Raw genomic sequence first — 72,089 nt, forward strand, 5'->3', positions numbered from 1 at the left:
ATGTTTGCCACAGCTGAACGTTTATAAACACTTATAAAATTTTCATGAACCTAATGAATTTATCAAATGTTATAAACATTGCAAAACTGATATCAAATGTTTATAACTTAACACATTCTGTGAATCATCATATATGGATAGCGGGCACATATATATATATATATATATATATATATATATATATATATATATATATGCCCGCTAATTGGTATGTTTTTTGTAGTGCCATACCGCTAATAACTTTTTTCTTAGTAAACCACAAATTATATATATATGATCTAGAGATTTATGCTATGTTTTGGCTTTGGATCCAATGATCTTATCACGACCAACGCAACTATGTTTAATTTGTGGTTTACTAAGAAAAAAGTTATTAGCGGTATGGCACTACAAAAAACATACCAATTAGTAACGTGTCTACTGTTCATTACTTTTTGGCACGTTATAAATTAGTAACGTGTCAATTTGTGACACGTTACTAATTATTTTAGTAACGTGTGAAATGCAACACATTACTAATTGGTAACGTGTTAAACTGGCACGTTACCAATTGGTAACGTGCTAAACTGGCACGTTACCAATTGGTAACGTGCCAGTGATGGACATACTTGATTGGGCTACTAGTGATGGACATCGTGCAGCTACATCCTGGACACCTGTGTTGTATTACAGTTCTCTTGGGACATCGCTAACCCTATCGAGAAGGGGTTAAGAGCTTGGATACATCAAAAGACGAAATTTATGATTGTTAAATGCAATTTACCTATTATACATTTTTTCCTTGCATTAAAATGTAATTGACTTGTTATTGGGATTATGCCTACACAATTATAAAAACAAACCAATTTTTCTAATGGCACCATAACAGAGATAACACATGTCTTTTTCGCAAAACCCATGACATTTTGGTTACCAAAGTTTGAGAAGTACCAATTATTACTTAGGCTCATCGCATAGATTCTGTGATAATTTACTTATTAAGTCGTGAATTTACGCAATTACTTTGTAACACCCCCAAATCTATCATTTACCAGTCTGGTAAGGTTATTGGCAAGAGAAAACCTTTAATCAGGACCGACTGTAAAACACCAGTTTTATAGGATCCAATAGAATACTGACATGCAAGCTAAAAACACCTAATATAATAGTAACGAAAACACTGGATCTTTTAAGCCCAAATCGACAAAAAACCCCTTTTCTCTTTCTCTTATTCAATCCTAAACACAACATAACTACGTAAAGAGACTGACGAAGCAACGCCCATTCGCCTCTTCCCAAATTTCGGCCACTGCCCAACGCCGTCCACTGCTTGACGCCAGCCACTGCACAACACCGTCACTGCCCAACGCCCATTCGTTTTATAGCATTTTCTGCTATTAAGAGCACTAGTAGCAGCTTCTCTTTGATTTTTCATAAGTTTATGGCACAAAACTACTTTTTACTTCCCTATGAAAATATATTTCACAATAGCTTCTCTTATATTTTCTTATACCATTAAAATATTATTTCTTTACAAAATACAAGTTCCCTATCTACCCTCATTTTTTTTCACAAAATCCCAACACAATCTCCAAATTAAAGACAAAAAATGAAAGAGGAGAGACGAAATAGAAATGTTTATATCAAAATAACGTGTAGGAAACCACTTTTGGTTCTCTACATATTGGGAAACACTGCAACAACCTTTGAAGGCTGGTTAAATGTAAGGAATCTAATGTGAGTAGGTTTTTTTGAAATTTTTTCTAAACATAAGGAAGGAAATGGCATATAGGGTATTTGCTGCTAGTGCTCTAATTCCTAACCACTGTAAACAACCCTTCGCCTCCTCCCAAGGGTTAGTCTATTAGTTTGTTTGGTTTATTCCACTGCCCACTACTCTGTTTTTGTAATTTTTGCCGAATCATTATTGCTTAGACTTGCTTGTAGTTGATATTGATAGAGTAAATTTAGTGGGCCAATTTTTTCACTGATTGACCTTGCTTGGCCTTGCAATTTCTGTTTGTTCCTCTGCCCAATCTCTGGTTGTTGGCGATTGCTAGTGGAATTTGCAGATTTGATGAATAGAGTTATATGTAATTTTCCTGTGATTGATTGTAATAGAGTTGTTTGTAATTTTGCAAATAGCTCTAATTGATTGTAATTTTTCTCTTTAGATAGAGTTGTTGATGTTTGTTGGTAGTTCAAATTCGTTCTACGTGCATTTGCATAAATTGATTCAGTTGTATTGTTTTGCAAGAGCTGTGATAGCTTTGCTGTTTTTGTATTCTAGCTTTAAGGCACGTTAAACAAGAAGGCATGCCAAATGAAAATTTGAGGAAAGTCCTTGGGTTTGCTCATTTTCGTTGTTATTCCAATTGTATATATACTAATTGGTGTTATATTTGAATTAGGTTTGTGTAAAAATTTGAGGAAAGTCCTTAGGTTTGTTGAAATTGGAAGAACAGATGAAGTTCAGCAGTAGCAAAGTCAACCACTTGGTGAGTTATTAAGCATTTAAACTTTAATTTGCATAATCAAATATATGATGCATGAGTACGTATTAAGCACAACTATCCATTTTTTGCTTATAAAATATATATCATAAGATACCACAATGTTCATAGTTCTAGATAGATGTATATACTATAAGTATATTGCATTCATCTCATGGTCACAATATTTTGCATGAATATGTAAAAATCAAAACTAAAAGTCTTCAAAAAGTGATACTTTTCATATTCCCAAAATTGTATAAGCTTGGAGTATCTTTCAAACCTCTAATTAGCATTAAGTAGAATCATATGTTCAGTTACATATATGGACATAATGATTTAAGATGAAACTTGAAAAATAAGTCATGGCTTCTTCTTCTAGACATTTTTACATCAATGAAATACACTTTTAGGGATCAAACACAGACAATCTTGTTTAGATGCTATACAGCTAAACAGAAAATTCCCAATATTCATGGGAAGCAAATTATGGATTTAGCCTTTGCCAATATTAGTTGTATGTAAAGATGAAACCTAACCAATATGTGGACTCGTACATTCATTGTTTAAAATTTAAGTAATAAAATCATGAACCCTAATAATTACTTAAACTATCTATGGTGCCTTTTGTAGATCTAGATAATAAAAATTAAGAAATAAAATCATGTTTTGAGGAACTTGAGATAACCACAAGTGATGATTCCTTGGCTATAGAAGACTTACATGTTGATGATGAGATGATAAAAAGATCAAAATGATATAAACTTACTTGGGAATGATTTGAAGCAGCCTACTTCTAGTTTTTCTTCATATAACGGTCCTTTGGAACAATGCCTTGGTTTGGAATTCGATGAAGTTGAAGATGCTTGTACATGTTATAATGCTCATGTAAGGCAAAAGGGTTTTAGCATTAGAAAAAATCATACTCGACTATCGAAGGAAGATAAGTCATTGATTGCGGTAAATTATGTTTGTTCAAGGGAATGATTTCGTCCTAAGATTTATCAAAAGAAAACACATATAAATTCGAAGCCCGCAAAAACAATGATAGGATGTAAAGTAATGATGGGTTCAAAGAAAACGGGGTTAAGATGAACTTTAAGTAAGTTTGTAGTTAAACATAATCATGAGCTCCTTAGTCCTAAAAGTACATGTTTTCTTTGTGGACATAGAGTGGTAAAACCTGCCCAAAGAAGTCTTATAGATACACTCAATGAGTCTGGTGTACCTCTAAGGAAGATAATGTTGGTGTTGAGTAAATAATTCGGTGGTGACTATAATATTAGGTGTATTGCTAAAGATGTTGAAAATTATATGGACAATAAAAGAATAATTCTTATTGGAAATGGAGATGCACAAAGAGTGTATAATTATTTTATCGAGAATCAATGCTAAAACCCGAGTTTTTTTTTTCTCAATCGAAGTCGATGAAAATGAAAGTATAGCAAATTGCTTTTAGGTAGATGCTAGATCACGAGCTGCATACCAATATTTTGGAGATGTTACTTTTGATGCTACTTCCTCGACAAATCGTTATAGAATGTCATTTGTTCATTTTACTAGAGTTAACCATCATCATCAATCTGTGATGTTTGGATGTACTTTGCTCGTAAATGAAATGGCTGAATCTTATACATGGTTGTTGAAAACATGGCTAAAGGCAATGCTTGGACATGCTCCTTCTACAATTGTCACAGATGATAACAAGGCAATGGGTAAGTCAATTGTAGAGGTACTATCAAATACTACTCATAGATTGTGTTTGTGGCATATTTTACAAAAAGTTCAAAAACATTTGGCTCATATATATAATAAATATCCATCTTTCCAATTGGACTTTAACATTGTATTTATAACACGCTCACAATTGAAGAGTTTGAGACGGAATTGAGTGAATTTTTAGGCAAGTATGAGTTGGGAGAGAATGATTGGTTGAAAAAACTCTATATGCGGCGTGAAAAGTGGGTGCTAGCCTACTTGCGAATTTCATTTTGTGCCGGCATGTCTAAAACTCAACGGAGTGAGAATATTAATAAGTTTTTTGAAGATTATGTTTGTTCGAGCACAGTAGTGTGTGACTTTGTCCATCAATATGATAAAGCCTTGAATGCATGTTACCTTAAAGAGAAAGAAAAAGATGTCAAGACAAAAAATTCTGGGAAAAGTGCATTTTACCCCCTTAAAGTTTAGAGCGATTTTCAATTCGACATCCAATGTTTCAGCGACTTGTACATGTCACATGTTTGAATTTGTTGGAATACTATGTAGGCACATTCTTCACCTTTTTTTGAAGAAATATTTGGTGGACATTCCCCAACATTATGTTTTTGAGAGATTGACGATCAATGCCATGAGTCGCATTATACATGGCATATCTAGTAATGAAATAGAAGTAGAGACAAAATTCTTCCACCTTGATGAGAAATAGCTTAAAGTTGGAATTTGATGATGTTGTAGAATTTGGGTACCATTTGGAAAAAGAAAATATGAACATCTTAGCATTGCCTTACAAAAGCTTTGTCATGAGCTTTTGACAATGGATGGTGATTGTGATAAAGATATAGAGGATGGTGACATAGGAAGTGCCGAGGGTCCTATATTAAATAGCCAAGTATTGTCAAAAATTATATTCACATTGCAAGATCCTATACATGTTCCTTGTAGAGGACGACCGAAATCTTTGATACAAAAACATCCAAAAGAAAAACAAGGAACCACCACAAGGACTTGTAGCATTTGCAAAAAAATAAAATAAAAATAGGGCATGTGAAAAGCAATTGTCCTTTGCATAGACAAGCAAGGTATTCTTATAATTTTTTTGATTTAAAATACTTAACATTAAATTTATATTTTGACTTAATATGTTTTCAAAATGTTCTTTTTTAATAGAGATATCGTGAATACAAATTTGATGCCACCTAACTTGGGGTTGATAGAGCAACAGAGTTTAGCAAAGGTAAATTTTCATTATAACATATCATCCATCAATGTAATATGTGATTATTTGATTAATAATGAAGATGTCTATTTTTTAACTTTTGTTTATTTGTGAATAATTTATAGTGTTCTTTGCCAACTATGGCGTATGTCTCTACAACTATGGCGTATGTCTCAAGATCCTATATCTTCATCGACTACAGACTCTACACAAGAACAAGGTTATTATTTAACTTGTGGATCAAACACCATTTAACTTCATGCAGCAATTTTTCTAGCAAGCAATGCAACAAAAAACTATCCAAGAGTAAACATACAACAACAAAAAAATGTCCAATTAGGCACATCCATTGCACAAGGAATGGGAGTTTTGATGGATGTTTACTAGTCAAAAGCTCCATAGAAGGATGACAAAGGCATATACATTAAACTTGAGATATTTAATTTGTATGCCAGAGGATGCTACTATTTACCTTTGGCTGGTTGGCTTAATTGAATGCAGAAAAGAACATTAATATGTAATCAAAGAATGAATTGCATTGTATTTTAACGTTAAGCAATTGCAATAGCCAACAACCATGTACAAAACTAAATTAACTTTCACAAAGAATGAAAATTGAATTTTATAAAATGTCAAGAAATTACAACAGCAAGCAACTATCATACAAAACTAAATTGACCTGACTATATATAGTTGCTACAAAACATCACTCTCAACAACGCTTCTACTAGGATACCCACCTTGCTATTTTCCGGTTTAACTTCTTGGCTTGATCAGTTTGGACTTAACACTGACTGATATTTCCTTGAAACTTGGCTTTGAATTAAAGGGGCTTAGGGATTCTTGATTTGAAACAAAATTCTCTTCTTAAGGCCTCAAAATTCCAATGCCCCTTTAGCTTTAAGAGCTTTCCACTGAGCAAGATTTTTAACTGGCATCAGTGGAGGATTTTGAGAAGCACTTCTATCTCAAGCATATGGGTTAGACCTAATTGGCTTCGCCTCTTCCAACTAAGTCATTATCTTATCTTGTACAACCATATAACCATATGCCTTTTCTCTTCCTACAAAGGAAGGGACAATGTGCTTCCAATAGGTCCGAGTAGTGCCTATTGTGGAAATCTCATCAAGGCATCGACTTGAAGAACTCCTTGGTGTTTTCTGGCTTGACTTCTTGGCTTGATCACCTTTCGACTTCAAATTGAATGAAAATTCATTTACACTTGGCTCTGAATTGAAGGGAACATGGGGTTCTTGATTTGAAACAAAGTTCTCTTTCTCAGTTCTCAATGGAGGTGCCCCTTTAGCTTTAACAACTCTCCACTGACTAAGATTTTCTACTGGGTTCAGCACGACATGAACATAACCACGCCTACCTCTTGCAGACCCAATTGACTTCACTTCTCGAGCATGTAAACCACATATTGGTATGGGACTATCAAACTCCTCAGTGAACACATGAGTTGCAGAAATCGTTCTCAATTCCACAATTCCATCATCATCACCATCCACATACAAGCCATTATCCATTAGTCCCCCATTGTCATCTTCTTCACTGGGATCATCAATATTATCAAGATAACTATCTTCATAGTCTAGTTCATCATACTCATCATCACTGTCCTTGCAATTCTAGTAATTATCTTCTAAAAAAGATTTAGAATTGCTTGATTTTGTTGTATTTTCTTCCCGCTGCCTTCATTCTCCAGATAAAAATCCAAAACTTCATTGCAGGAAACATATTCATAGATTTTGACAATCGAGTTGAATCTTACTTTCTTTTTAGCCTTAAAGCTCAACACTTTCTCAAGCTCATCCCTATTCACAAACCCCATTAGAAACTTTGTCAAAAATAAGAAACAAATAAAAAAGAAAAGAAAGAAATAGCTTTGTAATCAAATATAAAAAATTGGGGAGCAAATAAAATTCAAACAAGTATAGTATATTTGATAACTAACCGGACTTGTGAAACCGAGATGTTGAAAGGATTTTTGGAGGCACTTATCATGCAAGAGACAGTAGATTGCACAAGCTAAAAACTTGCAATTCTCTTCAACAAATTTCATAAATCAATTTTTGTTTCAGTTCTTCGGCATCTTTAACATAAAAGACAGTTTTAATACAGGGCTCTATGGAACAAATAAACCAAGATACAGAAAACTAATTTCTCCAATCCCACATCTTATAGAATTATGATAGGTTCCTCATTCTCCCATGATATATAGTTTTTCATACTTCTTCTGGCAATGTTATCTCATAGAAGTACAACAATAACAATAACAATAACAACCCATTTGAAAATTCCTCATTAATTTCAGCCATCACATGAAACCACGCAACCCATCACACACACTAGATCAAGCACAATCATCAATGTAGAGTCTTATCATAATCAATTTAGTTTGAATTTTCCAAGTGGTTCAATACAATTTATGTGTAGATACATAAAGAGCAACCATAATCAACGGAAAGGAATATGCCAGGAAACGCCTCACCTGTTTGGTCTGGCTGATCTTGGTTTGGACTATAAAAATTAATGATTTGGCAAAATCGGAACCTATTCTTGTAGAGAGTTGTACAAAATTGACGAACACGAAAAAAATGACGATTCTTCTGCAAAATCGGAACCAATTCTTGTAGAGAGTTGTACAGAATTGACAAACACAGAGAAATCGACGGACATGGGAATCAAATCGTCAATTTGAATGAAAAAAGTGATGGCCATTGTGAACGATGGGTTGTTGATGTTTGGGATGATGGAATGGAACTATGAGCAGGAGATGGAACAATGGGTTGTTGCTGTAGGCAGGAGATGGGGGGTTATCGAACAATTAAAGGATTTTGTTTCTTAATAGTGAATGATGGGTTGATTTATGGTGTTTTCTTTTCTATTCTATGTATTGCTTTTTGCTGATGTTTTACATGTCTATTAGATGCTGTAAAAATGGTGTTTTACAGCTTGACCTGATAGTAGGAGCTCTCTATTGGCAATTACCCCAATATAGCTAACTTGTAGCTAATTGGGAAACTGCTCCTCTAAGCCAGTTTAGAGTTAATGCATAGGAATGTGAGATAAATTTGAAAAATCTAATAGTCATAAAAGAAGCATAAATTATCCTCAAAACATAGACACAGAGCATCTAATAAAAATAATAACTTGATCAAACCTAATAACATGAAGATTTCTAGTCTTACATAAATTTGTAATGGCATCCTTTCTACTCTTCTCTTTCTAGAAATAGGTTTCCTACAAGATGTAATAACCACATAAGTCTAACGACTTAGTAAGTAAACCTTACAGTTGGGTACGGCATGAGCCAGTTTTTATTGAGCAAAAATATACGTGCAATTTCACAAAGGTTTGTAAAAGGTATTGTCTTTTGTTAATACACCATAAAAATATCGTTTTGTTGAAAGAAATTGGTGTACTTCTAGTGGCTATCACCTAAGGGTTTTAATGCATGAAACTAATACTTTATAATGTTGTAACTATCATATATGGTATACCCCAGATATTACCCCTTCTTAGCAGGGTAGACGCTGTTCCGAGGGACCTGTAATACAATGTCGGTGCCTCAACCATTGTATGTTACCGTCCATAACACTAACAGCCCGACTGAGTCCGACCTTGGGTGACCCAGGCTACTAATGATGTACGTCTTATAGTGACCCGCCAATTAAGGTTGCGCCAGCCACGAAATAACCATTGAATCCAAGGCTCTTATATCACTTCCATACACACATTTGACCATAGACTCAAGTCTATATAGTAAGCCCATGGCCATTGTACTGCACGTACCAGTGTACCATATCATAAGATGCATCTTATCAACCAGTTATTAAGACAGTTACCGAGTTATATGAAAATATAGGCATGCTCATATCAATCACCTGGCATATCACACATTTTTAAGGAAAGTACTCGTAAGTGTTTACTTACCTCATGGGCTCGCTCTCAAGTCCTCTAACATCACAAATTCCTGCTATAACGAAATATGACATATAGTTATATGCAACACTAGAGAACTCCTTGAGAGACATAATAAGTTCATTTCTAACAAAAAATGGTCGTCAAAACCTTAAGCTTACACATTTGGGTCTATGGGCGTGTGTCATGCTCTCTGGGTGAATGTTCGGCCAGAGAGTACAAATTCTTGGCTAGAAGCTCAAATGAGCTCCTATGCTTCTAGGGTGTGGTTCATCTCACTCTAGGCTCCTAATAGACACATGCAAAGTATAAAACATGCTAGCATGCAAACTTTGAAGGAATCGAAGGCGGGTTAAAAACACTTTAAAACATTCTTAGCCTTTTGTTAGAGAATGGATACAAGAATTTGTCGAAGCATTTTTAAAATTTGTAATACTAAGAAAGTAGTAAGAACAACATGGAGATAGAGGAAATGGACAAGAAAATACCTTGATGATGGCAAAAATCCACCAAGGCTTCTACTTTCTCTTCAAAATCACTCCCACTCTAGGGTTAGGGTTTCTTGGTGTAAGGAGGGGTTGAAGGTTATAGGGAGGGGTTTATATAGGGGCTTGGGGCATGCTCTCCTCTGAAAAGGTGAAGAATGGGTTAAAATTACCTTTCAGAATTATTAGCGAATGTTCGGGTACTATCGGGTGAACGTTCGCGTACTATTACACAATATATAAAAGGGTTCAAGCGTACATTTGGGTATTACCCAATGGCTCAAAGACTGGTCAACGAACGCTCGTGGTGGTCCCCCAAGCAAACGCTCGCACTTAGGTTAAGATTGAATGTTCGTGTGGTCCCCCTAGCGAAAGTTTGGTCAGAGAGTGAAGTTCTTGGGTTTTGTTTGAAGTTTTCAAGGGGTTGGGCTACTTATAACGGGTTTAGGTCTTTGGGCTTTAAAACTAGGGGTAATTACATTTTCGCCTATCAACTACAACGCATTATCACTTCGCCCCATGAATTGACAAGCCTACTGCCCGACCCTATCAGACTACCATTTTCTTCCAAAAATCCTCTTTCGTCAGTCAACCACGTTAAAAAACTTGAAATGACTCAAATACCCTAACTTTATATACAAAAATGACATATAATACCCTTAAAATTAAACAAATATATATATATATATATATATATATATATATATATATATATATATATATATGTATGAGTACCAGTTTCAAAAAAATAGAAATATATTAAAATTAAAAAACAATTATAATTTAATTTATATAAAAGAAAGGTGAATATATATATAAAAAAAAGCAGTTAAAAAAGACTTAAATTAAAAAATATATAAATAAAAAATAAGTCCATGTGGTTGTCCCAAATTAAAAATTCATCTGTGCGATATAAAAAAATAATAATAATAATTCAGGGATTATCGGGGATATGCCAAAATAACAATTTAGTCTCTGTAATCAAATTATGTTAAAATACTTGACGGATTCCAATAGTGTATCATGTCATCACCAATAGAATGATGATACATGCTATTCTTAATTAAAAATTAATTAATTAATTAAAAATATAAAAAGGCTGCCAACCAGCAACCACCCCATTGGGGGAAGGGGTGGCTCGCGTGCCACCCCTGAGGTGGGGTGGCTATTGGGCCACCCCTAGGCCATTGGGGTGGCGTGCGGCCAACCCCCAACCAGATTTGAGGGTGGCTCGCAAGCCACCCCAGGGTGGTCGGGGGTGGCCGCGAGCCACCCTTGGCCACCTCTAGGGGTGGCTCATTGGCCACCCCTTCCCCCGGTTGGAGTGGCTGCCGCACCTCCTATTTTTTTATTTTTTAAATTAATTTATATTTTTTGTTTTAATTTTTTATTTGGGGGTGTTTTTATCTTTTAAGGAGATTTAACATCTAAAAGAGAATATTCCATCCAATTTAACATGGTTGACTAACAGAAAGGGGGTTTTGGAAAGAAAATGGTAGTTTGATAGGGTTGGGCGGTAAGGTTGGCAATTTATGGGGGGAAATTGACAATGTATTATAGTTGATGGTGGAAAAAGGTAATTACTCATTAAAACTATGTTTTATGAAAATGTTGTCGCTTTGTAGTAAATTATTAGCCTTCTAAAACTTGGTGTTTTATCGAGGTATTGCACTTTTCCTTTGTGAAAACCACATTGGTGTTTTGCAGATTAATAGGTTTGCTCGGTTGTAGATTTGAGCATTTCCTTGAGATGAAGATGCGAAACGAATGTCTCACTTTGTTAGGTTTGCACAGATAGATTGTAATTGCAATTTGGTAGTAACATTCATTTAGAAGCTCTTGGGTCTATATTGATGATAGTTAATGGTAATTGCAAATATTTTAAATTTATCTCAAATCATTATTTTCTACTTTACTATAATATATGGTGTTTGTGCAGTAAATCTAGCCAATTAACATTTAAGTAGTGTGGAGATACTACGAGTAACACTCTACTTTAAGTATTTTAATTATTTAATTTTTAGGGCGTTACATAACCATTCCAAAGAGGAAGATGACATGGTCTCTCTTTAGGTTGGATTGGGCTGTATTCTTGCCTTTCGTAAACTTGTATTTTTGTTGGACTGTTTTGAATGGAGCTCCACTAGCACCAAATAGAGCAAAAGGCCTTAAAATGGGTTGATGTGAACTTGTTGGATGTCTAGCTCCTGCATGTTGGCCATGTAGCCATTCTGGGTCATCTATCATAAATTTTGGTCCAATGCCACTTTTTTGTAGAATGAAGAATATTTGGGCTTCTTGAGGTTGCTGGATCGATTCATATGGAGGTGATGAAGAGGGGGTCCAACTTGAGCTACATCCCCTTGTGGGCCATAGGCCTAGTAAAATATGACATCAGCCATAAGCCCAATGAAATATTTACGAGTCATTAGCTCGATAAGATAAGATAAGATATGATATGGACTATATGCAAGATGAATTGCGATATGATTCATCGGCTTGATAAGATATGATATGGATCATTGATTCAATAAAATGTGATATGGTCCATCAACCCGATATGATATGATATAGGCCATCGACCGGATAAAATGTGAGAATTGTTGATGGAGATCTTACAGCTCTTTTCACTGAAACTTTGGCCTAATTTGAGTTGGCCTCTTCCATTGAATAAGATCTTGCCATGTGGAATGAGAGCAAAAATTAAACCTTCAACAAAGATAAAAGAGAATTCTTTTCCTAACGTGTGATCGATATAGCTTGAGTCATTAGATATAGCTTGAGTCATTATGATTGTAAGTCTTGATGTAATATGTGCACGCATAATGAATGTATACATTTACTATAAAACATTATATATGGACTTGAGATTGGATTGTTTAAGATTCTAGATAAGATTATAAGATATTACCCATTTGATGATATAATAATGGTTGGTGAAGTTATTTTTTCTAAGTTTATAAAGAAAAACTAATTTTCTTAATTAACTCGAATTATAAAATATAAACAATAATTAACTAACTAATGATTAGCTTGAATTTATGAAAAATCATAAAAAATGACATCATTTACTTTTATATAATGAATTAATATGTTAATTAAGCAACCCATGAACAAGTTAGAGTTCATCCAAAAAATAAATTAATCAAATTTGAACAAATTATCTAGCTCCATGGCGTGCTCAAGTTCGACTTGTGTTCCAAACAAAATTAAAGTATCCAAGATTGAAAATTTAATACTTTGCTTAATTGGGTTGTCGTTGAGCCCCAGAAGAAATATTCATAGGGAGGAAGTTGATCTATCTGAGTTATTTCCCAGCACAAAACTGATTTAAACTCCACCATAACCTAGTTAGAGCATGTTTAGGATTTTGTTTAAGAAATAGAACTTTTAAGTTAAAAAATATTTTTTTAGCAATGTTTACAATCTCTTTTGAGATTATTAATTTACAATCTAATAATTGTAAAAATAATTTAAAGAACGCAATTATTCTCTATTCATTATATTCATATTATCTTTAAATAGAAAAACAAAAATCGGATCCTTGAATTCATTAATTATATTTTATTTCTAAAAAAATTTTAGTTTTTAACTTTTTCTTTTTTTTGTCCTTCATCTTTATAGTCAAACTTAACCTTTTACCCTAAAATCAGAGCAATTTCTCCATTAATTGATTTTATTCTCTCTAGAGTTTCTCCTATTCTCATATTCTAGCAAGAGATTCTATGCACACTCATATTCTAAAGGTATATTCTCTATAATGGGACCTACTATGTGATTATATGAGTTGCAATCATTGTTAGATCATAGCTTTATGAAAATATGTGTATTATCACCGCCTCCTTTTTTGTTAATGTGGGCATACTTTTAATTATTACCCACTTCTATTTCTTACATCTTCTTTGGACGTATATTTAATTTCTCGTTTTTGCCCTTTTTATAGAAAAGGAAGGGACAACTGATATATATAGAAAGAGACTAGGGTGAGCAATGACCATATATAGTTCTTCAATATTCCCCGCATATATATATATTAAAAAGGATAAGGACTAATATGAGAAAATCCCAACCATAAAATTTGAAAACAACTATTGAGATTTAAGGAAGTGTGCAAGATATACTATCTTAAAAATTGTAGAATTTTTTTAAAATGGTGAGAGGGAAAAAAAAAATGTTATTATAAAATAAACATTTATATAACATTCTAAACAATCCTATCATAGAGAAATTTAAACTTGCATTATATAGCAAGTTATTATTTTTTTTTTTTGACACGTTCACATTAGAGGGGATGAAAGATTTGAGCTAGTGATTTCCGCTTTATGAAGCATGTTTACCAGCCGATTGAGTTACTCTTTGAAGACATATAGCAAGTTACCTAAGTTGATAGGGACACCAATGGGGAGGAGGATCATCTCCATTCAAATCTATTATATTTTTTTTATTTAGTGCATTTTAATGATGATAGTACATTTTTTTTAATGTACTATCATCATTAGAATGTTTAGATGATATTACCCTTTAAAATACACTAAATAAAAAAATAAAAGGAATTTAAAATAGAAAGGATCTTTTCCTGAACCACAGTCAGTAATTAACCGTTAACTTACCATAACTGCGGTGAAGACAGACCGTCAGGTTCGGACCTCAACTCCATGTTCCAATCCACTTAAGAAATGCGTTATCCGAAACGCTTCACGTACGTGCGACAGGTGGCCCTCCTTTACCACGTGAGCGACCGTCATCTCTGGAGTGCCACTACCCCCGCTCTCCTACGTAAGCGCGTGTAACTCAAAATCTAAATTTTTCCCACTTTTTATTTTATTTTTTTTTAATTAAAAAAAATAGACGGAAAAAAATTTAAAAAGAATAATTTTTTTATTTAAAAAATTAATGGTTGACCAAACGCGCGGCGAATGAGAGTGGAGTGATTTCCCAGAGTCAAGAGTGGACATTGGGCATCGTGGACAATGAGGTGCAGTTGGGATTCATCAAAATCCTTTTTAGTTCCCACGCTACGATTTGGACACGTTGCAATAACTTCGCATTTGAAACGAAAGTTGGTAATTCCGAGGCGAAAGTCAGCTTTAATGGACCAATACCCACCTTTTGATTGGACGCGTTTAAATCTCTCCCCATCATTGAAAAATCTAGCAAAAGTCTTGGTACCTCGCGGGTAAGGTTATCAGTTCTGTCGTTGTACTACGTGACGGTTTGAGAAAGAGAGAGAGAGAGAGAGACAGAGAGAGGAGCTATCTAACACACTCCCAACGGTTTTTGTGACCCTCTTCTTACCACACACACACACAAAGAGAGAGGAGGTTTGGTTTGTTTTGGTTTGGTTCGTGAGAGTGTTTGTCTTGCAGGTGAAAATGGAGAAGGAAGCACAAAGTGGAGCCCAGGAGGAAGTTCTTTCAGTGGAGCTTCCAGCTCCTTCTGCTTGGAAGAAATTGGTCTGTCTCTCTTTCTCTCTCTCTCTCTCTCTTTCTCTCGAGATATAGAAATACTTGTACTTTGTTGTTTCACTTTTGAGCTTTTTTCTTGAAATTTTATGTTTAGTATCTGGGATTTGCTAATTTTAAGTTGGTGTCCTTTTTATGTGGTGGAATTCTGCTTTTTTGGTAAAATTTGGCCTTTTTTTGTTTTTGCCTATTTTTTTTTTTCTAGGTAAGCTAGGGTTTTTGGATGAATTTTGTGTCGTGGGAGTGATTTGTGTTTAGGGTTTTCTTGCAAAATTGTTAATTTTTGTTCTCTTTTTCTTTTTTAAGGATTTAAATGTTGCTCCTTTCTCAGGCTGACGAATAATTTATTTGGTTTATAATAGTGCAAAAAGCAATTTTGGACTGAAAATTTGGGTTTAGAGAAGAAAATGTTGGAAGGAATTCATTTGAAATTTCTAGTCCCTTGAAGAAAATGTCAGAGCAGAAGCTTTAGTCTTTGTTTGCTTAATTTCTGCTTCTATCATTTAGAAATTGCATTAGCTATGTTGGTGCCGGGCTTTATTTTGTGAGTCTCACCTTTTGGCTTAAGCGATTTTTTCATAGGCCTAATGTTGGTATGCTTTGACTTGTAAACATTGTGTAATATCCTCTGCTTTTGTGGTTGTTGATACTTGTGTTTCTATGTACTAATCAGTTTCGAGAGGAAAAAAAAAGGGGTGATTTCTTAGCCTTAGTGAGGAAAACTGAAATTGAATTGACTAGTAATTTTTTGGAAGCTCAGGCTATGATATACTTCTTAAAATGCAGCAAATATAGTACAAACATGAAAAGTTTGCTTTTTAATTTTTTTCTGATCTGAAACATTGTTTGCTATCTTTAATTTAAAATAGGAAGGTTGAATGTAACTTCATACATGTACTAAAGTTGTGGCTAGAGGTGGCCCTGAGCCTAGGATTTTGTTCAATTTGCGTTTCTCCTTTTGTTTTACCTTTTTTCAGGTTTTGGGAAATAGGATGGAGTCAACCTATGTGTGTATTCTAGTTACAATTTTTATTAATTAGGTAGTTTGACTGCATGCAAACTGTCTAAAATGTTCAATTATTTGCTCCAATTGATTCTTAAAAATATCCAAGAAAATAAATATTCACTGTTCCTTCATTAGTTCTAGTAATGTCTCTAGGACATTTGTCAAATGGGCAGCTAAATCATTTGAGTGGAATTTCAAAAGGGCTATCATTTCCCTTTTTTATACACACATAATTTTCTCTTTATTGATGAAGATATTTCTTTTGTTTTTGAATTTTTAATGCCTAAATGTTCAATTCTCACTGACCCTTTGAGGGGCACTGAAGTGACAATACAAGAGAACAGAGGATTAAGAGGAGGAGACCTGTCTAACTTGCCTGTTTTCTATGATTCCCCTCTCTCCATTGCCAATAGGATCCAGATGCACGGACCATCATTAGTGATCTAAGTTGTAGTCTTTTTGGACTTTAGGTTGCTCTAATTTGAAACTGATGCCGACCTAGCTATGGTCCATATGATCCTAATTGCTGTTTAGGCATTTGGGGCCAAGACCAATGGGCGATGCTCCTATTGATATACTTCAAGCTCAATTTGGGTCTGTAAACTGGTGGTAGAATAGTATTACTGAGATGTACTACGTTATATGAAAGGAGATCTAGTGAGAAGAAATTGTAGTATGCCGCTCAGTAGGATTTGCTGTAATCAAATTCTGGTCATCGCTATATTTTTCTCAAATATTTAACTTGGCTTCTTATTAGTCAACAGGTATTAAACTCATTCAAGTACCATAATCTGGAGTCATAAATATATACCTAGATTTGGTCTCATGCTTTGTGATGTCTTAGTTTGAAACCAAAGATTGAGAACTTATATTTTTCCTCAAAGCCAAAATAGGCTTTGGTCTGCATGCCTTAATGCTATGTGACATGGATGTCAATTTACATGTTTTCCAGCGCTGCTGGTTCTTATATTTCTTCTGCTGGAATCTTGACAACCTTTTGCTTGAGATCTTTTTTGAATTACTTATGCCAAATAGGTTTTGGTTTCCATGTGCAACTTTAGTATCTACAGTGATGGAGAGAAGCCTGTTGAATATGTTAGTTAGAATTTTTTTTTTTTTTTTTTTTTTTTTAAATGCAAGCACAAGAAACTCAATGAAAATATTCTTTTGGCGGAGCATTAAGTGTGTCTGGTAACTTTGATGTTTTATGGGTTTTTTATAAATTTTTTCTTAATTATTTTCAAATGTTTTTAGTATTTTTCTAGCATGTTAACTTTGTAGTGACAACTTATAGTAGTTTGCATTTATAGAACGTTGACATTGTTCCCTAGTTGCTACTGTTGTTCCCAGTGGTGGTGCATGATGATGTTTGATGACAGCAATGCCCTTTACAGAGGTTGATGTTGTTCCTAGTAGCTAGTTTGTATCTCAATTTCACTTGTTTCTCAAGCATGTTGGCTTTAGAATGAGGACGACCCCATAATTATATTAAGTTGGATGATGCAATGAGACATGTTGCCTCTAGTTTTTGGTACGGTTTGGCCCTTAATAGATTTGACTGGAAAAACAGGTTTTACGGGGGGGGGGGGGGGGGGGGCGCGTGGTTGGATGATGTTCATTTTTTTTCTTTTCCATTTGCTCTGCCTTAGAAATGTTTCACTCCTGCTTGGTTTGTCGAGCCATTGAACCGGATGCATATGCTCCATTAATTTGTGAGAAGCTAAAGGGAAATTTTGTACACAAGTTCTGTATGAAATGACTTTTCTGTCATTTATGCCTTTACACTGCATTATAACTGATCATCAGGATTTAATTGATAATTTAATTTATCTTCATAGTACAGACACTCCACTAGTTGGTTTCAGAACTCCCTTTGGAATTCTATATGAACAACTTCTATATGAACAAAGTTGTCCCACATACAGTAGAATATTTAGAATGCAGAGATGGTGGCCTCGGTGAAAGAATAAGTTAGTGTTTTATCTACAATTTGTGTAACTAAATCTTTACCAGGTTTCAGATGGTCAAGCTAAGGTTTGTAGCTGATCAAGAGAGAAAGTACTAAGGCATAAGTGTAGCTTTTATGGGTGATAGAAATGTCTATTCAGGAGAAATCCTTTTATCTGACTATAAAAGTTAATTATATTGAAGTGGGAAGTCTTATTTTATTTTATTTTTTTAATATTATTATTTTTAATGACGGGAAACCTCTCCCAGGAAGGGCCATTTCGTGTACCCACTCCTATCGGGTAAACTTTAACTTATGCAAAGCGTTCCCTCCACACCGATCGGATAAGACTATGACTTCACCGTCTGGTGTGGCCCCAAGAGAGAAGAGAGACAAGAGTCTTTCACTCTTGTCAAACTTTTATTTCAGTAGATGGAGAACCTCTAAAGTTAATATTGGCAAGTATTCCATAAAAAAGTTAGGTCTAACAAACCAAGTTAATTCGGTTCAATGGTTGGTGCTTTCTTTGTGAGTTAGAAAAGTTTCATAACTTGGACATTTTCCTCTTGAAATGATGGTAGTCTTACCATGTGATTTTTTTTTTTAAGGCAGGAGAATGTTGGATGATCTTGAAGAAGTTAGATATTTTCTAGGTTTATTTAGTTCAATCTTCAAGAAGTTAGGGTCTGGCAATAACATAGGGCCTTGGTTGTTTTGCTTGCAAAGTGGGTACTTGTAGGATCTAGGGAAAACGATAATCCACGCACTCAATGTAGCTAATCTATCTTCCCAATGTAGGACTATCTTTTTGGGGGGTTATAATCTTCCCCATTCAAATCCCGGACTTCCTCGTCAATGTTTATGTCATACAGTGCCTCAGCGCTACATGGTTGTTTTGCTTGCAAAGTGGGTACTTGTAGGATCTAGGGAAAACGATAATCCACCCACTCAATGTAGCTAATCTATCTTCCCAATGTAGGACTATTTTTTGGGGGGGTTATAATCTTCCCCATTCAAATCCCGGACTTCCTCGTCAATGTTTATGTCATGTAGTGCCTCAGCGCTACATGGTCTTACTAGGTTCTTCTGATACTATTTGTAGCGATCCAGGAAAAACTCTAGCTACATCTACACTATTGCTCCAAAAGGACTACTCCAGTTACAATTAGAGCTCCCTAGAATCATTAGTACTCAACACCCATGAGCACCTTTATGATCCACCCTCTCAATGTTGGCAATTCATCTTTCTAATGTGGGACTAACTTAATGGAGTGTCACAATACTTACACTTACTCTTTAATTAAAAGTCTCATGTCAAACATTTTCATCTTTTGCAAATTATGCTTTTCGATTTTGATTTGTTAAAATTGGTTAATAATCCATAAAGCTAAACATGTCTAAAAGAATAAGCAGTTTATTTGCGCATGTATTGTTGTAAGATCCAATCAATTCATGACTATTCTGGTTAAGAGTCATGCCGTCTTCAGTTGATTACGATGTTCGAGTTAAGTAGTCGGTACAGATGGGATTTCTTTGCTCACTAGAAGCATCCGATGTCTTAATTATGATGTCTTTATTGTTCTTTTTATTATTCATGTTTGAATCTTACTACATTATGCCGTTGCATTATCTGATTTCATCCAGAATGATATCTTAAGGAATTGGGATGTTAGATTAGAGACAGCCAAATTCATATTATGGTTGATAAATTATTGACTGATGGCATCTCTAGGCAATTTCACTAATGACTGAAAGAAAAATAGAGAAAAGAACAATGTTGATAGTACAATAGAGGTGTACATGGATAGCTGTGAAGACATTGAATTACTCTACGGATAGATTTGTGTTGCAATTTACTTTTTGTTTCAATCAAAACTAAGACATGCTTCTTGAATCCTATTGTACAATATATTTAAGGTTGGAGGTATGAGGAGAAAGTTCAATCTGTTATGTTTATAGCTCATAATTCTTCTCGTATAACACTTGACATATATGTCTCTGCTTTCTGTTTCTCTGCAGTTCTTCCCCAAGAAAGGAGGAACACCTAGAAAGAATGAGGTCATGTTCATTGCTCCCACTGGGGAGGAGATTAATAACAAAAGACAATTGGAGCTGTACCTAAAAGCACACCCTGGTAATCCTGCAATATCAGAATTTGATTGGGGTACTGGCGAGACCCCTAGGAGATCTGCAAGAATCAGTGAGAAGGTCAAGGTGACTCCACCATCAGAGAGTGAGCCTCCGAAGAAACGTGGCCGAAAATCACTGGGGGCAAAGGACAACAAGGAAGTGGAAGCTGCTCCTGAAGAAACTGAAGGTACCAAGGAAATTCAAATGCAAGATGCTGAGGCCACTGGGAAAGAAGATGCGGAAGCTGGGAAGGAGAAAGATGTTTCCAAGGAAACTCTGGTCGAGAATGGAGACAAAACGCAAAAAGATGCTGACCAGAAGAGTGCAGATGCTGGTAAAGATGAGAAAGAAGTGACTGATGCTGAGGAATGCAAGAATTCTAATGCTTCTGCAGAAGCTCCGGATGCTGGTAAAACCCAAGCTGAGGAAAATGTTAAGCAGCAGGATGTTGCAGCAGCAGCAGTAGATGAAAAGGTTGCTGAAGTAGCTGCGGCTACCGAGACAACTAAAAGTGAAAAGCTTGCTGGAGAAGCAAATGGGGAAGCAAAGCAAGATAATCCCAATGGAATTGCAGGTGCATCCAAGGGAGAGATCAAAGAGAAACAAGTTTTATCAGAGAAGGATGGAAAATCTAACGTTGAGGCTGATGAGAAAGTCAAGAAAAATGATGGGGAGGTGACAGAAAATGGTAAGGTTAACCAAGCGGGGCCAGCGGATGCCCCCCAGCAACCGTCACCCGCCCCTGTAAGCTGCTGAATGTACCTTACTAGCTTCCTCTGCGGTTAGTGATCCTTTTGTAACACCCCTTCCACCTTTTTTTTTTCTTTTTTTCTGTCTTCGGAACATTGGGATCACTCGGATGACTGTAATGTTAGTGTTGTTGATGCTAGAGTTGATTATTGTATGTAGTGGAATGGAGCTGTATGATGGTAGAATAGGCTTTAGACTCTGCAGCTTTTGTTACGATCTAGAGGAACTTGGATTATATGTTGCATTATAGACTGTAAGACATGTTCCTTGACTTTCATGGTTAGTGGCTTAAATTTTATAATCTTGGGGCTGTGTGAATCTTGTGGTAAGAAGGCCCCATTACTAGTGGCAGAGCCAGAAAATTATTGTTGCGGGGGCGAAACTAAAATATGATAAGCATAATTTAAAACAAAAAATGAAGCATAATCTATATACAAAAATGAACATTAGAAACAAAAAATTATGTGCAGAGAAAGAAATGTCTGCACAATTGCATAGATGGTTCGAAGGTATGTAAAGAATACTTCTAAGAGTTTATGACAATCTAAATCAGAATTTTGGGTTACCGATGGATATCATCCCTATTTATGCTTGTTTGTGTTTATATATATAAATATATATGTGTATCTTTATTCTATGTCGGTGTGTCAGCATACTTGGTGCTTTTTGGTCTAAATTTCAAATGTTTCTAGGTTTGTAGATTGAGATTTGTGTAAAGCCAATGGAAGGAAAGACATGAAGGGAAAACAATAACTAGAAAATTATCTTATAATACAAACAATAGAAAAGCCTATATATCATGAAAAAAAGAAAAAAAAAATAGACCAGCAAGGCTGCAATTTTGCAACTTTCAGTTATTGATTGTATTTAAGACTTTGATACCGGTCTATGTCTATTAGAGAAAACTAAGAAAATCTTTCTTTTTTTTTTTTTTTTTTTTTTTTTTTAAAAAAAAAAAAACAAAAACACACTATATGAAGGCTGATAGTACTGTTTTTTAAATCTAAAAGAACCTTGATACAACTTCATCCTTACCCCGTTCAAAAAAAATAAAAAATAAAAAAACTTACACAAAAAGAATGAAAAAGAGGAAAGCGTGCTTGAGCCTCTCACAAAAATTAAAAGTAAAAGAAAAAGTGTAGGGGCATAAACCAATTTGCTCAAAATTTTCATTAGAAATTAAATTTTTTGTACCCAAAATAAAATAATAATAATAATAAAAAATTCTAAACAGCTTGTAGGGGCCACAGCCCCTACAGGCTTACATGTGGCTCTGCCACTACCCATTACTCGGGTTTGGGGAGAGATTCACTTTGCATTATAGTCTGATCAAGAAGAAACACAAATGGCAAACACGCTTGTTATATACCGGCCAACTTGACCTTTTTTTTCTTTTTTTAAAAGTAGTAGACATAAAAAGTCACTTAAAATAAGTTATATCAGCCAATGTAAAATGAGTGTGACAAATGGGTATGAAAAGTAACATTATTTTTTTATGCTCTCAACTTTATTGGTAATTATAAGAAGTGTAGGTTGTATATACATCATACTCAAAAGGTTTAGTTCACATGTGTTACATGATTTTTAGGCTTCTCATCGTATCATGAGAATAAGGCTTTTGTAAAGTGTTGGTGTTGGTGTTGGAATTGTAAACTTATTTAGAAATTTTCCATAGATTCAATTGAAATAGTTTGTTGAATTCACGATTTTACCTGAAATATAGTTCATTTTTTTCAAAAAGCTTTTGTAAAACATTCAAAAACACTTGAAAGTTATCATACATCCCTAAAAGTTAAAGAATTTTGTTTATAAAGATTGCCTCTTCTTATCATATGAAAAAGCTATGAGGAATTTTCTCTTTTTCTCTTTTCCCGGCCAACAAAGGAAGTTATTAGAATGTCCAAAACATGTTTTTTCCAACATGTGTGCAATCCTACATACTTTTTGGAGTTTGGACAGCGGACAGCAGTTGCCCACAGCACAAGCAGCTTATGCTGGTGGTTACCCTCTTCCTGCCACCACCATCTCCACAAGTTTCAAACCCCTTTTTAACCACGAAAGGTATATTATTTACTGTTCCTCCAAAACCTTATGGAGATGAGATAGGAAGAGAGTCAGAGAGAAGATACACACCCAGAAGGAAACAAGAAAAGAAGGTGAAAAAGGTTTGCTTTGATAGGGAGATCAAAAAGTGAGAGTAAAGGAAGAATCTATTCTAAGCCCATCAAAGATTTTTTTCATCGTCTTTGGACCAAGGCTAAGAATCTTCTTCTCTCATTATTATTCCTACCTTTTGGAATCTGGGTTCTATTGCATGCCTAAAGGAAAAGCATTGCATCATCCACAGTATAATTTATGGTGTCTTTCTCCTTGAGGTTAACGTTTTTGAATTACAAAATGCAACCCCATGCTCTCATTCTTTCTACAAATGGAATGCTCTTTCATTGTTAATATCTCCTTCACCAAACTCATGGATTCCCCTTCTTCATCTCTCTGGTTTCTTCTTCTCTTCTTTATAATTTCTCTCAACGGTATGTATCTTTCTCCTTTATCTTTCAACTTTCTCTTCAATTGCTCTGTTCCTGGTCAATGTTTTTATAACATAGCTCTGTCAATGATGACTTTTTCAACCCCTATATGGCTAGATGATTTAGCTTTATACACTTGTTCATATCTATAGCAAACTAAGACACTTTTGTATTCTCAAGAGAAGTTCTTTTTAAGGTTTATAGATATGTAACACGCATAGAAGGATTATATGTATCGATGTGTTTATTTATTTACGTAGCTTCGAACCCCATGTAAAAAATCATGATTCCACCGACGTTTGTAATGTTATTATTAATAAGAAATGTATTGTTAACAATTGCTCTGTTCCTGTTCATATATAATGTTCATCTATTATCATGGTGAAACATTGGCTAATGGCACTATATATGGACACTTGTATTCAGCAGTTTTGACTGCAGAAGCATTCACAGGGACATATGGAGTAAACTATGGCAGAGTAGCAGACAATCTACCTCCCCCAGAAAGTGTGGTGACACTTCTGAAAGCTGCAAAGATAAAAAACATAAGAATCTATGACACTAATCCTGAAGTCCTCAAAGCCTTCAGCAAATCTGGTATTGAGATAGTGGTTTGCGTTCCCAATGAAATTCTGAAAGATCTCAGTTTAGGGGAGGATCGTGCCATGAATTGGATAAAAGATAATGTGCAGCCATACCTCCCTGGAACTTCCATTCGTGGAATTTCAATTGGGAATGAGGTGTTGGGGACTCTTGGTGTGGATTTCTGGGAGGTTTTGCTGCCTGCAGCAAAAAATGTGTACAGTGCCCTTGATAGGCTGGATTTGACACGTGTTGTGCAGGTCCAAAGCCCTCACTCAGAGGCTGTGTTTGCCAATTCATTCCCTCCATCTTCTTGTAATTTCAGGGATGATGTTCTTCCATTCATGAAGCCACTTCTGCAGTTCTTTTCGGAGATTGGTTCTCCATTTTTCATAAATGCATATCCATTCCTGGCATACAAGAGTGATCCTGAGCACATTAACCTGAGATATGCCCTGTTCCAATCAAATCCTGGGATTTATGATACAAAGACTAAATTGCACTACGACAACATGTTTGATGCACAGGTTGATGCGGCTTACGCTGCTCTGGAAAAGGCTGGTTTTAGCAAGATGGAGGTGATAGTTTCTGAAACTGGCTGGGCTTCTAAGGGAGATGACAATGAGGCTGGTGCCAACTTGAAGAATGCAAGGACTTATAATTATAATCTGAAAAAAAAGCTGGCCAAAAAGAAGGGGACTCCCTTTAGGCCAAAGATTCCCGTGAAGGCTTATGTTTTTGCATTATTCAATGAGAATTTGAAGTTTGGGCCAACCTCCGAGAGGAACTTCGGATTGTTTAAAGCTGATGGAAGCATTTCATATGATATTGGATTCACTGGCCTTGTGCCTTCTTCAGCATTCTCATCTCTTCTCTCTTTCAAGGTATGGATTTCCTTATAACAATTCTTTCATATATATATATATATATATATGCTTCTACACATGCCTGCAAAATTTGCTTTTGTTTCACTAGTGCGTTTGCATAAGCTAATAATCTACTGCTCTAGAGCCTATCTAGGATTGCGTTGAGAAATTTATAGTCATTTTGTTTATAGAAAAAGCCTTATTTTCAAGCTTTTTTCGTTTTTTTAACAAATAGACATATTTTTGTCTGACACAACTTTTTATGTCATAAAAGTACAGTTTAAGCTTCTTAAAGCAATTCTAAACAAGTTGTTTCCTCATTGTTTCTTTGTTTTGGTCAAGTTTCTGTGATTTCATTTTATAATATTTTGGCTTTGCAGGAAATTGGATCATCATACTTATTGGTGTTAACAAGCTGTGCCGCAGCTCTGCTACTGAATTTGTAAAATCATTATTAGTCAAAAAGGATGGAAGGTGTATTCCTTTTGATGCTGAAGCAGCTGAGGGAAGTTGATGTTGTTGAATTCATTCAAATTGTTGTAACAATGTTGTTTGTATATGTAGCCAAATTCATTCTTTTCTTGTATTGACACTAATTCCTGAAATAGTTGATTATTGAAAATTGCTGGTGCCATTTTTCATATTCGAGCAAAGCACAATTGAAGCCTTTAAATAGGACTAAACACAGAAACCTAGGCCGAAAACATAAAATGATTAAAATAATTAAAATAGCCTTCAAAACAAGCAAAAAAAAAAAAGACCAAGCTGCCATCGGGCCAAGTGGTGATCAACCGTGTATTGATTAAATGATTCTTGAATAACTATTTTTCGAATTTGAACTTCTCATTCTCAAATTGGCGAACCTTCACCGGAAATTGTCAAGAGTTGTCAACTGTTTTTACGGTCACTTATTTTCGGTATAAGCTAAATACCATAAAAGAAAAATTTCCAAAAAAAAAAATCATTTTATTAGAATAATAAATAATTTTCAACAAGAAACATTTTATGCGAAAACAAACTAATTATAATTGTGCTCAAAGTCAATTAATTGGAAAAATAAAAACTTCCTTGCAGCTTCTTTGTGGTGGGTTTGGTATAAATCAAAACCCACAAAGCAAGAAAAAGTCCAGAGAAATAGGGCCAAGTCCAATAAAGGACAAGTCTAGCCGTATTCAAAGAAAAAGTGTTTGCACCATCTAAACGCTGCCCGGTCGCGTCTTTGCTTCACCGTCAAGGACGCCTCCAATGGTTTCTAGACGAGCTCTTACTCATCTATATATAGTCTCTGTGTAGCCTTCACATTTTCATCAAACCCATACAAACAACACAAAGAGAGAAAGAATGGAAAAGTTCATCAGTTTTGTGGTTGTTTTGGGTTTTGCTGCTGCAATGCTTTTACAATGCGCGGCAGCGCAAACAGTGCATGTGGTGGGAGATAGCTCCGGTTGGGTTGTTCCACAAGGTGGCGCCGCCACTTATCAGACTTGGGCTGCCAACAATAACTTCGTCGTTGGTGATATTCTAAGTAAGATTTCTCTCTCTAGGTGCTTGGAAATTATTTTATAAAAATCAAGTGGGAGAAATAAGAGAAACTTTTTTTTTTTTTTTTTTTTTTTTTAATTTTTTAATTTTTTGTATGTATTAAGTATTTGATTTTATCTTCCTCCACTGCAGTGTTCAACTTCGTCACAGAGCAGCACGACGTCGTTCAAGTACCAAAAGAATCCTTCGACTCCTGCATCTCAGCCAACCCCATTGGCGAAACCATCACCACCGGCCCCGCTAACATCACTCTTTCCGACGCTGGCAACCACTATTACATCTGCACCATCGGCCAGCACTGCCAGCTTGGTCAGAAATTAGCCATTACCGTCTCCGGCTCTCCGGGTGCCGCCGCCCCGTCTACACCGATGCAGCCTGACTCTTCATCGTCTGGTGTCTTTGCTAGTTTCTTGGTCTCCTTGTTGTCCATTCTCGCTGGTTTCCTTTTCTAAGGAAGAAGATCGATCAGGGGAGGCCATGGGATTTTATAGTCGATACATTTTGCGTTTTTATTTGTTATGTGTTTTTTTTTTTTTTTTTTTTGCTCGATTGATTTTTGTAACTGGTCTTATCGTCATATATGTATCCAAAACATTTCCTTAATGTCGAATAGTCAATTATCAAATTTATCTCTAAGGCATGATACGTATGTTTATTAATTAAACAACAAAATTACAAATACACAAATTGCGTTACATAATTTTTTACCACCTCGGATTTTTCATTACATTTGCAATCAAACCGTTAAACTTTAAAAAATGTCAATATAGGGTTAGCATCTTTTTAAGAATTTGCAATGCCAACCTTCGCATCCAAATTCAATGTTAAATCTTAACGGAGGAATTAAGTAAAATCCCCAAATACCCCCATCAAATTTAAGGTATTTTGGAATCTTATAAAATTCCCGACCTTTTTCCGGAATGTTTAATGAACAATTTATGTCAGGCTTTTAGGGGTGTGTTTACTTACTCTTGATTAATGAAGAGCAATTTTTATTTATTTCTTAAAATATAAAGCATCACTGCAAACAATAAAATTAATGCTTTGTTCAAGAAAAATATCATTATACTTTAATTTATAAAGAGAGATTGCTCTTTTGAAAACTAGCTATTTCATTCTTTCATCGAAATTATTTAACCTTAATCCACTTACATGACATCACATCACATGCCTTTGCAGGATATCTTTAAAATCCAACTATGCTTTATTCAGAATCCTGATTTCTATTAAAGAGCCCAATTTCGTGACTTTTTTCTTTATCTTAAAATCATACCCTTTACTTACGGGGTCTAATAATAGAGGTATTTTAAGATTAAAATATCTTAAAATAATATATTATTTTTATAGATAACATTAGATTAGGGATTATAATTTAAATATTAGAGATAAATATTATTTTTAAAGTTGTTTATTTTACTTAATCTTTTATTTTCACTATGCATTATAATTGTCTATTTAAAGACATCAAGCTCATTAATAAAAGAATCAAAGAATTAATCTCAAACCTTGAGTTTGAAAAAAGATTTTTAAGTTTCCTCAAAATGTAAAAGGTTTAAATTTCCTTAGAATTTAATATCGAAGTTCCCTTATAACCTAAAATCTATCCCTGTTACGTATTCTCGTAACACTTACTTTGATCTTTAAATTATTTTGATGAGCAATTAACTTTTTCATTCTTGAACTCGGTTTATCTTCTATGTTCATATGCTCTTACTAATTGTCATATCCAAAAAAGTCCTTGTATTATTAATAGTAAATATATTCTGTCTAGGTCAATGTAAAATTGTCCTCTGCCCATCTCCAAATAGCTGTCCTTTTGTTCCTATATTAAATTGTCATATGTCCAGTCAAAAGGTAAATTTGTTCATTGTTTCAAGTCTATATCCGAATAAATGGTCCGTTGTCAATGTCCGAATAAATTGTACAATGTCCAAAGTTCTAGCTCGGTAAATTGTCCTTTGTCTAAAAAGTTTCAAATTCAAATAGCTAGTAATATCATCTGTCCAAGTGACACTTTTTAGATTACCAAATTATATGAATTAAGGTTGCGTTTGAAATTGCGATTTCGAAAGAATAATTTGTATTTTAAAAAAATATAACAAATGTAAGGTATTTGACATTACAATTTAAAAAGAATTTAATTTAAAATAGGAAAAAAAATAACGATTTTTATAAGTAAGCTAGGGAGTGCTTATTTGAAAAAGTACAAATTTAAACCAAAATCACGATTTCGCATAATAAATATTTAATAAAAAAATATTTTTTTTAACATGTTTTACCAAATCGCTTTTACGATTTCAAAAACACAATTTTAAAAATCGCATTTATTGAAATCACAATACCAAACGGACCCTAAATGATCCAACTTTAAGATGCGTTTGAGATTGCGATTTCGCAAGAATAATCTAAGTTTTTAAAAGATATCGCAAAATGTAAGGCGTTTGGCATTGTGATTTAAAAATCACTAAATTTAAAATAGGAAAAAAATCTGCGATTTCAATAAGCAGGCTAGGGGTTGCTTATTTGAAAAAGTGCGAATTTAAACCAAAATCATGAATTCAAAAATGCTATTTTTAAAATCGAACTTATTAAAACCGCAATCCCAAACTGACTCTTAATAAGGGCTTAGTTCCTTTTTCTTCAGAAATTTCAATACCAATTTTTAACTCACACTTTTGTAGAATTTCAAACGTTAACATCGATTCCGAATTTAAAGGCTCGTTTAGTTTGCGGAATAGACTCCTGGAATAGAATGATTATGAAATATTTATTCTATTGTTTGGTAAGTGTCTATTTCTAAAAATAGTTATTATTGTGGAAATCACTAATTCCTTAACACAGGAGGCTTCCCCAACATATGCCCTTGCATATGGCGGGATGAAGTGACATAATTAGGGGGATCAGAGTAGGCCATCGCCCCCATTCCTTAGAAAAAATATTTTAGGTAGTAAAAAAAAAAATTTATTTAAAGCCCATGGCCCTGCCCAAAAATTTTTTTGGCTCCCCAATTCCCCAGGAAACAAATTTTAGCCCAAAAAGTTTTTTGGCTTACTCCCCCACTTTTATTTTCATTACCGTAACTCACTCCCCTTCTCTTCTACTATCCCTTTTCTTCATATACCTTGCCCCCAATCAAACTTTCTGGTTCCGTCCCTGCGGAACGCCAACCTGATAAAATGTTAAGAGTAGAAACAAAAAGGGTCATTTGTTGTCAGCAAATGCTGGGAATAAATGTAGGAAAGATCCCCAAAAACCCAAAGCCGCCAGAGACAATAACTTGGTAGATCCTGTTAATTTGTTAATTTTACGTTCTTAGATTGTCTGAATTACTCCCTTCGAAGAGGAATTATATGAACCTGTCACCTCAAGGAAGACATCTCAAAGAAGCAGTAAAGGTTGAAGCATCGAAAAGTCATTCAGGGGCAACTTAATTATTATTGTGTTAGATAAGAAAATGAAGTCTCATTTACCAGAAGAAAAGACTTCTTTCAAGGCCCCGAAAAGCTTCAAATTCCAGGAACTCGATCTGGACGTACGTAGTTGGAAATTTAAATCACGATTTCAATATTGGAGGGTGAGAAAGGTTCAAAAGGCCACAAATTTCAAGTGGTCATTTTTTTTTTCCAAGTCTTGTTTGGAATTAACATCTGTTTACTAGTTGCATACGCATGCAAGTCAAGTCACATATAATTATGCTCAAAGTCAATTAATTGGAAAAATAAAATTTTCCTTTGTAGCTTTTTGGTGTGTGTTTGGTATAAACAAAAACCCACAAGATACGGAAAATACAGAGAAATGGGATTTTAAGAAAAATGAAGAAAAAAAAAAGAAAAAAGAAAAGTACACTGGGTCTTAGCGGTATCCCGATCGGGTCCCAACTAGGTCTCGACTGGGTCCTAACTCAGTCCCGGTTGGGTCTTGGAGCGAATCCAGTCAAGTCTTGGTGGGTTCGTGGTCAAGTCTCGGTTAGGTTCCAATCAAGTGCCAATGGGGTCCTGTTCGGGTCTCGGTGTGGTCCTAGTTGGGTCCGGCGGGGTCCCGATCAAGTCCTAGCAATGAAATGTCCCAAATCGGGTCTTGGTGACATCCTAGCTGAGTGTGTTGATTTGAGAATGAGATGCTTAAATTCGAAAAATGGTATACGCTTTTTAAAAATGGAAACCATTTTTCGAAAATTATAGATGTTTTTTCAGTCAAACTAAAAAATATTTTCCATTGACTTTTATTTTTCGTCTCACTAAATACTCGAAAATACAAAAAAATATTTTAAAAAAATCATTTTATGCCAAGACAAACGGATCTTTCTACTAACATCAATATTCTTTCAACTAATCTATACTCACTGGAATACTATTGGCCAACCAGCAAACAAATTTGTGCATTTATTATCCTGCTAAAACAATTGTGTTTTGCCATGAATGTGACTAATTAGGTGCGCTAAAAAAACAAATCATATTTCAATAGAATTTTTTTAACCCTACATATCTAATTTCAGTCTCTTAGAACATTTTTTGCAGTCTCACCAAAATCATTTTTAGGTTATTTTGGTATGGCAATTTTGCAAAAATAACTAAAATCATTCATTTTCAGCCTCACCATGTTAACCAAAAATAAATAGTGAGTGAACAGTACTCATACTATCTTTAAGGTGAGTATATTCACTCGCCAAATTATTAAGAAATAATATAAATTTTATCTCTCCTCCCGTATTCTTTGAAAAAGTAAACAAAAAATATAAAGAAATATTTGAAAAAAAAAATTTAATAGAATAGTTAAAGTTGATTGTTAAAATAGTGAAACTCCTAAGTGTGCTTTAAAAAAGTGGGTAATTAAAATAGTTATTTTGGTGAGTAAAATTTGGTGAGGTTTTATGAGCATCTCTAGCAAGAGACAAGAGTTTTCATTTTACTACTCAAAATACAATTTTTTTTTTTTTTTTTTTTTTTTTTTTTTTTTTTCATTTTAGCTACTAATTTTTCACTACACACTCCAACAAGAACATCTATTTTAACTATCTACAATAATTAAATATTATTTTCAGTATTATTTTATTAATTTTTTATCATTTCCTTTTCTTCCCCAAAAAAAGAGATAAAGAGAGAAGGAGAGAGAAAAGATTAAAAAAATAAAAAGAAAAGGAAAATATAATAAAATATAACTTACAAGTTGCTATAGTAACTTGTAAATATGAAAGTTTACTGTAACAGTAGTAGAAAAATCTTCTATTTTACAGTATCTGTTGGAGCAAGAAAAGTTAACAAAATAGCTAAATTTAACTTAAAAGTTAGTTTAAAAACACTGCTAGAGATGCTTTTATAGTTTAATGGGCCAAGTCCAAAGAAAAGTAGGCAAGTCCACCTTCGTGTTTTCACCTAGGGGTGTAAACGAGCCGAGCTTGAGCGAGCTTCCCTTGTTTGGGCTCGGCTTGTTTAAATTTTACTCGAGCTCGAACTCAAGCCGAGCTTAAGGACGAGCAAAAAAAAATCGAGCTCGAGCTCATAATAAATCGAGCCGAGCCGAGCCCGCTCACGAGCTGGCTCTTATATTTAATTTAATTTTTTTAATTTATTAATTTAATTTTTTGTTATAAATTTAAACTTCAAGTACTCTTAAACAGCTTAAGAAGCCAGCTTACATATGAGCATTTGCTTAGTCTAGCTAGCGAAGTATGGAGCTCGAGTCAATACAAAAAGGCATTTGGTTTCAAAGAGAAATGATATGCATCATTTTATAATAAAATGATGCTATTAGGAAAAAAAAAAAAAATCATCAATTTTTAATATTAATATGAGAAATTATGTGAAAAGCTACCTATTTGAGTCTTATATGAACTGCTCACAAGCTTAGTCGAGTCGAGCCGAGCTAGCTTCATTTAATATTCGAGCCAGGATTCGTGTTCACGAAACGCTTCATTTAATATTTGAGTCGAGCACGAACCGAGCTTATGCGAGCCGAGTCCGGGCTCGCTCACGAGTGGCTTGCTCTCTTAACAGCCCTATTTCCACCATCTAAACATTGCCTGGTCGCGTCTTTGCTTCACCGTCAAGCTAGGACGCGCCTCATTGTTTCTAGACCACCCCTAGCTTACTCATCAAACTTTTCTACACTAATCACTATATATAGTCTCTGTGGAACCTTCACATTTTCCATTTTCGTCAAAGCCATACATACAACACAAAGAGGCATACAAGAAGAACAATATTTGAGATTGTGAGTTTGTTTTGTAAGAGAGAATTAATGGAAAAGTTGATCAGTTTTGTGGTTGTTTTGGGTGTTGCTGCTGCAGTTCTTTTACAATGCGCGGCAGCATAAACAGTGCATGTGGTGGAAGATAGCTCCGGTTGGGTTGTTCCACCAGGTGGCGCTGCCACATATCAGACTTGGACTGGCAACTATAACTTCGTCGATGGTGATATTCTAAGTAAGATTTCTCTCCTTAGCTAGCTCTCCTTAATTGTGTACTCCTCGTCTGACGAGGTGAAAATTATTTTATAAAAACCAAATGAGAGAAACTTTCTTTTATTTATTTATTTATTTATATGAATTAAGTATTTGATGTTATCCTCCTCCATCCTCTGCCAGTGTTCAACTTCAGCACTGGGGAGCACGACGTCGTTCAAGTACCAAAAGAATCCTTCGACAGTAGTTCGACTCCTGCACCTTAGCCAACCCCACTGGGAACACCATTACCGCCGGCCCCGCTAACATCACTCTTTCTGACGCTGGACCCCACTATTACATCTGCAACGTCGGCCAGGACTGCCAGTTTGGCCAGAAGTTAGCCATTTCCGTCTCCGGCTCTTCAGGTGGCGCCCCTACGCCGACTACTCTACCCTCCACTCAAACTCCTCCCACCACGCCTTCTCCCACATCAGGGACCACCCCTGCTGATTGCACTCCATCTCCCAAGGCCGGCGGACCCACGCAGCCTGACTCTTCATCATCTGGCGTCTTTGCTAGTTTCTTGGTCTCCTTGTTGCCTGTCGCTGCGGCTTTCATTTTCTAATTAAGGAAGAACAGTACTGGAGAGGTTTTATAGTTGAAACATTTTGGGAAATGTTATGATTATATATATATATATATTGGATTGAGTTCTGTGCGAAGACAGTGATGTATTATATTGTTTGAGCATACGATCAATAAAGGGATTCAAACTTTTATTTTTTATAAGGAATAAGAATTATAAAATCCATCTAACCAGAGTATACAAAATAGGAAGAGAAATAATGAATTAATAGAAGACTTTATGTTCTATTATTCAACTTGATAAAATAATCTACTTACATGGGTATTTATAGGATACAATTGACTCTTCTAATTTCTTTACATTAACTTAATTCATTTACATCTCATATAACTTCCATGTAACTCCTATGTAAAATTAATAACTCTAGAAAAACTAAAAGACATAACCTCTTCAACTCGATCACTTAGTAAAAGGTCCCCAAGGGATAGCTCAATCGGTTAGAGACCACGCTTTATGAAGCGAAGGTCACTAGTTCGAATCCTCCCTCTCTCCCTCTTGTGAGGACATGTCAAAAAAAAAAAAAAAAAACTCACTTAGTAAAAGGGGTGTTAACTCGGTTCCGGTTACCAATTATTGGCTAAAACTGCTAACCAAAACAGAGATATTCGGTTATTGAATTTAGAAAACCGAATCCAGTAACCAACTACTGATTTCCCGGTTATGTAATAACCCCTGGTTACCGGTTGATATCCGGTTATCCGGATCGGTAATCGGGTTTTCAAAAATTTGGGCATTTTATTTTGGGTATTGGGCCTACTTTTTGAGCTTAATATAGTCTTTTTTTGCCATTTTAAAAAACAATTAGAGCTTTTTTGGCCCAATAAGTTAGGCTTTGTTATGTTTATTCAAAAACTTTCATAATACATTTTAAAAGTGGCCTAAAAATTTATTTTAAAAACTTTCATAATACATGAGATTAAACACTAAATATTTACTACTACAACCCAAAGAAAACAATAAATATATATATAAACACTAAAGTAAAATACATTTAGGAGCACTTACAACCTAAAGTAAAAATGTAAACGCTCGTTTTTAAAAAGAATATATCACAGACTCACAATATTACTTATTAGTTAATAGTTATCATCAGACAATAGATATGATATATCATATATCACTTACCATATATATATATATACACACACACGCGGGGTTACCGGACCTTACTGGTTATTTCCAACAGCTTTTAAAAGCGGTTGGCCAGTTACCAATTGGTAGCCAATAACCGGTTAGTGGCCAGTTATAACCGGTTGTGTTGAGACCCCTACTTAGTAACATAAGAGAATATGAAATGAAAAGATTCAACTAAATGTTATTAAAATTAAGTTTATTGTTCAACAACTAGGGGATATCAAATAAAATTTTACAACAATAATAATAATCTCAAGCCACCAAAGCAATAAATCTTTCACAAAAATCAACATAAGAATTTTTTTGACAATGTGGAAACCAGCCATTTAACCACATCAAAGATAAAATCACTACAGGACAGCCAAACCCAGGAATTTAGGCACTATAAAATATCAAAATATTGTCATAGACACTTGCATGCAACTTCTTGTAATGCTAAGACTCTCTACGTCAACAAGCCCCTTGTTGGCCAATCTTCTATACGTTTGAGTGCGTCTAGTGATTTGCTTGCAAGTCTTATTGGCCTCAATAACCGTCAATCCATCAAATTGGCATGAGTGTTGGATTTGACTCTCCCGATTGACTCGTTAAGTTGACTGCACCAGAGACTCCCTAGCCAAATGTTGTGACAGAGAGAATATAACTCTTTTAAAAGATTGTAAGGGCTATGACAAGCTTTGCTACTCTTTTAAAGAAGGAATAAAACCTTAGGGGTTAACCCTAGCGAAGATCAAGTGAGGATCCCGTCAAGAGTTTTGGCTGATCTCAATACCTGCTATGGCAAAGCAGAGCAACATGCCAACAAGAAAAAAGGGTATGGCGTGACTGAAAGAAATGATGCTCCCTTGATTATTTTAGGAGTATCATATTGTCTATTTATAATACACACAAATACATGAGATGGGTCTGCAGTGTACATAGCAATTTAAAATCTATGGAAACTATTTATGGTGTGAATATACAAGTATGGAAGTAGACGTTGGGTGGAGGCAATGTAAGGAAGGAGCCGTTGGTAGTAATCCAAAGAAGGAGAGAATCAATGTATTCGTTGAGGAGAGGAGATTGACCGTGATTGATGTTGTGCTTCATTTTGTGATTATTGGCTTGTTTGGAACAAGAGGTGGAGGATGACTAATCATATTAGTCTTGCTTACAGCCCCCCGCAAGCTAATGGGGGATGGGGGAAGGAAGCACCATTAGCTTGTCGCGAAGGAAAATAAAGAGAGATGAGGTGAGTCCCTTGGTGAAGATATCCGCAAGTTGGTCGTGAGTAGACATATATTGAATAGAGAGATCTTTATTTAAGACCTCGCGGATAAAATGGTAGTCGACTTCAATATGCTTCGTCCAGGCATGATAAATAGGATTAGATGCTAAGGCTATGGCACTGAGATTGTCATACCAAATGGTAAGGATTGTTGTTAAGGGAACATGAAGGTCCTTAAAGAGCATGCAGAGCCAATATATTTCAGTAGTAAGCATAGCCAAAGCATGGTATTCGGCTTCGATGGAGGAGCAAGACACAACGGGTTGCTTCTTTGCATACCAAGATATCAAACATGAACCAAAAAAAACTCCCAAACCCGTGGTGGACCGGCGATCATCTGGGTTCCCAACCTAGTCAGAGTCACAAAATGCTGTTCCCTTCAAGTAGCAAAGAACCCGCTTGGCGGTTGTCCAATGGAGCGTGTAGATGTTGACAGAATTGATTGACGGAATAGGCTATGTCGGGTCGAGTAAGAGTGCAGTATTGCAAGGCACCCACGACCTGTCGATAAATGGTAGGGTCGCCAGCAGATGAAGAAAGTTAGGAGCCAGAGACACCCGGAGTTGTATAAGATTTAGCTCCAACCATACCCGTTTTGTGAAGGAGATCAGTGATGTAGTTGGTTTACTGTAGGTGTAGCTCAGTGCCAGTGCGGATTGCCTCAATGCCCAGAAAGAACCTGAAAGAACCCCAAAGTCCTTTAGTGAAAATTCGTGTTGGAGTGCACGAATGAGAGAAGAGATGGCTTGCGGATTGTTTCCTATCACTAAGAAAATTAAGAAAATTAATAAAATACCATGTGAGTGAAATACAAAGAGGGATGAATCAACTAAGGAACCCGAAAATCCAAGCTGGTGTAAAGATAGAGAGAATCGATTGAACCATGTCAGAGGTGCTTGCTTGAGGCTATATAAGGCTTTATGAAGTTTGCAGACAAAGGTAGGGTGACTAGGATACACAAATCCTTGGGGTTGTTCCATATGCATATCCTCAGTGAGTGTACCATGCAAAAAAGATTTGGATGCATCTAGTTGCTTGATTTTCCAGTCATGTAAGACTGCAATAGCTAGTACAAGGCAAATAGTAGCTAATTTGATGATTGGACTGAATGTCTTGGTGTAGTCAATCCCACTTCGCTGATCAAATCCTTTGGCCACAAGGCAGGCTTTAAATCTATCAATTGTGCCATCAGGTTTTCTTTTAATTTTATAACCCCATTTGTTTCTAATGAGGTTTTGACGTGGAGGCTTTGGGCATAAACTCCAAGTGCCATTTTTTATATGAGCTTCATATTCCTGCTGCATCACCAAATGTCATTTAGGCGTTAAGGTGGCTTGGCTAAAACGTGTGGGTTCAATCTCTGGAGAAATAATGCTAAGAGCTTGAAAGGGATGTTTGGTACAGCAGTAAAGAGTGTAATCTGGGAAGTGTTTTGGTTTAATGGAGCCAGTGTGGGACCTAGTGGTCATAGGATGTTGAGATTGAATGGACAGGGTTGGATTCGCAAGTGGGAGTGGGGTAGGTTGTGGGTGGGTCTTCTACGTTGTCACTAGATTGTTTCATGGAGGGAGAGAGATGTGGTGTGGAGTCAATGGTGAGGTGAGCTGCTTCGACGACTACACCTGGGGAACTAAAGGGAGAGGGACTTGGTGTGGACTGAGGAGCCGAATTGGGGGAGTTTGGGCAACAGTGAGAGGCATAGTGGAATTGGGTGAGGTATTTAAATTCAAATCAAACTCAGGGAGGGAGACAAGAGAAGATACCTGGGCTGGAGTAGTCGTGGAAAGGGATGGAGGAGTTGGTCGTGCATCCTTAGCTGGAAAAAATCCTTTATCAAACACAACATGTCGTGATACATAAATCCGTTTAGAAATAGGGTCAAGGCACCTGTAGTCACGTTGATTAGAGTTATAGCCAAGAAAAATGCTCATTTTACTACGAGAACTAAGCTGATGAGTTGAGTATGGTTGTAATAAGGAATAACAAGCACACTCAAACACTCGTAAAATAGAATAATCGGGTTCCTTTTGAAATAATTTAAAGTATGGAGACACGTGTTTAAAAACAGGTAAAGGTAACTGATTAATTAAGTAAATGACAGTTTGAAAAGCATCTATCCAAAAACGAGTTTTTAGATAAGATTGTGCTAAAAGAGAAAGACCAACGTCTATAATATGTCTATGCTTACGTTCAAAAATGTCATTTTGTTAAGGAGTGTGTGGGCATGTGATCCTATGATAAATCCCATGTGTTGTTAAAAAAGATGTAAATTGGCGTGATGTGTATTCACCACCCCCATCACTTTGAAATTGTTTGATTTTGCAAGAAAATCAAATTTCAACAAGATTTTTAAATTGAACAAAATAAGTAAACACATTTGATTTCTGTTGAAGAGGGTGCATACAACTAAATCTAGAATAATCATCGATAAAAATAACATAATATCGATGACCATTGGTGGATATAATTGGTGAGGACCAAACATGAGAATGGATGAGTTCAAGGGGTGAAACAGATTCGCGGGTAGATTCAGTGAAAGGCAATTTCCCTAATTGACAAGAAGAACAAAAATGAGATTTAACTAAAGTGCCCGAAACACGTAGACTTTGAGATGTGACAAAGCGATGAACAACAGGGTCAGCCAGATGTCCAAGCCTTGAGTGCCAAACGTCAAAGGTGGCCTTTATTCCTAAAAAAACTGTGAGTCCGCGATATTTATTTAATGAGGTTCTCTTTAAGTAGATGGGATACAAGCCAGCTTCACTCGGTCCTTCCAAGAGTATTGCTCCTGTTAGGATGTCCTTAACAAAATAATAAGAACCAATTAGTATGAAGTAACAATGATTATCAATACAAAAGCGATTAATTGATAAAAGATTGGCTGAGACTTTTGGACAATGTAAAATATTTTTCAAGACAATATGTGAAAGAAGAGTTTGAAATGTGGATGAACCTGTATTTTGGATTTGCAATCCATTACCATTACCTACTCCCACAGTTTCATCGCCTTGGAATGGTTGTTGGATAGAGAGATTTTCAAGCTGAGAGGTAATATGAGCATTAGCCTCACTGTCTGCAAACCAAGGTTGCTCATCTTCTTGATAGACATTGGATTGTGCCACTATAGTCACCAGTTGTGCAAGTGGATGTCTGCCTTGATAGGCATAGTCCATCCTGTGATAACATTCCAAGGCACGATGAGTTGATTTGCCACACCTTTGGCAAGGTGACCTTGGAGGGTTATCATTGAAAATTTGTTGTGGGAGAAAATTACAGTTTACCCCCCCCCCCCCCCCCCCACATTGACAGCGTTTTTCAATTCGAACACTAAAGTTTCAATTTTTGCAATCCAACCCCATAAAGTTCCAATTTTTTTCAATTCAACCAATATTATCCTAAAATTTCCATATTGCCCATAATTTTTATTTTTTTATGAAAGAAATAAATAAATAAATTTGGGGTTGCAAAAATGGCCATATGGCCAAAGGGGTGGCTACGGCCACCCCTAATATTTTTAAAATTTTTTTATAAAAAAATAAAAAAATAAAAAAAATTAGGGGCAATATGGTAAGTTTTGGATACAATTGGTCAAATTGTAAAAATTTGAAACTTTGGAGGGGTGAATTGCAAAAATTGAAACTTTGGTGTTCGAATTGAACAATGTTGTCAACTTTGAGGGGGGGGGGGGGGGAGAGGAGGGTAAACTGTAATTTTCCCTTGTTGTGGGCTAGAACCTCCATTGAAAAATCGTTGTGGGTTGGAACCTTATTGTGGAGGATTAAATTGGTGCTATTGGTGCGCAAATCAGTGTTGTGGAAAATTGATGGACTGTTGCTAACTTGAACGACGTTGTAGTGGAGAGTATGGACGTTGTTGATGTCATTGCCCATTGAAGTGGTTTTGAAAATTCCCTCTAGGATGTCCGGGGCGTTGTTGGTTGAATCTTGGTGGCCCACTATATTTCTTCTTCCCATATGAAGAGCTTGCTCCTTGTTTTTTAGTGAAGAAAGCCAAATTGCCAGTGTCGAATGGCATGGTGGAATTTTTATTTTCAATCAAAATTTCATACTTCAATAATTCAGCCTGAAAATCTTCAAATAGTAAGCACTTATCCCTTGTAGAAAGGAATATGATGTGACAACCTTATTATATAAACAATTTAAACCATTAAGGATAAAAGAAATAAGATCATCATCATCAATTTGATTTCCTATGACTGTTAATTGATCAACCAAGGATTTAGATGCACGAAGATATTCTGTGCAGTTTTGTGTACCCTGCTGCAAAGTTTGAAGCTGTCGCTTGACATGATTAACCCTTGAGCGCGATTTTGATGCAAATCTGTTGGCAAGATGAGTCCACACTTGGCGCACAAGTCAACCCATAAATTGTTGCCAATATGTTTTCTACCAAGGTGGCATTGATAAGACTGACGATAGATTGATCATTCTTTTTGTTGGAAATAAATTTGGATGGTGCACAAATTCTCATTGATATAAAATAATTACAATATGAAAATTAATAATAAAATAAATAAGTTCCAAGAGATGAAAATAGAATATGGAAATATCTCATAATGTTATAAAATCATGTGAGAGCGTTGTCCTTAATGGTTGATTTGTGCTTCCCGGAGTGTATAACTCAGTGCGATTGGATCCTTTGACACGCAACCTCCCAAGATTAGACTATAGCGTCTACTTTTGTTAATGATGCACTTCCACTAACAAAGAGTAATAGAACAACCCAATTATCAATGTGAATGAGGGACTTCGAAATATATTTCGTAGAAAAGCTATATATATATATAAGTGTTGTGCCTTATATAAACAAAACATAGAACCAATCTTATGACCAAATGGTCATAATAAACATAAATGCCATAAAAGCTTGGTCAACGGACTCAACACTATTTTTTTCAAGCAACCGTCAAACTATAGAAAACTAAATTAAAGTGATTTTATTTTTCCATAAAACTATTTTAATACTCAAACAGTAATAAATATTAATAATAAACCATAACTAAATAATAAAGATTGTTTGTAAACAATATTAATGTCCAAACCGTTATAAACAAAATTGGTTAAAGATATTTTTATTTCTCATAAAAACTCATGAAAATAATAATATCAAATAATAAAACGGTTTCAAAGTACTGAAAAATGAATGTTTGTAACACATATTACAACAATCTCCCACATGTTACAAACATTGGAATAAGAGGAAATTGAAAATATGCATCAATGTGGTACCCAAAGGTTTTAACCGCACCTAGGATAAATAGGTAAGAACTTAATGAATCGTGGTAGAGTTAAACTCTTTTAACCATATTCACAAGTTAATCAAACTTATCATCCACATAACTTTCTCTAAAAACAAAAGCTTAAATCAAATCAAATAAACAAAAATTGGGTTCTTCTATAGCGGGTTGATGCCTTATACAGGTCATGCGCCTTTGGGTTTCATGAGTGCTCTAGAGACTTGCCAAATTCTCATAGGAAGCGGCACCACCTTTACACTCACATAGGTGACATCCATCAAGAATGTGTGCAGAGAACACTCCATCCCAACAAGTAGGAACTATGGACCCATTAAGAGTTTTAAACTCATCCTTACTCACTCTACATCTTTTGTTGTTATACCATAAAATGGCTTTCATAAGCGCTCTAAAGACCTACCTAAGTATTATAGGAGATAGCACATCCACACTCATATAGATGGTATCCATCAAGAGTGTGTGCAGGAACACCCCATCCCAACAGGTAGGGACTATGGACCCATTAAGAGCTTTAAGCTCATCCTTATCACTCTGCATCTTGTATTGTCTTACACCATAGGGATGGAGTCATCACTAAGCTTCTTAACAAAATAGTTAATAAACATAAATTGACAGTATCATGCCTCATTTCATTTGTGATTTTGTTTCCCATTAAACATCATTCATGGGATCTCCAATCATAGAGGTTGGGTATCAATCACAGTGTCATGATTTGGGTATCAGTCCTATCCCCCTCGATGCTTCTCTCACTAGCCTTCTTGCTAGTGGCATGGTCAAAGAATCTACAAAATTCTTTTATGACCTCACAAAGTCCATAGATATTACACAGGTCTCAATAAGCTGACTCACAATATTGTGCACTTTCTCATTATAAATTCTTTGCTCTTTGCTCGAGCTATGACATCCTGTCAATCACAATGAAAACACAAGTGTAACTGAATTAGCATATAAAAGCAAATTAATTTATCAATAGGCTCATCGGCCATTTATCTTCAGTTCCTACCTTCTTCAATGCAACTAACTCTGACTTCATAGTAAACCTTGCCATGCAAGTCTGTTTTGAGGACTTTCAAGAGATAGTTCCTCCAGCCAAAGTAAACACATAATAGCCATTAGTAGGCTTTGCTTATCTGAATCAATAATACAGTTACATCATAATATCCTTTCAATATAGCAGGATAATCACAATATGACAAACCAAAATTAATTGTACCCTTTAAGAATCTCAACAATTTAGAGAAAGCATCACAATGCTCAATACCATGATTATGAGTATATCTACTAAATTTGCTAACAATATATGAAATAATAGGGCATGTCCAATTTGTCAAAATATCGAGCTATCAATGATTTGTGCATATTTTTCCTTGCAATACACCATCATCGTGATTCTTAACCAAATATATTTTCGAATCATATGATGAAGACATAGGTGGATAATCAAAGTGCCCAAATCTTTTAAGCATCTTTTCAATACAATATGTATGAGATAAAATAATGCAATCATTATCTCTATTAACCTTAATGTCCAACATGACATTAGCTTTACTATGTCTTTCATATCAAAATTAGATGCAAAAAATAATCTAGTATCGTGCACAACATCAATGCTAGCTAAAATAAAATAAAATAAAATAAGCTAGTCGTCGATATATATATATATATATATATATATATATATATATATATATATAAACATATAATGACATATTCATTATTGTATAACTTGATATACATTTACTTGCACAATTAATCAAATATAAATTAGACAACATCACCTTATCAAACTTGTCATGCCATTGTTTAGGAGCTTGCTTTAATTCATACAAGGGTTTCACCAGTTTTCTTGACCGGGGATTACTAGTCCCTCAGGTTGCTCCATATAAATCTCTTTAACATTTATAAAACAATTTTGACATCCATTTGATGTCCAACAAGTTTATAAACATAAGCAATAACAAATAACATTCTAATAGATGCAATTTTAGTAACCGGAAAACAAGTATCAAATAATCAATATATACATTTACTTGTAGCTTTTAGCTACCAAGTCTACCATGTACTTATCTATTGCAACATCCGATTTAACCTTATTCTTAAACATCTATTTACAATCAATTAGTTTGGTCTTAGGAGGTAACTCAACGAGTTCTCAAGCATGGGTAGAAATAATTTATTTCACTTCATTATTAATAGCTTCTAACCAAAATAATATGCATCAAATAGATTTAATTGTTTCACCATAACATATTAGATCATTATCAACAATATAAGCAATAAAATTATTACCAAGATTCCTTAGGTTTTAGCTCGTTTGCTCCTTCTCAATTCTTACACACCATCAACAATTTTATTAGAAGCAACAGAAAATTCATGAAATAATTTTTCAAAGGAACACATACTCAAGGAAAATAACATTTTTAGATTCAATAATAGTATTGTAATCTAAAACATCATTCTTGATAATAAAGAATCTATAACATGAACTATTACATGCAAAACCAATAAAATCACAATCATAGGTTTAAAACTAAGTTTCCTCATTTTAGACTCATTTAAGATAACATTTGCCAAATACTCCCATACTTCAAGGTATTCCTAACAATGCTAATGAATATGACAAACAAAATAATGGCTTTCTCCCACACTTTGGTGGATAGCCCAACATTTGACAATCATAGCATTCATCATTTATTCAAATGTTATAATTTCTTTTCAATCCCTTGATGTGGCCAAGATTTACATGTATAAATCTATCATGCCAAATATTAATAGAATAAACCAAATAGTCATAATAAAATATTTCACTAATAGCACGCAAATGCTTTAAGAAATGACTTGTATGAGCTCATCTTTATCTAAGTATGATATGTCATTTTCTCTTCTTTCTTTTATCTCATTTGATAGTTTTCTGAAGCATTAATTTGTTAAAACAAATATTAATCACTACTTGTGATTTTTCAACATGCATGGTTCTTATATATAGTATAAGAGTTGCATATCACAAGTTTTATCAAAATAAAATCTTTTTAACTAAAGCCCCAATAAATATGAAAAGGATCAAGCTCAACCATATAATAATTAACTATTATTGGTTCATTGTCATAAATACGACACTGGTCTCAATATAATGATACGATAAATTTATCAGCTATCAAATGAGCCTCAGTATAAAGGAACATCAATAATCACATATATTTTATTCCTAATCAACATGTTAGGAAAACTTGAAAGCTAAAATGATATACATGAAAATTTAGCAAATACCTTTAAAGTATTTACGTTATTCTAGCATGCCATAGATAACATAAAGTGCTAGATACTATTTCTTCTTTGAAATAGATGAATCAATAGAGAGCCACCACTTATCAGATACAATATTCATATAATTATAAAATTCAATTCAATCAACGAATACCTTTATCATTTGATTTTTCTTTTAATAAGTGAAATTGTATATTATGTCCTAAAAAAAATAAGACCAAACTCATATCGGAGCCAACAGCTTTACTCCAAGATCTTCCAAAATAGATTGCTGCCACCATACACCAACTAGGTGTCGTGAGAACCGATTGACTCAATATGCGCATCACGTCTCTTTTTTCTACTATGTGCTTATCTGCAAGAATTTTTGGCAAAGCAGTATTCCCTGCACACAATTAGCAATGTCTATATATTTTCTCCATCACAATATGAGTAACTACTCATTTTTGTTATTATTAATCATCATGGATGTTTTCCAACAAGCTTAGCACAACATAACATAAAGGGCTAAGTTCTAAAAATCCATAAAATGCTTAACAATTTTTACTGCAAGATTCGTGACCCAATCAATAAAATATAATTTGACGAACAAATTAAATTAACACAATTTGAGGTCAAATAATCGAAATCTCTTCTAGTCAACATATTTTTACTTACAATGCCTACACATGACATTAAACAAATCAATTATCAGATTTTTTCACAATAAAATCTTTCAACTCAAGAATTGATTTCATCTTTTTTTCTATACGAATTGCATACCGCAAACTCTTATAGTATTTTGACTTCTCATAAGTTTAAATACATTGTTAAAGTCATAACCAAAATATTTGTGCAACCATCACGAATCAACCTTTAAGATTGTTGGAAATAAATTTGGATGGTGCACAAATTCTCATTTGTTAGTTTAGGTTTTGGCTCATTCGGTTTACATGTATAGAGTTGAAAATGAGAATGTTTAGGAAGCAGGTTCTAGAGTATGTCCGCCAATGTTTTCAAGCAGGGTCCGGACCTCCAGAAGCAGGGTCCGGACCCCATTTCCAGAAACAAGTTTTTTCAAGTAGGGTCCGGACCGCCAGAAGCAGGGTTCGGACCCCATTTCCAGAAACTTAATTTTTCAAGCAGGGTCCGGACCTCCAGAAGCAGGGTCCGGACCCCATTTCCAGAAACTTGATCTTTCAAGCAGGGTCCGGACCTCCAGAAGCAGGGTCCGGACCCCATTTCCCGAAAGTGCATTTTATGAGACCTGTCCGGACCTCAGATCTGCAGGGTCCGGACCTGGCTGACTTATTAGGGTTATTTTCTATTTAAACACGATTTTGCTACATTTACATGTACGTATTTTATTGAGCAAAAATCAGGGTGCTTAGAGAGAGAGAATTTGTTCTAGATTATTGTTGAAGAGAAAATACGTGAAGCCAATCGGAGTTCCGGTGAAAGGAAATCTTTTAGAAGAATCGTGCCAGATGTTCTGGAAAGGGCTACTGAGGTAGAAGTCAAGTGGGTCACTTGTCGTGTGCAAGGAAGAGTCAAAGGTTTTGTTGTTCTTCTTGTATTCCTTATTCTTCTATATAGTGAATTGATTTCCTGGGTTTGGCTGCCCCGGAGAGGTTTTACATTTAGAGAGTTCTCTAAATGGTTTCCTCTTCGTAACCAAATTTCTGTGTTCTTGATTGCATATTTCATATCAGTATTTGGTTGATTTTTTAACTGCTAAGTTAGATCTGTTTTCTGGATATTTTCTGTAAAACTCCTAGACGTGTGAGTAGGTGATAATTGGAGTCGTTTTAGAATTTTCATCATTGATATAAAATAATTACAATATGAAAATTAACAATAAAATAAATAAATTCCAAGAGATGAAAATAGAGTATAGAAAGATCTCACAATGCTATAGAATCACGCAATAGCGTTGTCCTTAAAGGTTGATTCGTGCCTCCTGGAGTGTATAACTCAGTGCGATCAGATCCTTTGACACGCAACGTCTCAGGATTAGACTATAGCGTCTACCTTCGTTAAGGACGTACTTTCAATAATAAAGAATAATTAAACAACCCAATTGTCAATGTGGATGAAGGACTTCATAATATATTTCGTAGAAAAACTAACAATATATATATATATATATATATATATATATATATAAGTGTTGTGCCTTATATAAACAAAACATAAAACCAATCTTATGACCAAACGGTCATAATAAACATAAATGCCATAAAAGCTTGTTAATGGACAAAAGCTTGGTCAACACCCTTTTTTTCAAGCAACGCTCAAACTATAGAAAACTAAATTAAAGTGATTTTATTTTTCCCATAAAACTGTTTTAATACTCAAACGGTAATAAATATTAATAATAAACCATAACTAAATAATAAAGATTGTTTGTAAACAATATTAATGTCCAAACCGTTATAAACAAAATTGGTTAAAGTTATTTTTATTTATCATAAAAACTCATGAAAATAATAATATCAAATAATAAAACGATTTCAAAGTACTGAAAAATGAATGTTTGTAACACATATTACAACACTTTTCCCACAAAGCATGAGCAGGATTAGCAATTTGCTTTTCCTTATCCGTTGGGTCACTGGCAAAAGGAGGAGGTAATGGTTCGGAGCCATCAATTATTCCCATTAACTCATAGGTTTTGAGTATAGGAACAATTTTAAATTGCCAACCCATATAGATGGGTCCTTCTAGCTTAACTTGAACGGAGGGCCGGCTCCATGTATTTGGGGGTCTTAGGTGAAATTTTGAAGTTAGACCTTATTCTTTTAATATTTAAATATTAATTAAATAATATTTATTTTAATAATATTATTATATTTTTATAATATTATTATTATTTTCATTCTCATTGTTGTTTCATGACTTTTAATTTTAACTTTTAACTAGTTGCCCATAAAAATTGATGTGGCATATTTGTTTTTTTGGGTTAATTGATCTTATTTTACAATGAGCTTATTATATTGGGGCCTTATTTTAGAGGCCTTAAATTTTTATGGGAAAACATTTTGGGCCTTATTTAAAAAAAAAAAAAATTTTAAAAAAAAAATTAGGCCTTAAATTAAAATAAAATTAAAATTTTTTTAGGCCTTACTAAATTTTTTTTTGGGCCTTACTAACTAGGGGCCCAAGGTGATTGCCTCAGTGGCCTAGCCATTGAGCTGCCCTGCTTGAACCATCTGGATAATATTTGGAAGTGTAAAGGGAGGAACACTAGATGAAGCCATGAAATTGATTGGAAAAAAAAAATTGCTTGAGCTTAATATAGCTTTGATACTATGATAGAAATGATGCTCCTTCAATTATTTTAGGAGTATCATATTGTCTATTTATAATACACACAAATACATGAGATGGGTCTGTAGTGTACATAGTAATTTACAATCTATGGAAACTATTTATGGTGCGAATATACAAGTATGAAAGTAGATGTTGGGTAGAGTCATTGTAAGGAAGGAGCCGCTGGTAGTAATCCAAAGAAGGAGAGAATCAATGTATCCGTTGAAGAGAGGAGATTGACTGTGATTGATCATGATGCTGTTCTTTATTTTGTGATTGTGGCTTGTCTGGAACATGAGGTGGAGGATGACTAATCATATTAGTCTTGCTTACAGTGACAACCCGGGAAGGGAAAGCAAATAAAAACAAAACTTGATGAACTTTATTGATCTCAAAAGAATTACCCCAGCTGCAATGCTTACAGTGACAACCTGGGAAGGAAAAACAAATAAAAACAAAACTTGAAAAACTTTATTGATCTCAAAAGAATTACCCAGCTGTAATCAAAAAAGAAATAATTAAAAAAAAAAAAAAAATTCTCATTGCTTGACCAGTTAGACGAGTTCACCATGAAATGGAGGGCAACTAATGGTACCATAAATACTAAGGCTAGGCCGGTCCAAAGCCTTGAGCCCAATTAACATAAAGACCGGTCTACTCACTAGAAAGGTTACAAAAGCTTACGTGTCTTCTGCTTAATTACATATCACCAATGCACAATCACAAATATAAAAGAGAAGGGATATTCCTAAATAAGATTAAACACTTTTTCTACCATAAATTAATCTTTCTTTTTCTATTATGTTTTCGCAATAAATTTGTTGATTTAAACATCGGAGGCTCTTTGTTGATTGTCGACCAGTGCCACTCTGGTGGTTTACTTGTCTTCCAAGTGACCCGTCGTCCAAAAATCTTGTTTTACACACTATTAACTCTAACCAAAAAATGCATGAAGTGCTTTGTCCTTTATCAAAATCATTGCAATATTCAAACAGTTAGAAGGATTCTCCATAAGATACTAGAAATCTAGCATTTTTTATTTTATTTTATTTTATTTAGAGATAGAGAGAGAGAGAGAGCATTATGTTGGGATGCTGATGAAATAAAAAGTTTTAAAAGAGAGAATTTTTTTTTTTTAAATGATTTATTTGGTACCATTCTCTTGCACATTTTTTGTCGATCTCTTTTGTAAATCTATTATTGTGTATAGGAAAATGCTAGGCTTACAAGCATATTTTACAATAAATAAATAAAATAAATAAAAATTTACAAACTAATGTGGCACAATATGATTGAGTTTCTAAAAATTTGAATTTATCTCATATTTAATCATATTGTGCCACATCAATTTGTAGAACTTTTTTTGTAAAATGTGTTTGTAAGCCTAACATTCCTCTTGTGTATATGTGGGCCATGTGGCAAACTGGCACCTGTGTGTGAGTTCCAAACAGTTTTAAATATATGAAGTGTCCTCATGATCAAGGGCACATTAATTTACAACAAGATGGCGAATTATATCAACCTATATATATCGCCTATATAACCTCAAAGAAGCGGTAAAGTTGGAGCATTGAAAAGTCTCACTTTCCAGAAGAAAAAAGAGTTCTTCCCCCGGAAAGCTTTAAATTCCTTGAACTCTCGAGGCAGTTGCATGGATATTTTGGAGGGTGGTGAGAAAGGTTCAAAAGGCCATGCATGTTTTTCAAGTCGGCAGAAATTTCTTTTAAATCAGTTTGAAAGAATTAATTTCTTTTAATCTATTTTAAAAAGTGTCAAGTGACATCTCTCACATATTTTATTTAATATTTTTAACAGTTATTTATTGTCATTCTACTAATCTATGAATCTAAACATTAATTTTTGAGAAACTTGCATTTATTAAAATAAGTTAGAGGAAATTTGTGCCCCAATCAAGTGGTCATGTTTTTCCAAGTCTTGTTTTGGAATTAATATCTGTTTACTCGTTGCGTAAGAACACGTAAATCAAGTCATAACTAATTGAGCTCAAAGTCAATTAATTGGAAAATGAAAACTTCCTTGTAGCTTCTTGGTGTGTGTTTGGCATAAACTTAAACCCACGAAGCAAGGAAGAGTACAGAGAAAGGGGACTTAAAGAAAAATGAAGCAAAAAAAAAAAAAAAAAATGGAAGAAGAAGAAGAAGAAGAGGAGATATATAAATCAAGTGGTTTAATCTAAAAATAGTGAATGCGTGCAACTATCATATCCCTGCCTAACCAGATTTGTATTAACTAATTAAATCATTATGCTTTCAAAATTACATGTACTGATCTTACACTTTATAATGTGACTTTTAAAATTTCCTATAAATTTGATACTAATCTATATTATATTTTAATTCAATAATAATCTTAAAAGTTATGTCTAAGATAGAGTTTAATTTGTATATTTATCCTGCTAAGATTGTTAGATTATTTATGTAGTGTTGTTCCACATTGGTTGTATACATATAGTGTCTATATTATTAACCTATATAAGTAAGTCCTTTCTATATATTATTCTGTGTTATTCAATATATAATATTATTCTCAACACGGTATCAGAGCACAGGTTCTGAATTACCTTTAAAAAAAAAAAAAAAATCTGCATCCTGTATTATCCTGGCGCCGTTAGTGTTCTCCAACGAATCCTTCCCTCTGTCCCTCATAGTTCTCTATCTTCTCCTCAAAATTTTCAGCGGATCACTATACCGCTTGAAAGCTCATTTTTGCCATAAATTTGGCTTAGATGCTGTTAAAAAGACTATAACACATCTTCTATAATATTTTACAAAGGTACTAATTTTCTTCTCTTCGTTAGGCCTAAGTCGAACAAAAGAGAAGTCAAGCCCTATTGAATGATATATATATATGCATCGGGTCCAAAAAAAGGTCGACAAATTCCACAGCCATTAATGTACAAGATGGACCGGCACCCAAGCTTGGCGTGTAATCGGTGCCCGGTCGCGTTTTCGCTTCTCCGCCAAGGACGTGTCTAATTGGTTCTATGGGACCCATTTTGCCTCACTAATCACTATATATAGTCTCTGTGGAGCCTTCACATTTTCATCAAACCCATACAAACAACACAAAGAGGCATACAAGAAAGAACAATATTTGAGATTGTGATCAGTTTGTTTTGCAAGAGAGAATTAATGGAAAAGTTCATCAGTTTTGTGGTTGTTTTGGGTGTTGCTGCCTCAGTTCTTTTACAATGCGCGGCAGCACAAACAGTGCATGTGGTGGGAGATAGCTCCGGTTGGGTTGTTCCACAAGGTGGCGCTGCCACATATCAGACTTGGGCTGACAACAATAACTTCCTCGTTGGTGATATTCTAAGTAAGAGTTCTCTCCCTAGCTTGCTCTCCACTTCTTGTGTTCTCGTCGTCATGGGTAGAAATTATTTTATAAAAAACAAGCGAGAAAAATAAGAGCAACAATTTTTTTTTTTAATATATTTATTAAGTATTTGATGTTATCCTCCTCCTTTGCCAGTGTTCAACTTCAGCACAGGGGAGCACAACGTCGTTCAAGTACCAAAAGAATCCTTCGACTCCTGCACCTCAGCCAACCCCATTGGGAACACCATCACCGCCGGCCCGGCTAACATCACTCTTTCTGACGCAGGCAACCACTATTACATCTGCACCATCGGACAGCACTGCCAGCTTGGTCAGAAATTAGCCATTACCGTCTCCGGCACTCCAGGTGGCGCCCCTACGCCTACTAGTCCACCCTCCACTCAAACTCCTCCTACCACGCCTTCTCCCAAATCAGGGACCCCCCCTGCTGATTGCACTCCAACCCCTACATCGTCCCCTGCTCCATCTCCCAAGGACGGCGGACCCACGCCGCCTGACTCTTCTTCATCTGGCGTCTTTGCTACTTTCTTGGTCTCGTTGTTGCCCATTGCCGCGGCTTTCCTTTTCTAATTAAGGAAGAATACTACTCGAGGGATTTTATAGTTGATAACTTGATATATACAGTTTGGATAATGCTTTTTTTTTTTTTTTTTGTCTCTTGTAATTTTTTGTTTTGGGGATTGAATTCTGTATGACGATTGTGATGCATGTACTATATTGTTTGAGCATATGAATATGATCAATAAAGGGGTTCACACTTTTTTTTTTAATATAATTACGAATAAGAATTCTTAAATGCATCTAATCAAAAGATTATTCTGTGGAATCATGGAATATTATATTGTTGCATTGGTCCAACATTAAATTCTAATTTTTATGTCGTTTCAAGTGTGTATATATATATATATATATATATATATATATATATATATGTGTGTGTGTGTGTGTGTGTAAAAAGTTACAATGAACTAGGTCAGGATATGATGGACCGTTGGTCTAGGCCCATCAAAAATACATGAGGTTTCACTAATGGATTTGATCGGCCGACGTGATGAGGAGCTCCAAGATTGCCCAGCCTAGTCCCTAGATTAAAGTTGAACTAATCTATCATCTCAAGCATTTTTAACCATGAGTGCCCCTCATATATATTGGGTCTAGGGCTGTAATCGAGCATAGCCGAGTTGAGCTTTAGGATTTTAAGACTCGTTCGTTTACAAAGATGCTTATTCAAGCCGAGCTATGAAATATGTGTTCGAGCTCGGCTCATTTAAAATTTGGGAGAGCTCGAGTTCATTGAGGATACTTTACGAGCCGAGACGGGCTCAACTTGAGCTCAAGTTAAGCTATTAAATTCTTTAATGTATAATCCAAGCAGAGTTCAAGCCCAAATTTTAAAACAATTTATAAACATTTATCTGTAGTATAAATATAAATATTAAGTAATTTATATAACATATACTACTTAATTACTAATATATATACTTAAATTTATATAACTAAGTTTTAGTTATATATATATATAAAATGAGCTAACGAATCGGTCGACCTTTAAACGAGTTGAGCTCGCGAGCCCTTATCGAGTTTTCACGAGCAAGTCGAGTATGTATTATTCTAATCGAGCGAGGGTTCCACAGTAATGGGCGGATTTATACAATATCGAGCTCAAGTTCGAGTCGAGTTAAACCGAGTGGGTATCGAGCGAGTTGTCGAACGGACTGGTTTATTTAAAGCCTTAATTGGGTCTAAATCACTGTCCAACAACGTTGCACATTTTAGGAAGGAAGACCAATGAGGAATAACCTTCGAGCATTACCACTTTAAGCAACTCGTCTTTTCTAAACTTACCCCCCACCCCAAAAACAAAAACAAAAAAAAAAAAAAAAAAGTAAAATTTTAATTTTAGTCATTCGGCCCCTACTAAAATTTTTTTTGGCCCTATCCAATAAAATTTTTTAGCCTTATTCTTAAATTTGTTTGGGTCATACCCAATATTATTATTATTCTTTTTGGCCCTTACGGCCTTACCCATGCAAAACCTGCATTTTAAAATTTCTAGAATTAGAGAAACGAGACTGCTATTAACTTGTTTTGTGGTTTGGAAAATGTGAGTAAATGGGCACACGCATGCCAAGAGTGGGGTAGTGACTTTTTATTGTTTATTTTTTCAAGTTTCAATTTTCTTGTCTCTTGCCAAACTTGCCATGCATTGTGTGTGTGGAAGTGAGAATTTTAGTGTGGGAATGAGCTCACCAAGGCAAGTGGAGACCGTGAGAATTATAGTTATTTAGTTGTTATTTAATAAGTATAGTTATTTAATTGTAAAACTGTAGTATGTTTTTAATTTTTATTTGAAAATTATAGTTTGGGGTAGTCTTTAGTTCATTGAAAAAAAAAAAAAAAAAAAAAAAAAGCAAAATATATTTTTTTTAATAAAAAAATTATAAAGAATCAAAAAAAAAAAATTGGTTGGCCCCCTCTCAAAAACTTTCCTAGCTCCATCCTTGATGTCATGGACCCCTTTTGCATCGATCACTACTAAATGGACAGTTTAGTCACCTATATACGGCAACAAGACCCTAGCATCGTGGTGTAGGACGCTACATATGACTCAACGTGACCATAAAGATGAAGATTTTATTTGATTTCTATTCTAATTTTAAGACTTTATTTCCTTTTCTTAGTAGGATTTTAATTATTTCATTTCCTATGTAGGATTTAATTATTTCATTTCTCTACTAGGATTAGATATACTTTTCTTACTAAAATTATGTTTACTTTCATTATTAGGATTATGTTTACTTTTCACGTCAAAACAAAAAAAAGTTTACTTTCACTACTAAGAGTAGGTTTACTATTTATACAAGTATTTCTCAAGTTAGTTCGTAATGTAAAAGACATAACTTGAATTATTATCAAATTTGAAAAATTTTCACAATTACTCTACGAAATTTATCGTTCTTTAAGCCTAAGGACTTATTTTATCTTTTGATCAGAAGACAGGCGCTTCTGATTGTTATTACTAAGTTTTCTAGTAGGTCACAACAAGACGACAAAACAATTAAGAAAGAGAGAAATCTATAAGTTACAATATTATTATAAATCAAGCCACCATAACAAGAAAGAGACATGAGTTATAATATTATAACTCAAGCCATCATAATATGAAAATCATAATTAAGAAAGAGAGAAATCCACCATACCAACCAAGATATTTCTACTTCCCTTTTTCCCTCATCTCTGAATAGGGAAATTTAAAATTTTTTTTAAAAAAAAAAAAAAAAAAAAAAAAAAAAAAACCAAGATATTCTTACATGGCTCTAGTATGGCCGTTAAGCGAGTACTCAAACCGCTTAGCCCAAATTTAGACATTACCCTACAACAAAGCATCGACATCATGGGAGAATTATTCATTTTGTTTCTAAATCGAGGAAAAGTTGGTCCTGCTCCACAACTATCATGGGTCATATCCTCTCTCCCTTACTCACTCTCTACTTTCCTCATTTCATAGGTATTTGTTATGTATTGCCAATTTGGATATTGTTTGATGAAACATGAGGTATTAATTCCTCTCTTTTATCATTTCTACACCATAGCTTATTAACTAGAATAGTATTCAAATATGTATATTAATGTACTCTTGGTAAAAGCTTCCAAATCGTTTATCTCCCTAACATGCCACACTGTTGAATACTTTAACTGTCATCATAGGGTAAATGAAAACAGCACGCGGCGTGCCTCGCACGCCGCGTACCCTGTATCAGTGCTCGTCATCATATGTTCTTGTCAATCTCTCCTGTGGGCCCTCTCGTTCCACACCACGAGAATCTAGGGGTGCAAAGGCGGTTACGGTTAGCGGTTAGTGGCAATAACCGCTAACCGTAACCGCCTTAGCGGTTAGTAGATTTCGCTAACCGCAACCGCTAACCGCTAGGCGGTTAGCGGTTAGCGAAATAGATAACCGCCCGCTAACCGCTTTTTTTAAATTGGGCTTTTTGGGCTTTCTTTAGGGCTTTTTGGGCTTTTTTTTACCCTCATTTTTTTTTCTTCTTGTATTTTTAATATCTTATTGGGCCCAATTGCTATAAAAAGAGCCCATATTGAAAAATCAAAAATATTTGACCCAAAATTTACATTTACTTGTACTTTAAAAAAATTTCCTTAAATATTAAATCATAACCGGTTAACTTTTTAAAAAAAAAATAAAAAAAAATAAAAAAAAATAAAAAAAAAATTCAACATAACATACAAAAAAAAGTTCAAATTTCAGACAACTGTCATAACATATACAAAAATATATAAAAAAAGTTCAACACAAAGCATATAAAATAAGTTCAAAAAATGGTTAAATTTCTTTTTCTAAAAAATGTTCAAAAAATACATTAATACTTCAATTGTGATTATAAGTAACACATTGTTGAATCTAATGTCAATTACTTAATTTGATATTATATAATTATATAGTCTCATTAAATTACATCATATGATTCATATGATTAATTATTTAAATTCTTATCATATTTACTTATAATCTTTTTTCTTTGAATTGAACTTAATATCTAATGGTAAATGGTAATGTTCAAACTCCTAAATCCTAAATTCCTAAAGTATCTAATAATACTTTAATTAAATTGTAGACTTGTAGTTATAAGTAATATATTTTTTAATCCAATTGAATTAATTGTGATTATCATTGTACATGAATCATATGATTAACTTGTAGACTTATGACTTATGAGTTATGTCATATTATATATGTATTATTTATTATTATATAATCATATGATTTAATGATCAAGTCATCATGTGATATAATCATATCAATTATAGTGATAATATATAAATTACTAAAATTATAATGATAATACATTAATACTTAAAATGTGTTTATAAGTAACACATTGGCCATTGTTTAATCCAATGTCAATTACTTAATTTGATATTATACGAATCACATCATCATTGTACATTAATAATATGATTCACTTGAAGTCTTGAATAAAGTATTTGAATTATCATTGAATCATATGATTAAGTATTGATATTATACATTTATATTATTCATATACATATGTAGACTTATATAGACTTATAAGTTTATAACATACATTGAAAATAAGTCTCTAGATATTTAATTGTTGTATTAGTATGAATTGGTATACTTATGAGTTATGTCATATTATATATGTATAATTTGTTATTATATAATCAAATGATTTAATGATCAATCTCATGTGATATAATCATATAAATTATAGTGATAATATATTAATACTCAAATTGTGATTTAATTATTTTTTTTAAAAAAAATTGTGATTTAATGATCAAGTGATTATATGATATAATCATATAAATTATAGTGATAATATATTAATATTCAAATTGTGATTTAATTATTTTTTTAAAAAAATTGTGATTTAATTATCAAGTGATTATGTTATATGTATAAATATTTTTATAATTATAATTATAAAAATATATTATATAAAAAGGCGGTTAGCGGTTAGCGGTTACGGTTAGTAGACCCAATAACCGCTAACCGCTAACCGCTAGACGGTTATAGCGGTTAGGCGGTTAGCGGTTAATGCGGTTAGGCGGTTAGACGGTTATGCGGTTGGCGGTTATAGCGGTTAGCGGTTAGCAGGCGGTTTTTAACCGCCCGCCTTTGCACCCATACGAGAATCTGAGTGCATCCAATAATTTGATTGCAAGTTTTGTTGTTTTCATTGCTATCAATTCATCAAATTGGCGTGAGTGCTGGGCTTGACTCTCCCAACTCTTTACGAACCCGGGCCCAAATCCACAAAAGTCGCCCAACAGTTACCTAGCTATGCCTAGAAAGTTTTCCTAGTTATCAGATAAAACAAAGCAAAAAAGAGTAATTATTTTTCAACCCCTAGTAGGCATTTTATAGTTCATATAAAAACTAAATAAACAGCTAGCGACCATCGATTGCAAGATCTATATTCAAAACAAATATCTTAGTGTATATCTAAGCATCATGACCGCCCTGCAAATAAGTACCATATCATATATATTGGTCCACCATTACCAAGCATGCGATTTGAAACTGTCAGATATACTACTTTATGTAATCCAACATGCACTATTTTTATGCAATATATCTAACCAATGGTTATAAAATCTACCTGCTTTTTCTCTTATAATTTTCTTTTCCATCTTGATTACGTGCGCCAATAATACTCCTGTCAAACATATATATATATATATATATATATACATACAAGATTCGATTAAGCAATTTCTGTCACACGTACGTGAGATTCCGGTTAGCATCTTTAAAAAAGAAAGGTTCATATCATTGTCGTACGTTCGTAAAAAAAAAGGAAGTGCCATTTGTCTTCCATTAGTTGTCCCTGTCGGCTGTCACGTTGGCATGGCAGGTTGCCATTGATGAGCAGCTGAAAAATGGTGCAGAAACAGGATATGTATGATTTTCACCACATCACGGGTTAAAAGGCGAAGAATAGTTTATGGTGTAGACTGTAGTGTATGCAAGCTGTAGTAGTGAGCACCGACATAGAGATGCATGGGCTTAACCTGTGTGCAAATCAAAGTTGCTTAAAAATTGTTGCTAAACCTGTGTGCAGATCAAAGCTGCTTAACAATTTCTTCTCCACTTGATTCTTCTGTCGTACTTGCTTTTTTATGCTGTTTTTTGAGATTTGCTTTCATGATTAGCAAATTGTATGCTTACTCATTTACGACCTTTATTTTTTTTTTTTGAAATTATTTACCACTATTAGACCAATTGTCACTCCAGGTAGCCTTTAATCCTAATTAACTCTGCAAAGAATACAAGAGAACCAGTTATGAAGGGCCGCAAAGTGAGATAACGGCCGCTCCAATATCTCTGATGCTTAAGTTAGATATCAGATAAAGTATAGTAATATATAATCACAAATAATTAATCAACACAAGAGTATAAGAAAATCGAGAGATAACCCCTTGTCCATTAAATCCTAACCCCTGGACTTTTATAACTGGAGCTAGGGTTAGGGAGGGGGTTTCACCGTACCGTTAGGAGTGACTAGGATGGAAAGATCTCGTCTAATTTCCCTCATAGAGGTGGCGCATTTTCCTTGATTTTTGGACTTCTTGATCTTTCCATCTAGGGATGAGATGTTTTGCCATGTTTGAGGAAGATTTTGCTCTGGGTTGCCTTTGAGGGATACCTGTTTGAAATGCCAGGTGGGCGGAAACAATACTTGCTCCTTACTCGGCGAATTTTCCCTAGCTGGGAATGATATGATGCTTGCTCCTAAGGGTGTAAACTAGCCGAGTTTGAGCGAGCTTCCCTTGTTCAAGCTTGGCTCGTTTAAATTTTATTCGAGCTCAAGCTCGAGTCAAGCTTAAGGGCGAGCCAAAAAAATCGAGCTCGAACTAATAATAAGTCGAGCCGAGTCAGCTCGCGAGCTGGCTCTTATATTTAATGTTTTTGTTTTTAAAAAAAAAAAAAATTAACTTCAAGTACTCTTAAACGGCTTAAGAAGTTAGTTTGCATATGAGTATTTGCTTAACTTGGCTAATCGAGTATGGAGTCTGAGTCAATACAGCAAGGCATTTGGTTTTAACGAGAGAGGATATGCATCCTTTTATACATAAGCAAACTTGGAGATTAATATTTTCTTAACAATGTGGGACAAGTTAATAGGTTGCATTCAGACTGCATTGGGACAACGCCCCCTACAATAAACTATTTCTTCAACGTCTCTCTCTCAATCCCCCTCACCAGTCACAGCGCATCTTCCACCTGAACTCTCATTTCCCGCTCTCTCACTCTCGCTCATCAAACAGGTAGTGATAGTGTTTAGGTCTGTATGATTCTTCAATAACTTATGCCTTTTGCAATCTCTCAATAGTTTCTGTTTGATTTTTCTTCCTTTCGTTTGGGTTTGCTCTAATTTAATCGAGGTCTTTTTAATGATTGCTCTCTCTCTCTCTCTTTGATCACGAAGGGTTTAGAATTTTTCACTCTCTAACGCTTAAATATAAATGCAATTTTAAGATTTTAATAATTATGAGATTTATAATTAATTATGTATTACTTAGTTTATATATATATACACACGAGCTTATACGAGCTTGCTCACGAGCCTAGCCGAGTCGAGCCGAGCTTACTTCGTTTAATATTCGAGCTAGGATTTGTGTTCATGAAGTGCTTCATTTAATATTCGAGTTGAGCACGAGCCCGAGCTTGCTCGCGAGACGCTTCGCTCACTTAACAGCCCTACTTGCTCCTCACCCTGCGGGCCTAGCTTTAGTTGGAGGTTGGTTCGTGTGATTTTGGGCTTTTTTTTTTTCTTGTAGGCCTGATAATGCTCGTTGGGCTCGTCCTCGTGGGCCTTACCAAGAGCCCACTCTAGTAGTCCGCCATTACCTTTGGTCACGGTAGTAACCTAATGAGAATTTAATCCGGTTGACCTTTTCAAGGGCCCACTCCAACCACCATTTTAGTATGTACAAATATGACTTGCAAAATAAATTTATTTTTTAATTTTTTAGGTCTGTTTTTATTTCAGTAATGACTCATTAATTGGATACTCTTACCTTTACGCTTAAATGTTTTTGAAAAAAGTCTACACACATTCCTCAAACTATCACTTCCTCCCCTTCTCTTCAATTATTGTTTAAATAGATCAAGAACCCCCAAATTATAAAAAAATTGTCAACTTCCCCCAAACAGCCAACGAAAAGGTGAAAAAAGACCTTAAAAATTTTATAATATGCATGCATGACAAATACCTTCATAAATTATTATTAAAAAAAAAAAAAAAAAAAAGGTTCCAGGAATGATAAACCCACCCCTTAGGCCCCCCTCAAAGTATATATATCAACGACGTCACTTACTGTCACACATCATTTTCTTCGCAGCTTTTAGGAAGAGTGTTTTGTTTTTTTTCGAAGAAACTTTTGGGAAGAGTGTTTGTACTACGATATAGGCTCTTTCTACCTGTAATGAGAAGTCTCTCATCTTTCACCTGTACTACTCCATTAACTGTGTGTGCAAACTTTATATTCCAGCTGATCCTTAATGTCTTTATCTTGCATGTATATATATATGATTAATAGTTTTTTTTTCAACTTTGATTTTAAATCGACATATGATGACGAGACTGCTAGTATTAATGATTGTTATTGATGGATGTTATGAATTAGGTCCTCAGTGATGATTATGAGTTTGGCTATTTCATGAGATTAGGTTTTCGGTAGTTAATCTTAAATTTTGGTTATTGTTCCAAAGGATTAAATGTTCAGTCCTCACCGAATGTTTGATGGTGACAGTAAGGATTAATTAGGATTTTTAATTAACACATAATTAGGGTTTTAACCATATGATTAGGGTTTCATGTTTTAAATTAGGATTTCTAGTGTCATTTATTTCTAATATTAGAATATGATCTATAGTGTGACATGGATATAAGATACTCGGCAATGTAGATCGATCAGCGACTGGGATAAGTAATTAAATGCTTACAGAACAAAAAAAAATTCTTTTTAATACACAAATGTGGTATATATTTTCCATTATAAATAATGAGATGTTTCATACATGATGTTTACTTATGGGCCTAATATTTCTATAGAATGATTATAACTATAAATGATTACTCTATTTTGAGAATTGAACATATATTATAGATCATCATGTACAAATGGTGGGTATGGATACAGTATATATACTTAACCCTATGGTCCAAAGTTTACAGTTGCCTTGGTATCAATGCTTTGTAGTATGACCAATGCAGCCACGTTTTGGTTGGAGGTCAATACAAATAAACGTCATTAATGGTGTGAATCACCTAAAGTTGGACCTGATCAGGTTACTAGTGATGGACGGTATGCGGCAACATTCGTGACACCGATAAAGTACTACAATTAAGTCTCTCAGGACAGTGCTAACCATGTTGAGAAGTGGTTAATAGCTCGAATAGACCATATGGAGAAAAGTTATGACTAATATATAATTCTTTATATGATTTCTTACTAGCACTATTTCAACATTAAATGGAATTATGCTTCATCTACTTTAAAAACAAACAAATTTTCTTATTGACATAATAATGGAAACAACACCTATCAATTTGGTGAAACCCACGACATTCTCGATTTTCAAAGGTTTGCGAAATATGTTTTGATACTTAAAGCTCATCACATAACAAGTTTCGTAATAATTTACTTACTAAATTATTGACTTAAGCAATTATTTTTCCACTTGTGAAATGCCACGATGTTGTGCAGATTAGCATGTTTGAGGTTTCGTTGGTTTAAGTTTGCGTAGAATAGTTTAAAGTTGTTATTATAATGTAGTTGTAATCATGTGGATGCTTTGTATTTGTATCGATGCTAGTTAATGATGCTATTAAAGATATTTAGTTTTGTCTTAATTAGATCTTTCTTTCTAGCTACTTTCCGCTACATAAGTTAATAATTAGTGTGGAGGCACTACAAATAATACTCCAAGTTAGTTATTTTAGTTAGTTAATTTTGAGGTGTTACGCAGCAAAAACTACCCCCATTTGGCTTTTTTTTTTTTCTTTTTCTTTTTTTTTTTAACTTTTGTTTTTTAGTTTTTAGTTTTTTTTTGTTTTTTTTTTTTGTATGATTTTTAGAACTTTTTTTTTAAAAAAATTTTATGAAGGGTATTTTTTTTTTTTCTTTTCTTTGGGTAACATTGACTTAATTAATAGTTTGGGAGGGACTAAAAAAAATAATTTGGAAGGGACAATGGGGTGATAAGTATGTAAACTTTTCCCAACTTTTTAATTGAATGCTTTAATATGATGATATCATAATTTGGTTTAATTGTCCCAACATTTCACGTGCTAAATCCATTTGTATTTGTTTCGATTTTCTAGTAATCAATTACTTGAAATTTTAATAAAAGTTGTTAGACTTGATAATTTTTATCTTCTAAATAAAAGTTTATACACCGTAATTTTGATGGAAATGTTTACATTTTGTATCTTTATTTATTGTTATACTTACCTTTATTGCCAAGTGATAGTTGATTGGGATTAAACCTCCCTAATTTTTTTTTTCTGAAATTTTTTTTTAGAAATCAATTTCAAATATTAACCTAAAAATAAATTTCTATTCACAGCATAAAAAAATATTAATATAATTTTTTTTTAACAAAAAATTAACCTAAAATTTGTTTTTCGACAGTGGTCCGGCGAACTCGAGTGACTTAAGAATGAGAAACTCAACTCAAAAAATTATTTATGATTTTAAGAAAAGGGAAATAATTTTATGAAAATTAAAGAAACATTTTCAGTCAAACATAATTAACTATTATTTTTCGTCGCACCAAACACAAAAAAAAAAAAAAATATATATATATATATATATGAAAAATATTTTTTATAAATCATTTTACACCGAGACAAATGGAGCTGAAGTAAAACATAATAATCCTAAATGTCATATAATTATCAATGATAAACGCGTAATCATTTACATCTTAACTTATAACTATAGTTTTTCTTGGATATACTATACATATAATATAAAACAAGAATATAAAAGTAATTAATCATTTTTTCAGAGGAAAAAAAACATATTAATTAGTCCCGATCTCAAGTTGTATTCCCCAAAACTAAATTCCACGACTTCTATTCCTACTTCCAGAAGTTTCAGTTGACCTTAATTAATGCTAAGGAAAAAACAAACACACACAAAATAGTTGAACAAGTTGGATAGATATAAGGAGGTGCAATGTCAACATTGTGTCCATTTATGCGGTTTAAATGCAATGATAATGACGCCAAGGAAGAAAAAAAAAGCTTGGAAAAATGCAGTGATGATGTCTCGGTAAAGCCTACCACGTGCACTTACTATACTTTGTTAGCTGCCTAACCAAGCTTAGAAAAAACCCTTGGATTCTCTTTGCATCCCTACCAGGAAAAGGCTTGGGATTAGAAGAAGGTATAATTTGTTATGAACCGGTTCAGTTTGGCAAGAATAAAATATTTAGTATATTTTTTAAAAATAATGTAATTTTTTTAAGAAAATATTAGAGAGTGTCTTTCCTTTCCAATAACCTAATTTCTTAGGAGAAAATTAGAAATATTTTCTCTACTAACTTTTATCAGCTTAATTATAAGGGTTTTTCTATAAAATTTATTGAATAAGAGGTATAGTTCAATAAATATATATTTCATCTTGTATGTATTTTATCTTCTTTGATTATTATTATTATTATTATTGTGTTAGTTTCATTTTTAGCTTTTGTAAAACTTATATACTTGTATTTGCTTCAAAACCCATATTTTCAGTTAGTCATTTTAAGCCCGCGTTAGGTGTGTTGTAAATTTTTAGGGAAAATTACAGTGCATCCTCTCAAAGTTGACAGTGTTTTTCAATTCGAACACCAAAGTTTCAATTTTTGCAATCCACTCCCACAAAGTTTCAATTTTTTTCAATTCGACCAATATTATTCTAAAATTCTCATATTGCCCCTAATTTTTATTTTTTTATGAAAAAAAAAAAAAAAAAAATTTAGGAGTGCAAAAATGGCCAGATGGCCAAAAGGGTGGCCGTAGCCACCCCTGATTTTTTTTTTAATTTATTATAAAAAATAAAATAAATAAAAATTAAGGGCAATAAGAGAAGTTTCGGATACAATTGGTCAAATTGTAAAAAAATTGAAACTTTAGGGAAATAAATTGCAAAAGTTAAAACTTTAGTGTTCAAATTGAAAAACACTATTAACTTTAGGGAATAAACTGTAATTTTTCCAAATTTTTAACGCATGGACTCAAAAGGACATGACTCAACCACTCAAAGGACAAGACTTACACTCTTTAGATAAGTATGACAACTCCATCGTGCTTCTTGCAGGCTTTATTTTGAATCTTCAGAGTCTACACCAAAGTAGTATTAGAACTAAACATATCAACGCCAGACATGAAGGAGCAATGGTTGGAATGGTTGAGAAACGAGATGAAAGAGATATTTTGTAACGCCATCAGATTATTTAACTATAAATTACTTGAAGTGTCAAGCGTTCTTGTTTGTTTTTTATACCACACATGAACATATATCACTTAAACTATGGATGCTTTTGGGGATGACCAAAAAATTATGTGGAGTAGAGGTAGGAAGAAGAATTCCATCCGTATATTGGTAATTAATTAATGGTGCTATTTGAAGGAAGTTGCATACAATAATATTATCACTCTTGCCCATTTTGATTTTCCAGAGTAAAATACAACAAAGATCTAGACCAAGACAAGAAGAAGAGCCCTATCGAGATTACCGTCCATGGATGATGGATTAGCCATTAAACAAAGCTAAAAAGATACATCCCACTAATCATCTGTGACGGGCTCCACCTGAGCTCCCTCGGTGAAATAATCATCACCGTTGATCTGATCAAGAACGAGCACCAATCCCATGGCAAAAGCCCCATCAAAGCCAGGCTTAACGCAAAGGGAGAAAACGTCCTTCCCTAGCAGCACGTGGGTGGAAGCATCCACTTTGCGTCGGATCTCAGCCACTGATTCCTTCCCCGCATTGAAGATCGTGCAACAGCGTTGCGAAAAGTGTCCCTCGATCTGGTACTCCTCCCCTGGGTCGCTATACACCTCCACGCTCACGCTCGACCGTCCGATCATCGAGGATCTCCGCACGCTGAAGATCGGTTTCTGGTGCCCGTCGATTCTCTCCCCTATAAAGCCCTCCCACCGGTGGTGCAGACTCGGCCTCTGTTTCACAAATCAAAGTATTTGAATTAATTCACCGAGTCGATCGGAATCGCTCCAATTAACGAGTCAAGCACACTACAAAGGGAAGTAAATTAATTCCCATTAAATAAAACGAGATTTTCACGACCGTTTTTGTTCGCATTGGCAATTTTAGTTTCCGTACTCGCCGAGTTGACTCAAATCAAATCGGTAACACATTAGAAAGAGACAAGAAAAATCAAAGACGACCCATTAATGCAAATCAGAAACCGAGCCAACCCTTTTCTGAAAATATACATATTTCCCAAATTTTTCATTAAAATCACGCACAAACTCGACTCACTGAGTCGAAACTCGTTGGTAACGAAAAAAGCTTCATTACCTTCCGGCGGACAGTGAGGAGACACCTTCCGTTCGCGTCCATGAGAACGATTTCGCCCCTGTCACGGGTTTCGGGCCCGTAAGAGTCGACTCGGAAGACCAAGTCGCCCTTGCAATCATAGACGGTGAAGCCATCATTGGCGAAGAAAAGAGAGGTCTTGAGGACGGTGAGATGAGTCTCTTCTTGGAATACGAACCCAGCTTCCACAACAAAGCCTTGTTTCATATCTTTGGTTAATTGGTTTCCTTAAGATTTCCGAAGACTTTGATGCACAACAATGGAAGATAGAGACTCTGTTTGTGTTTGGGCCTTGAGGTTGTTGTATGGTGGAGCTAGCGTTGAAGAGACCTAAACGTTGGGAAGAAGATTTATATTGTTGGAGAGACAGGTGAGACACACGGTGAGAACTCGGAGCTCACCGTTTTGACACGTGCGATGTGGTTTTGCATTTTTCACATGAGATAACAATATAACATGGACGAGCAATGCTGTACTCCAAATCCAGGTCAAATCCTAACCTGGATTTTTAAGTACACTTTTTTTTTTTTTTTTTTTTCGAGATGACAGCCAAAATTATCGGTAAATCCAAATCACTTTTATTGCCACGCAGGAACTAAACTTTAAAGTAAAAAAGTGAAAGTGTACGTAATTTATTTATTTATTTTTTTTTTTTTTCAATTTGAAAAGCTCCACTTAATTAACTTTTATTATTTTTGTAATTACGTAATTGATTGTATCAAACTTTAAAAAGTTTATAATATCATAATTTATTATGATTTCCTGTTAAATTTTAACGAAGACCTTGAAAATTTTTAAAATATCAATTTTTTAAAAAAATATATATATATTTAATTAAGATAATTTATAAATTTATAAATTTTACACAAGTATAAAGGTCATGGTAAACCCTAATTTGATGTATGATTTAACTTAAAACCCTAATAAGAGAGGTGACATAGTAAATTTTTTAAAATTTGAAATACTAAATTAAGAGTTTTTAAAATGAGTTCTCCTAGTGTTCTTCTAATCCTATGTGAATATTATTTTTTAAAAATAAAGTGAGAGGAATAAATGAAGTTTTTTTTTTTAAAAAAATAATAATAATAAATAATAATATTCACCTAAGATCAGAAAGATACTAGGAAAACACAAAAAGAACGTTTAGCATTTCTCAGGAAAAAAAATTCAAGTTATTTATTTTTATTTTTTTAAAAGAATAACATTAACCAGGAGCAAGAGCACCAAGCATTCCTTTTTTTTTTTTAATCATAGAGTTGGAGTGGCCATTCCTTCTCTCACTAGCTATGAAGAGTTTCCTTTTCTCCTCTCAAGATCTTGGTATGGACCCCAACCCCCAAGCATAATATCTTATCAGGAAGCTAGGGCATATGCAATATTATATAAGGTGTGAGTCGTGTGACTCGAATACGAACAAATCGGTTGCTTTCGGCATGACTGAGTTAACTCGGGTGCGTACGTAACCAGTATTGGAAACAAGTAATTTATTATTATTATTATTATTATCGGAAACAAGTAATTATTTATATATAATGAAAAATGGGGATTGCCTTTTTGTATTGCTTCAGTACGACACAAGTTTTCACTGCCAAATGCAGGAAAGGCGGATGAATGTTTGCCGAAACCGAAAACGACTCATCATTTGCTGCAATTCCATTATTTTTATAAATTAAAAAAAAAAAAAAAAAAAAAAAAAAAGACTTTTCGCTCTGTGGAAAATAAAAAGATAAAGACAAAGGAAAATTAAAAGGAAGAAAAAGGCTGCTACGATTTATATTGGAGGAAGAGGTGGGGGATGACGTCAAGTCTTCGTCTTCCTCAAAACAAGGATGGTACGAGAGACCGCCATCCAGGCCGCAGGTTGCTGATTAGAGAATAGAATTTATTAGCTTTTTAATTTATATTTTAAAACAATAATATTAATTTTATAAGCAAATTAGAAAGGAAGAGAAGGGACATAGTTGCCCTCTATAATAAAGAATGTGCCGACAAACCAGCTGAAGTTATATGATGCCGACGCCACCCAATTCATTAAGAAAGCATGAATTAACTACCCTCTTTCTTAGATTAGGACGTGTGAAATTTCAAAAACTAAAACTAAATAAATTTTATGATATTATTTTTAAGGTTTTACAATGTGATTAAATACTTCTTATGTTAGGCCAAAAAAAGAAATATTAGCTCATATCGTCAGAAAAGCTAACGGAATTCGTTAAACTAATATGTTAGCATCAATTAAATATGGTCACGTGTCCGAATTGCCGGCCTAATCACTATAAATATAATATGGTATGCTAGTACTTGACAGCAAGAGAAGTTAAACACCCTAAACTCCACGTAAAGTAAAAATCAGTTGTCGGTGAAATCCTTTCCCCTCGTACTCTGGCCTCCCCACGTTCTGATTTCACCAATGAAAAAGGCTAAGAGATTATTAAAATCGACTATTTGAGTGATTATTTGGAATTTTACTAGGTGACATATGAGGGGAGATTAGGGGATTATTGTAAGAGAAATGATAAAAATCATTTTCCATAATATTTTTCACCAATTTCTTTAATGAATGGCTGAATCCATCATTAAATTTGTACGACTCACACAAGTCCACAAATGTAATGATGGATCCATTAGATTTGTAAATAGAGATTTTTGAAATATGGTTAAAAAAAAAATGTATAACATGTCTCTTATCGTAAGAAGTTGCGGTTTAAGAAATATTTTGTGTTTTGGTTGAAAATATGTTTTTGTGTGACGTAAATGTTATGATTTTTTTTAGAAAAAAAAATTTAGTAGAAAGGAAAAATGAAAGAGGAAAGGATTAGCATATTGACCCTTAGGGCTTGTTTAGCAACTCTTTTTTCTTTTCTTTTTTATTCCTTTCTATCTAAATAAGTAAAAAAAAAATTATCAAACAACTGTTTTTACAAAACACCAACAAAAAAACTCGAAACTTCTTTTACCTTAATATCACATTACAACACTTTTTCAACCATAACACAAAAAAAGTTATCAAATATCCCATAATGTTTGTGCTTCCTTTTCTTTCGTTATACTCTTAATTTCTATAATCAACACCTAGAAAGTCTAAAGTCGGGCCAAATTAAATCATAACGATGAAATAAAAGAAGCTAATTATTAATACCTTTACAATTTCATTTCATTTCCCATCTTGAGCTTATCTTAACCTTCTCAATCACCGTCCTTAGCTAAATGAATCATATCTTTCAATCCTACTCCCTTAATTTAATATTAAATTTGTAGGTCAAAAATTGACAACCACAGTGAATGTCAAAATTAACATGCCAACGTTAACGTTGTATATACACATGCATGGAACATCAGTTTTATCGGATTCTGCTAAACGAGAACAGTTGACCTCTTGGTTTGTGGGAAACAAACAAGCAGCTACAAGTGATGCCAATAATTGTAAAGCAACTTAATTACAAAATAATAATAATAATTAGTATTATTATATATTATTATTATTGTAAAGCTTAGCTAGGGTGTACAACATAGCTAGGCAGATATTTCGGTTAACACGAATTACGGCTTACTTTCCGATCTGCATGGAAGTGAATCATATGTCTTTTCAATTCCAAACCTCAAAATTTACTTTAAATAGAAATAAAAGCCTCAAATTTACTCTTAACGATCTCTCTTGTAAATTCTCTTCTGCCATCTCAATTATTGTCTGGCCATGCGTATCTATGTCTCTCACCCTTTTGTTTTCACTATAACTCAAGATAATGATGATATACTCATATAAGATATGGGCTTGAGACTGATTTCATTCAATGAAAACGGCACAGAGATGACCGAAATCAATGATAAATTATTAGTGGATCCAAAAATGTTTTCAGTTAGCCAAAGATAATTATTTTCATTAGGTGTAAAATGATTTACGCTTTTCAACTACATAAATCAAGGTAAACCATTTTTTACAGCTCTCTCATACTCTCAAGTAGAAAATTATAAAAGGAATCTTTATAGGACCTACCTACCTACCTGAGCAAGTCCTATGTTCCTTGAAAGTAAACCTGCTTGGGTAGGGAGGCCTCACAAGGGCCTTCTCACATAGTACTCGATCTTCTTTTGTAGCTCCCCTCGGTCTTCTATTTCTCTAGCTATTATTGCTGCTCCTCAATATGTGTATATTCTTACGATGTGAATAAAAGTTGATATTTATAAGCTAATCTGAATGACTAAAAGTATAAGAAATATTTGTCGAATTTTCGTATGAGCCAAACATATATATAAAAAAAATAAAAAAACCTTTTTAGGCCAAAACAAACTAGGTTGAAATGTACTGAGTTAATTATTGAATATAGTTATCGTGTGCAATAGATTTCATAGCAACTCCCTTTTTGTAAATCAAAAGTAATGATTCAATCCGAGTTATATAACTCAGTTTTTTTTAAAATAAAATAAAATAAAAATTATCCTACACAACTGATGTCCATAGCATCTATATATGTAACATAGTTGTTGAGATCGATGTTGATCATATTAAGATTTTAATTCTTAAATTCAAGACCTTTATTTAATATTTTCAGAGAATGACATAAATATCAAATTAAAATTCCTTTAAAAAAACAAAAATTAGAAGCCACGGTCATGGAGGCCATGGCTCCATGACGGCATGACCAAAGTTGGCACTAGCTACCTCTATGTTAAGGTACAGCTCATAACCGCGTCTTAGAGAGATGGGTTATGGCCCTTCCAATTAGAGGGGGTGGGGGCCCCATGCACCCCGCTTTGACTCATTTTGCTTTTTTTGAAGTATTTTTTTTACTAAGAATGATATAATTATCTTTGTAAATTGGAATATATACTAACAGAAAGAAGCAAAAGAAACAATGGGGAATTGAAGAGGATCTTTCTTACCACGAATAGGAAAGAAAGGGGCAAGAGAGGAGAAATTTGTAACCGCAGCTCAATACGGAAGAAAGTGGGCGGAAAAGTTACCAAAACGTTGAGAGTAGGGCTAACAATTTAATCCGCGACCCACTACAATCATGACATCTAATTTTAGGGCTAGGGTTTAGGTTAAATGAGTTGAAATTATAAACGGATTATAACTCATTTAATAAACATGTTATGTTCGAATTTGATATAAACGGGTTTACGAATTAATCGGATCGACACAAACCTTGTATGTAAACCCATTTTACCTGGCCTAGTTGAGAGAGCGTGGGATACTAGACCCCACTACTTAAGGTAAAAGAGGCAATGTAAAGTTTGAAGGGGAGCCCACATGGAACATGGTTCCATGCTATAACACCCGTCTCTCACGTGAACTTCATTTAAAACGCTAAAACAAAATAAATGAAGTATGAAAATGTCAAAGTCAATATGGTCGTCGGTCGACCACCGGCCGGCACAGTTTTTCTTTTGGCACTCCACTGTGGAGCAGTAAAGTCTGTTGAACTGTAAATACCCCTATCAAGACTTTTCTCATCTACAACTATTTACTTTCTTTCTTCATTTTTCATTTTTTATTATTTTGTTTAACAGCACACACAATTATTTTCCTCTCGTCTCTCCCCGCACCAGCAAAACAACAGACTAGCAGGGCAGCCAACCTCCATCTTCCATGTCAATTAAAACGAAACAAATCATCCCCAATAGCCCACTCAACATTTCATTTTTCTTTTCTATTTTTCTTCGTTTTTCTCTTAAAACTCAGTTTTAGAGATCAACAAACATCCGTCCCTTCTATTGTTTTACTTCATTTGATCCGTACAGCTAGCTAGGTAACTTTGTGACACTGGACCTCGACCTCTTTGATTTGTAGAGATCTGAGTATTAACCAAGAAAACAAAAAACACACTAATTAATTTACAAGGAAACACGAGGCGCTTCAGGGAGAGAGGAGGAGGACAAATTAAGCTGGAAAGATGAAGTTTCGTTGAGGGAGAGAGAGAAGGGAGAGAAAATATTAAAGATGTCTGAATCCTACAGGGCATCTCCAACAGGAGATGGCCAAAATAGCAGCTATAACTCATGAAAAACTACAATTTTATACTTTGTTTGCAATGAAGTTGTTCTTACCAAAAAAAAATACAAATTTATACTCTAACTACTCATTATACAGACTACAACAAATTCTTCATTTTACTTGCTATTTTCAATAAATATTATTTTGTATGGGACAAAGTGTGAAAGAAAGACGGAAAGAGAGAGACGGTCACTACAAAAATGGGGCTAGTTTTTGACTAGGGGTTTTTGACCATTGACACGTCAAAAACCTCTTTTAACGCGTCGTTTTTGACGTTTATCGACCGTTAAAAGGGTTGGTGTCAAAAAACTGGGATTTTTGACGTGTTTACAGTGACACGTCAAAAAAATTTTGACGTGTCGAAAATGGCACGTCAAAAAACCATTTTTGACACGTCAAAAACATTTTTGACGTGTCAAAATGACACGTCAAAAATTTGTACGTGTGGTTTTTGACGTGTCAGACAGTTTGACACGTCAAAAATGTTTTTTTTTTTTTTTTTTTTAATAATTCCAATATTCCTGATATTCCATCCAATATTCCTGATATTTCAATTCCAATTACAATAATTTCAATATTCAAATATTTGTAATCCATAATCTACATCCATAATCCATAATCTACATCCATAATCAACCTATATAATCCATATTCCACATATATATCCAATATCCAACATCCAACATCCAATATATATCCAAAATCCAACATCCAATATATATCCAACATCCAATAT

The 72,089-nt window shown here is 34.3% G+C and overlaps 5 protein-coding genes and 2 pseudogenes across 6 annotated transcripts; 5 read left to right on the forward strand and 2 right to left on the reverse strand.

The window, feature by feature from the left end:
• Window positions 1-6,284: 6,284 nt before the first annotated feature.
• LOC132187994 (uncharacterized) lies at window positions 6,285-9,449 on the reverse strand (annotated as a pseudogene).
• A 5,610-nt stretch (window positions 9,450-15,059) lies between these two features.
• Window positions 15,060-21,394, forward strand: MBD11 (methyl-CPG-binding domain 11). Its single transcript, XM_059601451.2, has 2 exons — window positions 15,060-15,274; window positions 20,257-21,394. The coding sequence occupies exons 1-2, from the start codon at window positions 15,194-15,196 to the stop codon at window positions 21,121-21,123; spliced, it is 948 nt and encodes a 315-aa protein (XP_059457434.1). The 5' UTR covers window positions 15,060-15,193; the 3' UTR covers window positions 21,124-21,394.
• A 2,151-nt stretch (window positions 21,395-23,545) lies between these two features.
• Window positions 23,546-25,679, forward strand: LOC132187213 (Glycosyl hydrolase superfamily protein). Of its 2 annotated transcripts, none has more exons than XM_059601448.2 (3): window positions 23,546-23,648; window positions 24,072-25,111; window positions 25,474-25,679. In XM_059601448.2, the coding sequence occupies exons 1-3, from the start codon at window positions 23,546-23,548 to the stop codon at window positions 25,537-25,539; spliced, it is 1,209 nt and encodes a 402-aa protein (XP_059457431.1). In that variant the 3' UTR covers window positions 25,540-25,679. The 2 variants fall into 2 exon arrangements, with proteins under 2 accessions (XP_059457431.1, XP_059457432.1); XM_059601449.2 differs by having other exon boundaries at window positions 24,075-25,111.
• Window positions 25,680-26,418: 739 nt separating this feature from the next.
• Window positions 26,419-27,152, forward strand: LOC132188512 (mavicyanin). The gene is made up of 2 exons (XM_059602992.2): window positions 26,419-26,618; window positions 26,768-27,152. Exons 1-2 carry the CDS (start codon window positions 26,435-26,437, stop codon window positions 27,085-27,087), a joined length of 504 nt encoding a protein of 167 aa, XP_059458975.2. The 5' UTR covers window positions 26,419-26,434; the 3' UTR covers window positions 27,088-27,152.
• Window positions 27,153-32,872: 5,720 nt separating this feature from the next.
• Window positions 32,873-33,641, forward strand: LOC132188511 (mavicyanin-like; annotated as a pseudogene).
• Window positions 33,642-51,029: 17,388 nt separating this feature from the next.
• Window positions 51,030-51,854, forward strand: LOC132188672 (stellacyanin-like). Its single transcript, XM_059603193.2, has 2 exons — window positions 51,030-51,229; window positions 51,386-51,854. The coding sequence occupies exons 1-2, from the start codon at window positions 51,046-51,048 to the stop codon at window positions 51,820-51,822; spliced, it is 621 nt and encodes a 206-aa protein (XP_059459176.2). The 5' UTR covers window positions 51,030-51,045; the 3' UTR covers window positions 51,823-51,854.
• Window positions 51,855-64,434: 12,580 nt separating this feature from the next.
• LOC132187569 (protein LURP-one-related 12) lies at window positions 64,435-65,785 on the reverse strand. Its single transcript, XM_059601919.2, has 2 exons — window positions 65,341-65,785; window positions 64,435-64,979 (listed from the first exon to the last, which is right to left on the reverse strand). Exons 1-2 carry the CDS (start codon window positions 65,563-65,565, stop codon window positions 64,584-64,586), a joined length of 621 nt encoding a protein of 206 aa, XP_059457902.2. The 5' UTR covers window positions 65,566-65,785; the 3' UTR covers window positions 64,435-64,583.
• Between the last annotated feature and the right edge of the window lie 6,304 nt (window positions 65,786-72,089).

Source organism: Corylus avellana, chromosome 6 (assembly GCF_965113065.1).
Source record: "Corylus avellana chromosome 6, dhCorAvel1.hap1.2, whole genome shotgun sequence".
NCBI classification, from domain to species: Eukaryota; Viridiplantae; Streptophyta; class Magnoliopsida; order Fagales; family Betulaceae; genus Corylus; species Corylus avellana.

Coding starts and splice junctions, on each gene's coding strand:
- MBD11 (XM_059601451.2), top strand. CDS start 15,194: ATGGAGAAGGAAGCACAAAGTGGAGCCCAGGAGGAAGTTCTTTCAGTG. Junction 15,275..20,256: donor CTTCTGCTTGGAAGAAATTG/GTCTGTCTCTCT, acceptor GTTTCTCTGCAG/TTCTTCCCCAAGAAAGGAGG.
- LOC132187213 (XM_059601448.2), top strand. CDS start 23,546: ATGGAATGCTCTTTCATTGTTAATATCTCCTTCACCAAACTCATGGAT. Junction 23,649..24,071: donor CTTTATAATTTCTCTCAACG/GTATGTATCTTT, acceptor ACTTGTATTCAG/CAGTTTTGACTGCAGAAGCA. Junction 25,112..25,473: donor CATCTCTTCTCTCTTTCAAG/GTATGGATTTCC, acceptor TTGGCTTTGCAG/GAAATTGGATCATCATACTT.
- LOC132188512 (XM_059602992.2), top strand. CDS start 26,435: ATGGAAAAGTTCATCAGTTTTGTGGTTGTTTTGGGTTTTGCTGCTGCA. Junction 26,619..26,767: donor CGTCGTTGGTGATATTCTAA/GTAAGATTTCTC, acceptor CCTCCACTGCAG/TGTTCAACTTCGTCACAGAG.
- LOC132188672 (XM_059603193.2), top strand. CDS start 51,046: ATGGAAAAGTTCATCAGTTTTGTGGTTGTTTTGGGTGTTGCTGCCTCA. Junction 51,230..51,385: donor CCTCGTTGGTGATATTCTAA/GTAAGAGTTCTC, acceptor CTCCTTTGCCAG/TGTTCAACTTCAGCACAGGG.
- LOC132187569 (XM_059601919.2), bottom strand. CDS start 65,565: ATGAAACAAGGCTTTGTTGTGGAAGCTGGGTTCGTATTCCAAGAAGAG. Junction 64,980..65,340: donor TCCTCACTGTCCGCCGGAAG/GTAATGAAGCTT, acceptor TTTGTGAAACAG/AGGCCGAGTCTGCACCACCG.